The sequence below is a fragment of the Rhipicephalus microplus genome, chromosome 8 (assembly GCF_043290135.1).
Source record: "Rhipicephalus microplus isolate Deutch F79 chromosome 8, USDA_Rmic, whole genome shotgun sequence".
Taxonomy (NCBI): domain Eukaryota; kingdom Metazoa; phylum Arthropoda; class Arachnida; order Ixodida; family Ixodidae; genus Rhipicephalus; species Rhipicephalus microplus.
The window spans coordinates 67,360,135-67,432,158 of record NC_134707.1 but is presented as its reverse complement, the minus strand read 5'-3'; the positions used below and the strand labels follow the sequence as shown (position 1 = coordinate 67,432,158).

The window sequence follows — 72,024 nt, the reverse complement described above, 5'->3', positions numbered from 1 at the left end:
TATAAATAACAGTCTTTTCAGCACAGATTATGTGATGTAATAAATATCAGCGTCCCACCGTAGGTCATGTGACAGAATAACCTCTAGATACTTATGTTTCGTGACTTTAGATAGGGTAGCTGAATCTATGATGTAATTGAAATTGGATGGATGCTTTTTTTCTAGTTATGGATAAGAGCGCACACTTTTTTTCATTGATGTTCATTTGCCAGTCACTTCACCAGGCTGAAACTGTGTCTAGGGCTGTATTTATGGCGATATGATTATCCTGTGAGTAGATGTCTTTGTACAGGAAGCAGTCGTCTGCAAATAATAAGCATCCGACATTAACAGATGAAGCGAGATCATTCACGAAAATTAAGAATAATACCGCTGCCAAAACACTGCTTTGCGGTACGCCAGTGGTCACCGGTACGATTGAAGATTGGACAAGGTTCAATTCCACAAACTGCGACCTGTCTGTTAGGAAGTTAGTAATCCAGTCAAGAATTTGGCCCTTTGCTAGAAAAAGTTGGAGTTTCAAGATAAGTTTGCTTTGCGACACCCGATGAAATGCTTTCGAGAAATCTAGCAGAGTAAGATCAATTTGTTTTTTGTGATCGATGCTTAATGAGGCGTCATGGACCATTTCAATGAGTTGTGTTATAGTAGACATGCCCTGGCGGAAGCCGTGTTGAACAGGGGACAGTATTTTTGTGTTCTTCAAGGTGTTTCGTTATGTGCTTTAAAATTATGTGTTCGAGCAATTTACCAACCGTACATGTTAATGAGATGGGTCGATAATAGGAAGGTTCGTTTTTATTTCCGGACTTATGTATAGGAATCACTTTTGCTACTTTCCAATCTTTTGGTAGGGTACGCAACGACAATGATCGGTTAAATAGCAGGCACAGGTATTTTTTTATCCACTCGGCATATCTTTCTGAAAACGCGTTAGGTATGTTGTCTGGTCCGGAACATTTTTTTTTGCCAGCAACTTCAATACTAAGTTGAAAACTCCCTCATCAGACACGAATACTCACTTAATAGATTTCTCGTCTCCAATTTCTACGTGACGCTGTTTTCCGTCATCAACTGTAAAAATCGGTTGCAAATAGCTATTTAATAGGTTTGCGGAATAGGCATTTTCATCAGGCGTTTCATGGGTCATTTTACAGACCTTAGGATTCATGTATTGCCAAAATTTTTATTGGGGAACTTTTTTATGAACCGAGGTAGAGTTTTTTTTTTCAAAATAAGCAGACTTGGCTGCCTTTATTCTATTTTTCATGTCAGTTATACCTGCGCTCAGATTTTGTCGGCTACAAATATTCGGTTCATTTTGAGATTTTTCCTCAAACCCTTCACTTTTCTTTTAGCATGAATAACGACACGTGTGACCCACAGATTCATCTTTCTGTTTTTCTTTTTCTTCGATGAAGCGTGGTTTTGTAGCAGTAAAGAACAATTTCTCTGAATTTATGCCACAACATTTCCATAGTCGCAGTGGAGTCAGAGGAGAATTCTGAAATGATGAAAAATTGTCGAACAGTAAGCCATGTATCGCTACGTCAATGGCATTACAAAATTCTGGAAATGTTTTCTCTGCGTATGCAGGAATTTTACTGTCCTTGGAGGTATCCTACAATAAGTTATATTATGGTCTGAATTACCGTCTAGTAGTTCTATCTTTGTTTCATCTACCGGAAAGTTATCAGTGAGAAGATTAAGTCCAGCACACTTGAGTTGTGTCCCTGTACACGCGTAGGCTGCGTAAGTATTTGTGAAAGGTTTAAAGAAAAAAAGTAAATTGTAAATTAGTTAATATTTCTGCGCAGGCGCTATGGTACTGCATTGATTCCCAGTTGAAGTCAGGCAAATTAAAGTCCTCCACTGGGATAACTCTGGCATTATATGCGTGACGCCGGATATACGAGCACAAGGCGTCCATACAATCAAGGTTTGATGAAGGGGCGCGGTATGCACACCCGAGAACGATAACATGGGTTGTGAATTTATGTTTGCAAAATACAGCCTCTATGCCTTCTATGTCTGGATGTAAAGTGAAGGGGATTTTTTTTACTTATAGAGACACCCTGCCCCGCCGCGGTGGTCTAGTGGCTAAGGAACTCGGCTGCTGACCCGCAGGGTGCGAGTTCGAATCCCGGCTGTGGCGGCTGCATTTACGATGGAGGCGGAAATGTTGTAGGCCCGTGTGCTCAGATTTGGGTGCACGTTGAAGAACCCCAGGTGGTCTAAATTTCCGGAGCCCGGACTACGGCGTCTCTCATAATCATAGAGTGGTTTTGGGACGTTAAATCCCAAATATCATTACTTATAAAGATAGCTTCGCCGCCGCCTCGTGTTGGTCTATCTTTGCGTATGATTGCGTAGTTTGGGGGTGTTAGCTCAGCATCTTCGATATCACTTGTTAGCCACGTTTCAGTAACGGCCAAGAAGTTGGGTTTGAGGCCGATAGGCAACAATTCCAAAGCATCTAATTTGTTCATGACGCTGCGCACATTCACATTTGTGAAAGTTATTTCGTGTGATGCCTTATTTGTCGACGCCTTAAATAATGAGGTTTGGGATGAACGTTTTTGTTCCGTTTACTGAGGGTACTTCTGGCGTGGTTGTAAGGAAAATGAAATCCGTGTACGTGATCAAGAGAACTAGTTGGTGATTCGTTTGCTTCAGATGGCTGATATAAAGGTACTGGTTGGTGATACGAAAAGACAGGGAGATGAACATTTGAGATGCGTCAAGTGTTTGAATTGACAATTGTTTAGCACTGTTCGATTCTGTGTCCCACATGCAAACGTCATTGTTAACGAACAACTTATTGAAAACAAGATGAATACGGTCACCGTCCTTTTTTAGCTCTTTGAAAACTGCAGTAGTTTGCGTGTGTTGTCGCACATGATCTCAGAATATTCTCGTGCTGCGCTTACTGTTGTGTTTTTCAGTTTTTAGACCTTGCTCTAAATGGATTCAACTTCTTTCTCGTTAAAAAATTTTACAATAATTTAACGCTTTTTTACCGCTGAAAACCAGCCCAGCAGGTGAGCTCTAGAAATATACAAAACAGATATGCCAAAATGGCTTGAACAGAGCTTTTTTAACATTATCTCGGAGGCCTTTCACGACTCGGAACCGTCAGTATCGGCGACTCCGTAAAGAAGTAAGTTAGACCGGCGGGAGTGGTTTTCCAAGTCTTCTATTTTGTCTTGAATTCTCGAAAGCTCTTTCTCATGCGTGGGGCCAAGCCCGGAATTGCTCCCTGTCACCTTTGACTGTGATTCACCATTATTACTTGCATCTTAGAAATGTTTTCCGCATTCGCGGAAGAGGGCTGTGTCGACATTGACTGAATTTCGTTCTCGAGCTCACCTACTCTTTGCGTCAGAGATTCGAAATTCTTGTTTAGGGTGGCGTGTAGGAGCAAAACCTGGTTCACGGATTCGAAAAGGCTCACATCGTTAGCTTCAATACGTTGCACGCTATCAACAACTGAACTAGGCTTCTCTTTCTGAGTTTCAGTCATAGAAGCAGGATTTGTTTCGATGTCACCTCCCAGGAGCAGGAGGCGTCGAAGATGCAATGCACACTCGCGAACTGCCTCAGGGCACAGAAGCACGACAAAGAAAGAATCATCTGACCGAAAGCTGTCAGAGGGTAATTTAGAAAAGCAACCAACCTGCAGAGCAAAAAGACAGATGCGTAAGCCTTTCGTTGTTTCCTTCATCGTGCCTCCGTGCCCACACAAGAGATACTGCTGGATGCTTGGTAATATCGTTTCCAAACTTGATGACGGTGACGTCGCGGCTGCGCATCGGTGATATTCCTGGGGGCATTCCAAATTCTCGGACAGGTTCACTCAAGTTTTTTCAACAGGCGCAGATCCATGGCAGGCGTGGCCTCACAAATTCCTCCCAAGGGCGGAAAGTCGTCCGGAAGGCCAAACACGGATGCACCAGCTGCGACCACGGCGAACTGCAGAGCGAAAAGAGAGATGCGTAAGCCTTTCGTTGTTTCCTCCATCGTGCGTCTGTGCTCGCTATATGAGAAGCTGTCTAAACTTGTAACATTTGGAGAAACCCCGGTTTCTGTGGGCCCACACAGGTCTATGAATACTGTACGCGGCATCATTTCTGATGATGACCTTTTTCAACTCTCAGAAAGTGAACTATTAGAAAGCTGGCAAGACCAGAATGTAGTCAAAGTACAGAGAAATATTATACGTCGAGACAAGAAAGAAACACCCAACAAACAAATTAATGTCCCCTTCAGTACTATTGACTTACCAGAATCAATGGAAACCGGCTACAGTAAGCTCCGTGTAAGACCATATATCCCTATTCCTCGTCGATGTTTCAAGTGTCAACGTTTCGAGCACGAATCGAAGAGTTGCAGAGGGCGAGCCACTTGCGCAAAGTGTGCCTTCACTGAACACAAATCGGACGACTGCACCTCAGAGGCAACTCATTATTCGAACTCACTGCTTCTCGAGCTCTCGCCTTTGGGCTTGTTTGCTCTCAAGGCATACATTGACAGCCCTAAGCCATTCTCTGCCTTCGGAGAACAGGTTTTTGTTTTCGTTACCGCTTCCCCTTACAGAGACGAGAACTCTTTCAAAATCGTTTTCATAATAACAGAAAAGTGTGTGGTCTGTAAAGCACTTATTGGTCATCGTAAACGTCTCGGCCTATAGTGTGCACCTTGTGTGAGCTGTGCTGACTAACGAACAATGCGCAGCGGACCAGCCTAGATACTAAGGAGCTCCAAACCAAAAATAGCGAACGTTAGAAATAAATATAATAAAATGGCCCACACAGAAACCATACTTGTATCTTCGTCATGCTCACCTACCCCCTACGAAGCTCCCCGAAGGTTGTCTGTTGCACCTGGTTTGTGCGTCATGAGCATTATTGAAAGAGGACTTCGTGAAGTCAACTCTACGTGGTGGCTTTTTGTCCTAGCTGTCGCATCAAAGTAGTCACCGCCACTTGTTGCGCGTATTCTGCTTGAAATTCGTTTAACTTAGCATGAAGGTTTACAGCATACGATTTGCACAAAGGCTATTTGGATGAATTCGTCATTCAGTAGAAGCGTGCCGATATTTAACACCTGTATGGAATTTTAAATCACTTGAAAACACAGCCACTGTGTTTCTGTACTTCTTACTTCCCTTCACTTTGGAGTCAATAAAGGTTTATTATTGCGTATAATAAAAATACTGGTAGAAACCTCGGCCAATTAAACATATAATATTCTGTGTTAGAGGTATTGTGCAAAAGTTTTAAATCAGCATATTACATTAAACAAATCTCTAGCAGTATATGCGTGACAAGTACTTGTCCTACGTTGAACTGAATTATAATTGACGGGAGTATTTCAAATGACATTCTTTTTAACCATAATTATCTACTGAAGTAGTACATCTCTTGGTGCATGCCATGCACATGAGCGATGCTTGGGGGCACTTCTAGCAAAATTAATAGACATTGACACATGTCAGTAGAATTGTAATGCGGCTTTGTTTTTGAGTCTATGATTACTTTCAATTCAACTATTCCAGCGAATGGGCTTAGATATTCATATAGTGAGTTTCAGCAATTCATTTTTGTGTCCTGTATTCACTCTAAAGAGAAATACTTCAAGTTGTTTTAGAAGTATTATGCCTCTCTTGTTCTGCGATAGATTTCAGAATGAAATGAGATAGCTCTTGAAGGAGTACGTCATCTGTCACCGCAGAGATGACTACAGATACCACTTTAGCTCTGGGTGATTTATTTTCATTATTTATGGGTTGATTAGTGTGGCACGGGGTGAAGATGAGCAGCAAGCTGCGGCACAGAGTATGGAGATTGATTTTGTTTCATAAGAGCTCAGCTAAAAGCTGAGTCACTCCTAACAAAGAACTCTCACTAGAGCGGTTCTTGAACGGCCGTGTTTTTTGTAAAAAAAGTCGACATACATTTTTTCCATGTATCGCTAGGTTAAGAAACACATGTTAAACGCCGGCCTGCTCAGTGCTCTGAGCCCCAAATTACTTTTAGCTCCCTACTTCTAAGAACAAAGCAATCACGCATATGAGCACATCGGAAAAGAAAATTTAAGTTGATTATTGTTTAAAATCATTACGAAAAACTGCCAATTAAAATATATAATTATGTTAATCAATTGACCAAACATAGGATGTTGGAGGTACAAGTTTTTCTTTCAGCAATCGTAATTGGCTACTCGCGTATACAGTATTGTAAAAAAAGGCATGTATTCTAACATCCCACTAAGATAGGCGCACTGCAGGCCGATATTTTTCAAGTGCCGACATTGTAGAATATCACCTCAATTGATAACTGGTTAGTGACACGGCTAAGTAAAAGGTGCAAGATTAGAATAACAAAAAAATCGCGAACACCAGCCATTCTTCAGCTTACATAATCAAGACCGGCGCCATGTTGAGAAATACGTAGAGCTGACTGCACGCAGCAAAACACGCCCACTGCTTTCTTTTGAATGCACCATCTTGCTTCTTTTCTGAACGTGGTTTAGAACGCACAACCGCAGCGTTTGCGTTCACGATGCTGTGTTTTTTTGCTTGTTTTTTAAAACACTCTTCCTCTCGTGTATAAAAAGAAGTGAAGAGAAAGATGCGTTTTTTAGAAGCAGGGAACAATATCGCTTATGCTGCAACGTTATTGAGAGTGGAAAGTACAAAAGCTAGTTATGGTGAAGCCCCGCCATATGAACGAGACATTCGTGCGTATAGACAGCGCACACACTTTTGTCAGATGAAAAAAGACATATTTCCAAGGTATAAACAAAAGACGTGGTGATTACCACATGCACATGCGCTAGACCTGCTGGTCATAGCTCACTCCCTCTGCTGTCACACCTGTTGTAGGCTGTCTACGAATGCTAGTGGCGACGTACCATCAGTATCAGTATCTTCGTCATCTGATAATCTATTATTATATGGTTCCTTTGTTGCTGATATTGGAGACAAAGCTGCATGTCTAGGCAACATTTTCCCCTCAGTGTTCTTACCTAAACACAGCAGTAACTAGCGTGGAACTGTCAGAAGCATCTCGCCTATGCTTTCTGTCGAGCTTACTGCTAATAAAATATAAAAATTATGGAAGGACGCTGATGAAAGCAAATCTAGTAGTCAAGACAAAATTTTTCCGCGTATACTTAGCCGATGCGCGGGGCACACTTTTGGGAACCTGTATGCAATTTTTTTTTAATTTCTTTAGTCGCAGGTATCTTAACACATAACTGGAGGATTGCGCACGTGGTGCCAAAACATATTATGCGTCAAAAAAGAACATTGGTAGTTATAGACCAATATCGCTTGCGTCTATTGTAAAATACTTGAACGCGGTTTATATGAACAAATAAAAAATCGTTTAAAGATGCACAAGGTACTCTTTGACAAACAGCGTAAATTTCTAAGAGGTCTGTCTTGCACAACACAATTAGTAGAATTTTTTCACGATGGCATATCAGGCGTAGGTAGTGTAGAATAGGTTAACGATGTGTTCTCGAATTCTTATAAAACCTTTGACAAGGTGTCAAGTTCTTTCTTACTGTGTTAAACTTACCACCCTAAATATTGATTAGGCTCTGTTCAATTGGTTCGAATGCTACCTTTCTCAAAGAAGAGAAACAATAGTAATGTAGAGAAAATGCTTCGAATACGCTGATTTTACCTCAGGGTTTTCACAGGGCTCTCTCCTGGGTGTGCTATTGCTTTTATTTTATGGTAATGCTGTCTCAGCAAGAATATCATCTTCAATACGGTTGTTTGCTGATGAAAGTGTCATGTACAAAATACTTCTATTTACAGTGATGCATGAGCACTTCAGCAATATTTATTGCTCATTTATAACATTTGTATGAAATTAAAAAAAAAGGTTTTACCATAACAAAGTGTGTATATATTTTATTTCCAAAAATTATCAGACCATTTCCGTCATGGCACCACCTGAACAACTTACAGATAAAACAAGATGATACGTACAAGTATCTAGGTGGGCTACTATATTCTAAATGTTCATAAAGGCCACGGGTGGACACTCTCATAGTCAAAGCTGGTAAGGTATAAGTCTCTTTCAAAGGAACTTGCGTTGTTGGCATGCCAATATAAAACATGTGGCGTATACACTTGCATCAGACCTATCCTGTAATACTTCTGTGTCATGTGCGACCCCGCCTAGGCAACCTTAATTGCTGCTTTTGAGCAAATACAAAATTGTGTAGCCGGGTTTGTTTTGAGACGGTACGGAAGGGGGGAGAGCTGCACTGCAATGAATACTGAACTAGAACCGCAGCAATAAATGTAAATGAAAATTTCTTTATACAATTTACTATATTAAAGTAGAACTACAAACAGTTTTACCTACACAAACTTCATTCTATTCCAAACGCTTTGGTCATAGTTGTAAAATCCTGGAATACTCAGCTGAAAAGAAAGTGTATGCCAATTCATTATTCCCGACAAAATAAACATTAAAATACGCTAAATGAAAAGCAAGTTCATATTAGAAATGAAGCTGACTAAAATACACCTCCATTCTTGATATGACCTTGCCTTTCTGTTAGCGTATTTCAATGTTTATTTCTTCCGACAAAATAAACATTGCAATAGGCTAACTCAAAAGCAAGTTTGTATTTGGAATGAAGATGTATTTTATTCAGTGCCGTGAAGTTCTGCTGTAACCTGAACGATGGTGTATTTATTTGGAAGAATAATGGTAATGTGTGTGCAAAAAAATGTGTATTCTAGTTATTTTTTTGTGAACAAAGTTGTATTTCTGAGTGCAAAAATATGTTATTAGCTCATTGATGTAAGCTCCCTGCTATAATGCCTTTGGGCGCTGCGGGGTATTCGATGAATAAGGAATAAAAAGTAAATAACCAGAATATTTTATTTGAGGAAGCTTTAGTGGAAGTAGGGGAGAATGGTGAAGGTAGAAGTTTTGCGCTCGCGTGATATTTACTGTTCGCTATTTTTATGTATACAGCACCCTACGCTCTAGACTGTTGCGCTGTTTATTCTCCGTTATCCAGCGAACCTCATGCAAGGTGCCCATACAGGAAACGACGATGACGCTGACTCATAAAACTTTACAGTGCAAGCAGTTTTTTTTTTGTCACGAAGAATGGCGAGCTTAAGAGATCTCACACCTGAAAGGCGAAGCGGCAACGCCAACAACCTGCTACTCAGAAGGCAGAGCGTGGCATACGGTAGTAGGTGTATACGTATACAGCATACAAGCCCTGAGGCAAGAGCTCAGGAAGCAGAAATAAAAGAGCAATGCAGAACAAGCTGCCCTACGCGCGAAACTTCATATCGCGTGAAGCAGCAAGAGAAAATTGTGTATACTATACTGGAGGAATGCTGACAATATACCCCACCACTATACGTATCACTCATAGATTACGAGAGAGCATTTCATAAAGTAGAGATATCAGCTGCTATGCAGGCACTGAGGAATCAGGGTGCCGATGAAACATATAAAAACATCTTTAAAAAAGATCTACACACACTCAGTTGCCATCATAGTGCTCCATATCGAAAGCGACAGACTGCAAGTAAAGAAGGATGTAAGACGAGAAGACACGGCCTCCCCATTGCTATTTACTGCGTAATAAAAGGAATTTCTCAGCGACATTACAAAAGCAAAAGTGAGGGAATCAAGGTATGCGAGAGTATCTTAGTAACCTAGGGTTTGCCGATGACATTGCTTTGCTAAGTAACTCAGGTGACAAATAAGAATTCGTGGTAAATGAATTAAGAAAGAAATGCAGAAACGAAGCTTCCGCTTCTAAGTTCATTTCGAAGAAAACGAAAGTGTTGTATATAATTTTCTGAAGAGAATTGCGCTTTGAGATAGGTAGCAGTGCACTTGGAGTTGTAAATGAGTAGATTTACAAACGACAGGTAGAAACCTTGCAGCCGAACGACAAGATAGCAGTAGCTAGAAGAATAAGACTGCGGTGCAGCACATTCATCAAGCATTATATAAGCATGACTGGTAGATTGCCAGTAATCCTCAAGAAGGAAGTGTATAACAGTGCCATCTTGCCGATACTGGACTACAGAGCAAGAAATTGCAGGTTTACATCGAGGGTTCAGTTGACATATAGGGCGACACAGTGAGCGTCAGACAGGAACCTTAAGAGACAATAAGAAAGTAGAGTGGGTGAGGTAAGCGGGGTTGAGGATATCATAAATGAAATTTAAAAGAAATGTGCATGGCCCAGGAACGTAGCACAAAGGCCGGAATACCACTGGTCTATAATGGACTGGATTCTCAGAGAAGGTGAAGGGCAAACAGAAACTTGCGTGGCCAGAAGATATGGCATGTGCGGGTGTAATGTGTTGCATGCTCAGGACCGAGTTGACTGCAGGGACATGGGAGAGGCACTTGTCCCTCAGAAGGTGTAGTGAGGCTGATGAGTAGACTGATGGTGTATTTCACACTCGTTGCCTCATTGCAGATGTCATGGGTGCTGCCCAGGGGTTCTCCCAATTCTTAAGAATAGTTTCAGAAATTTGCACTATTTTTTCCAGCTGATTATCTTCTCACTGGTGTGTATCTAGAAGGTGTTAATACAGACCATTTGCTTTTTGCCCTATGCAACATTTTTTCTCGAAGCAATGTTGCTCGAGCAAATTGTTAACCTCCTTGCAACAGAATCGAAGGTTGGGCTAGTTGGATATGCATGGTAAACTGCTCGTTCAAGTGCACGAATAAACAGAAGAGAACTGAGGACAAGCGCTTGGCCTCTCTTCCTTTCTGTTTATTCGTGCGCTTGAACGTACAGTTATACCAGTTAAGCTCGTTCATTCGAGAACCCCTTTTTCGCAATGTGTACGTGATGTCTTTTATATATTTGAAAGTACAAAGTATTGAAAATTGAATCCTCTATATTACTTCAGCGGAAAGCTTGCAATATTTCCATCATTATTTTCACTGATTTCAGCCTGCCGCATGACTTTATGCTGCAAAGAATATTTAAAAGTTGTTGAAAATAAAGCACCGCTTGATCAAAATCTAATACACACAGTCTAATTTCTGATGTTTAGTCATATGTCTCCCGCGTAGACACGTATCACATGACGTGTTCTTCAAGAATCATTTTCATAAGGAAGAGCGTGAAAGCCATAAGTTGTCAGGGTGTCAGGTTGTAAAGAAAGAATAATGAATAATGACTGCAGGATGCTTCTCATGCTACATGTACTAATTTACGAAACATTCAACCAGTGAACAAGTCCACAAATAGTCCCTTATCGGTAATCGATGGACGTGATGATGTCCTCATGTTTCCTCATTGTTAATCCCCTATAGCCCTGTGTATAAATCGGAGACTTCTAGTCCCCAAGCACTCCGTCCACCGACTGAACCTCGAAGGAAGTCAACATGAAGCTTCTTGTGCTCTCTCTTGCCTTCGTTTCAGCTCTAAGCCATGTTAAGGGCGATAAGCCCATTTGGGCAGATGAAGCAGCCAATGGAGCACACCAAGATGCATTGAAAGTAAAATGATTCGCTCTGGTTGTGATATTTTTGCATGAAGAAACATAGGACAAGGATATATTTTTTTCAAGTCAGCGTAAAAGGCAGTGAATGTAGTTTTCATTGTAAAGACACATTAAAACTCATCACAGCACCAAAAATCAACACACCGTTTATTATGTGCTCTCAGATAGTTTTCAAACGATCATCAATAGGCTTAGTGCATGAGTTGGTTAAGGGGTAGGCAAGGCCGGTCTATTTCCGACAACTTCGACCTGAAATAAACTTTTTTCGTATGCCCACGCTTGTTCTTTCAGCGACTTGTACGCCACGTTCCATTTCCCAAGTTTTCGTCATCGTCCCAAAACGCCACACGATTCTCAGCGCAAACCGCGCCTGCAGTTTTCCAGAAGGTTCCGGACTGTAGTAGATCATTTCGATAAGATCACGCCCACTGTGCGAACGGTACAGATTGTTCTGGAACCTACTCCACCGCCAGTGATAACGCTAGAACTTTCGATGACAAGAGTATAAATGCCGACGCGCTTCGCCACTTATCAGTAGTTGTTGATCGAAGGCCGACGCTCTGTTCGCCGCTATCAGTCTGAGACTGCTATCTGTGCGAGACTGCTGCTGTAATTGGACTTTCCTTTTACCGGGCACAGGTTCGCCCAAATAAACAGTTAAATCCCAACACGAAGTCTCCTGTCTTCGGCCACGTCACGAACCCGTGACATCTGGTGGAGGTGCTGCTTCGTTCATGTACCGGACGCCCCCGTCAAGCCGTGAACCCAGCCCACGTCGCGGAGAAGATACCGACGCCAACCAGGAGCAGCGAACAAGCCGCCTACAACAAGGGCTACCACCGGAGTGCGGGCTTCTGCAAGACAAGGTGCGGAAGACCAAGGCCATGACCGCGACTGCAGCGACAATGACAACCGCAGCGTCCCAGCCCACGATGGTCATGCATCAACGCAGGGAACCACCAATTTTCCATGGGTCATCGTTTGAAGACCCGGAGTCCTGGCTAGAAACATACGACCGTGTGGCCGCCCTCAACCACTGGGACCATGACGAAAAGCTGCGTCGTGTGTTCTTCTATTTGGAATACACCGCAAGGACCTGGCTCGAAAATCGGGAGTCCACGCTCCGAACGTGGGATGTTTTCTGTGGCGCATTCCTGCAAACGTTCGCGAGCGTCACTCGCAAAGAGAGGGCCGCTGCTCTATTAGAGACCCGGGTTCAGCTACCAAATGAAAATGTCGCCATTTTCACAGAAGAAATGACCTGACTATTCCGTCACGCTGACCCAGACGTGCCTGAGGAGAAAAAAGTTCGTTTCCTCATGCGAGGGGTCAAACAGGAGCTATTTGCGGGACTGATGAGAAACCCACCAAAAACCGTCCAAGAATTTGTAGCCGAAGCGACCACCGTCTAAAAAACCCTGGACATGCACACCAGACAGTATAATAGTCGCCTGACTCCAGAATGCGCTGCTGCTCAAGCCAGTGACTCCGACAACCTGCGTGAAACGATCAGAGCGATCGTGCGGGAAGAGCTGCGCAAACTGTTGCCTTCGGCGCAACCTCAAGTGGATTCGATTGCCGACATTGTGCGAGAAGAAGTTCGGGAATCGCTTCGAATTCTCCAAACACCACTTCCCGAGCCAGAAACTATGAGCTACGCCGCTGCAGTGTGCCACAACGCTCCTCCCCGTCCACGCCGAAACGCTGCCCCGTCACACTTCCGTCGCCAGACACCACCGCCACCACCACCCCCACCGACGACCTACCGTTCGACAGCGGGCCAGCACAGTGCGCCGAAGAAAACCGACGTCTGGCGCACCCCTGACTACCGCCCATTGTGCTACCACTGCGGCGAGGCCGGGCACACTTACCGCCGTTGCCAGTACCGACAGATGGGACTGCGTGGCTTCACCGTCGATGCACCACGTCCGCAGCCAGGGGAACGGCCACGTGACATCGCCGACTACTTGACAGAAATTCAATGGAGACCACGAAGTCCTTCCCGTTCGCCGTCGCCCAGCCGCCGCATGTCACCGCACCCCCGGCAGTACTCCGGCCCAACGCGAGGCCGGTCTCCTAGCCCGTATCCGGGAAACTAAGGGCAGCAACCGGTGGAAGTGCGGTTGCTGTGCGACGAACTACCGAAGATCCTCCGACGACGATGACGCCGCGACGGAGCTTTCCGAACACAACGCCAACCAGGCAAAGCCCTGACGGCGAAAGCTCACTTACCGAAGGTGGCCTGACGACACAACATGGAAGCAGCGGAATAAGCCGACGCCGCCGTGACCCGACGCCACGCCTTAACTGTAATGCGAGACGGTGAACTAGCGACCTCGACGTTCTTATCGACGGCCACAGTGTGACTGCTCTCGTCGATACTGGAGCTGACTATTCTGTCATCAGTGGGTCGTTCGCCGCGAAGTTAAAGAAAGTTAGGACAGCTTGGAAAGGCCCTGAAATCCGCACAGCTGGAGGTCATCTCGTAACGCCTGCAGGAATCTGCACAGCGAGAGTCACCATTAACGGCCGTATTTATCCTAAAGACTTCGTAGTCCTACAGCGTTGCTCGAGAGATGTCATCCTTGGCATGGACTTCTTATGCCTCCATGGTGCTGTCATCAACCTAAAAACAAAGTCGATAACGTTATCCACAGAAGAAGCCCTACCGCCGCGCACGCCGTCAAGACACCATGCCTTGAATGTGCTGGAAGAACAAGTCACCCTTCCGCCTCGCTCAAGCGTCATTATTTCAGTCGGCGCTCCTAAATCACCTGACTTGGAAGGCGTCGTTGAAGGCAGTCAGCATCTGTTGGTCACCCGAAATATTTGCGTCGCAAGAGGAATTGAAGAGCTGCGGGGAGGCAAAGCAACGGTTATGCTCGCGAATTTCAGCAATGAGTACAAACATGTGAACAAAGGAACAACGGTCGCATACATCGAAGAAATTGTCGAAGCCACCAGTGCTTTCGCCCTCGCCGATTCTGCGGAACTTGCTCAGAGGAACCAAGCCCCTCCCATAGCTTTCGACGTCAATCCCAGACTTCCGAATGATAAGCAAGCTCAGCTCAAGGCCCTGCTACTGCAATACGAAGATTACTTTTCGTCGTCATCAAAAATTCGGCAGACCCCAATCACGAAACATCGCATCATAACCGAAGAAAATGCCAGACCACTCCGTCAGAGTCCGTACAGAGTTTCGACGCGAGAACGTGAGGCCATAAAGAGACAAGTTGATGAAATGCTGCGGGATGACATTATCTAGCCATCCAAGAGCCCATGGGCGTCCCCCGTGGTGTTAGTGAAGAAAAAGGATGGGACCCTACGTTTCTGCGTCGATTATCGCCACCTGAACAAAATCACAAGAAAGGACGTGTATCCTCTCCCACGAATAGACGACGCACTTGATCGGCTCCATAACGCCAAGTACTTTTCGTCAATGGACCTCAAGACTGGCTATTGACAAATCGAAGTCGACGAAAGAGACCGAGAGAAGACGGCGTTTATAACACCGGACGGCCTCTTCGAGTTTAAGGTGATGCCCTTCGGCCTTTGCTCAGCGCCTGCAACTTTTCAACGCGTTATGGATACAGTACTGACAGGATTGAAGTGGCAGATTTGCCTTGTGTACTTGGACGACGTCGTCGTGTTTTCCTCGAGTTTCGACGAGCATCTTCGGCGCCTTGAAGCTGTACTTCAAGCCATCAAGACGTCCGGACTGACACTGAAGCCAGAAAAGTGCAGATTTGCGTATGAGGAGCTCTTCTTTCTGGGGCACGTTATCAGCAAGTCTGGAGTTCGTCCCGATCCGCGGAAAACAGCAGCCATCGCCAACTTCCCGTCGCCCACTGACAAGAAGGCCGTGCGCCGATTTCTGGGCCTGTGCGCCTATTATAGGCGGTTCGTGAAAAACTTCGCCCGCATCGCCGATCCTCTCACTATCCTTACCAAGGCCAACGTGGAATTCAAGTGGGAAACGCCACAGGAACACGCTTTCCAGGAGCTTAAACATCGCCTCCAGACGCCTCCGTTACTTGCCCATTTCGACGAATTCGCCGAGACAGAAATACATACTGACGCAAGCAGCGTAGGTCTTGGCGCCGTTCTTGTGCAGAGGGCCGACGGACTTGAAAGGGTTATTGGTTACGCCAGCCGATCGCTATCCAAAGCAGAAGCAAATTATTCTACAACAGAAAAGGAGTGCCTCGCCATCATCTGGGCTACGTCGAAATTTCGCCCCTACCTCTACGGCAGGCCCTTTAAAGTTGTGAGCGACCACCACGCCTTGTGTTGGCTAGCCACCTTGAAGGACCCTTCAGGTCGCCTCGCACGATGGAGCCTGAGACTTCAAGAATATGACATTACTGTCATTTACAACTCCAGCAAAAAACACTCCGACGCCGACTGTCTCTCTCGTGCGCCCGTCGACCAACCGCTACCTGACGACCCGGATGACGACTACTTCTTGGGAACGATAACTACAGACGACTTCGCTGAACGACAGCGGGCCGACCCGGAACTTAAGGCCCTAATAGAATACCTCGAAGGCAGGACCGCCGAAGTCCCGAAGGACTTGCGTCGTTCTTCCTACGAAACGGTCTTCTACAAAAGAAAAACTTTTCACCACTTCGAGCTAAGTACCTCTTTGTGGTGCCTTCAGCTCTGCGACCAGAACTCCTGCAGGCCCTACACGACGATCCCACGGCAGGGCACCTCGGTGTTTCTCGCACCCTCGCGAGGATACAAGAAAGGTACTACTGGCCACGTCTTACCACCGACGTCACCCGTTACGTGAGGACATGCCGGGACTGTCAGCGACACAAGACACCGCCGACAAGGCCAGCGCGACTTCTGCAGCCAATTGATTCACCTTGTCGTCCTTTCCAGCAGATTGGTATGGACCTACCAGGGCCGTTCCCGACGTCGGCTTTCGGAAAGAAGTGGATCGTGGTAGCTACCGACTACCTGACCCGCTACGCCGAAACAAAAGCCCTGCCAAAAGGCAGTGCATCCGAGGTAGCTAAGTTCTTCGTCGAAAATATCGTCCTACGTCACGGCGCTCCGGAGGTCCTTATCACCGACAGAGGAACGGCATTCACTGCCGACTTAACTCAAGCGATCTTGGCATACAGCCAAACAAACCACCGCCGGACGACAGCGTACCACCCAAGACCAACGGCCTCACCGAGCGGCTTAACAAGACGATCACCGACATGCTGTCAATGTACGTCGATGTCGAACACAAGACATGGGACGCCATTCTTCCGTATGTGACCTTCGTATACAACACGGCGGTGCAGGAGACGACGCAGATATCTCCATACAAATTGGTCTACGGAAGAGCCCGGCAACGATGCTCGATGCCATGTTACCCAACGTCACCGACGAAGAAAGCCTCGATGTGAGCGAGTGCCTTCAACGTGCCGAAGAAGCCCGACAACTTGCGCGTCTCCGTATCAAGAATCAACAGATGATAGACAGCCACCGTTACAACCTTCGACGACGCTCCATGGAATACCAGCCCGGTGAACGTGTTTGGGTGTGGACGCCGATACGCCGACGTGGACTAAGTGAAAAGCTTCTGCGACGCTACTTCAGACCGTACAGGGTGGTTCGACGTCTCGGCCCACTTGATTACGAGGTTGTCTCCGACGGCACCACGAACTCTCAACGACGCCGATCGCGACCTGAAGTCGTGCATGTCGCGCGCCTCAAGCGAATTCATGCGCGTTAACAAACTGAAACAGTGTTTTTTGTATTACTGTTTCATCGTAATTTATTCATTGTACTTTCTTGCATTATTATTGTACCTTCAACTTCAGTTGAAGCATCGGGACGATTCCTTTTTTTCAGAGGGGGGCAACGCCACGTTCCATTTCCCAAGTTTTCGTTATCGTCCCAAAACACCACACGTTTCTCAGCGCAAACCGCGCCTGCAGTTTTCCAGAAGGTTCCGGACTGTAGTAGATCATTTCGATAAGATCACGCCCACTGTGCGAACGGTACAGATTGTTCTGGAACCTACGCCACCGCCAGCGATAACGCTAGAACATTCGATGGCAAGAGTATAAATGCCGACGCGCTTCGCCACTTGTCAGTAGTTGTTGATCGAAGGCCGACGCTCTGTTCGCCGCTATCAGTCCGAGACTGCTATCTGTGCGAGACTGCTGCTGTAATTGGACTTTACTTTTACCGGGCACAGGTTCGCCCAAATAAACAGTTAAATCCCGACACGAAGTCTCCTGTCTTCGGCCACGTCACGACCCCGTGACAGTAACGACACATTATAACTCATCACAGCACCAAAAATCAACACACCATTTATTATGTGCTCTCAGATAGTTTTCAAACGATCATCAGTAGGCTTAGTACATGAGTTGGTTAAGGGGTAGGCAAGGCCGGTCTATTTCCGACAACTTCCACCTGAAATAAACTTTTTTCGTATGCCCACGCTTGTTCTTTCAGCGACTTGTACTTTGTGATTTGAGTTTAGTGTAGATTGTTTACATGTGTACTAAATGCAGAGAAATGTAGTTTATGCACTGATAGCGTAATATTATGCTTGTTTTTTTTCTTCTTTTTATTGGCATTACATCCGGTGAAAAGCCATAATAAAGCATCCTGTTATATCTATAACGATCACTTTTTCTATAAGCATACTTTTTATTTTAATTTTTAGGTTTCATATGTAGTATACTAAAACAAAGGTATAATGATGCCTTACGAACACATCTGATTGGCCGCATGGATGTTAAATTGTAATCTGCGCTTCTGTAGAAAAGTACGTGGACCATTAGCGTCAGTCGGCCTTCGCCTGAAGTGTCATCGTTTGGCAAGGCGTCTGCTGCCAAAATTGTTTTTCTGAACAATTGCGCCTGAGTAGCGCTTACTAGTCCATTTCAGGAAATTCATGCTCGAAGCAGCTGACGAATTATGACAGGAGGCGTAAACAGTTACGTCGTGTTGTGCTTCCGGGAGCAGAACTTCTTCACACGAGTGCTGCGGCTTCCTCGCTTTCGTTTGCACCAAATAAAAATTCACTAGGGCAGTCATGGTTTAAAACGTATTAGTGTATATAGATTATGATAGAAGTCATTATGTATATACAGAAAGTGAGCAGCATCACTCAAAACGACAATAAATGCATAAGTGATATATTCGTACGAGGTTTTCTAGATATTCATGCAAAGTACACTTGAAACGTGGTGAGTGGGTTGTTATCAAGTACATCCGTCACAAAACTTGCTTATATATATAATGCAGACCAGATCGCTCAAACGAAACTAACTTATATAAGAAACAAATATTTGCCCACGGTTGACTGAATTTTCTTGAAAATCACGCTTGATTGATTTGTGGGGTTTAACGTCCCAAAACCACCATTTGATTATGAGAGACGCCGTAGTGGAGGGCTCCGGAAATTTTGACCACCTGGGGTTCTTTAACGTGCACCCAAATCTGAACACACGGGCCTACAACATTTCCGCCTCCATCGGAAATGCAGCCGCCGCAGCGGAGATTTGAACCCGCGACTTGCGGGTCAGCAGCCGAGTACCTTAGCCACTAGACCACCGCGGCGGGGCTTGAAAATCACGCTTGACGATGCAATAAGCCCGTCTCTAACGATTTACGTGCCTCTTTTAACTTCTTTTTTAGGATAATTCATACCAGAATATTCATATTTTTTCTATGCTGAATTGATCACTTTTGTGCCATGATGTAGCACTAGCAAGCAGGAGTACTGCAGAATATCGCAAAAATGGGCTGAATCTCCCATAAATAAAAAGTACCTGAAATGGTATACGCTAATGACGTTAGCTCTAGCGTGAAGTTCTGAGGCTGAGATGGTCTAAATGACGTGTTGTGTCTAATGGCTGCATAGAGGTGGCGTCACAGTTTTTTGTCGTCGATGCATGTAAACTCAAAGCAATATTTAAATGATGAGAAATCACTGAAACATGACATACGTAAACAAATGCTTCCGTCTTTCGTTTAAGTATTATACACTCATGATATTCGTAAAACCACGTGCAAGAAAACTTCAAAAAGTTGTTCCCTTGCATTTGTCAAAGGAGCATGTTAAATCATGTCATCTTCTTCTCCGTCTTTTCCATCGTTGCACTAGCTTCAGACGCCCAAAGATACTTTTTACAACTTCCGATAACCTATTCTTTAAAATAGAATATATGCGATCATTTATTCATGTGAAACCACAGCATGTATTAACAAAAGGAAGTCATCTGAGGACCACTGTTTTATGCCAATTTCGCGCTCGACTCTTATCCCGCCACCGTCGAGGCGGTGGCCAACACTCGTACTGAATGAATCATTTACGCATTTGGCCATTTAAATTTTACTGTAAATTCGCAAATCCTTTTTTCATCTTGCGACCCCAATGGAGGGGAGTTAGGCAATCCCTGCAAAACTGAACCTCGTATCTACGCTTCTCGTATCTACGATCACCTTGAATCAAACAACTTCTTCTTCTCGATTCAGCATGGCTTCAGAAAAGGCTACTCATCTGACACCCAGTTATTCGAATTCACGACTGACCTTCACTTTAATATGAGCGCTAACAAACAAACCGAATGCCTCTTTCTTGATTCCGCCAAGGCATTTGATACTGGCCCTCATTTTCGTTTAATATCTAAAATGGCAGCACTATGTGTTTATTCATTAATCCTGTCTTGACTACGAAGCTTCTTCTCTTCGCTTGAGGAACTTACGGTGATCAACGACATTTCATATAACCTTGGCGACGTCACAACCGATGTTCCCCATGGCAGTGTCATAGGTCCGTTACTTTTTGTAATATACATTATTGATTTGCCCGATAACCTTTCATTCACAGTTAGGTTGTTCGCCGATGATTGCGCCATATACCACAACAATAAATGTTTTATTTATTTTATTTATTTATTTTATTTTATTTATACATACTGCAGCCCCTATTAGGGTTATTGCAGGAGTGGACATACAAATGATCAGGTGATAACAAGCAGAAACAAAAACATGAGCATATGGCACAAATTTGTGGTTCATAGTACTACACAAGATACAGAATGAACAGAGCAAGAGCACAGAAAGCAAAAGAACATGGAAATATCTACTTAACACGCATGTGATATTGCACTCAGAAACTGGTCCAAAGGGAGCCCGCGGGTGTCGCCGGGTAGCAAGTTCCAGAGCTCAATAGTGAAGGGAAAAAAACTATACTTAAACAAATCAGTTTTGGGGTGAAGTGGCGTAATATTTAGCGCATGTTGACTCCTGGTGTGAACAGAGGGTGGTGTGGCAAACTGCAGATACCTGTGGAGCGAGGGCAAGCGCGGCGAATTAATCAAGGTGTACAGGAGCTTTAAGCATTCTGAATGGCGCCTGGCAGATAAAGGAGTTAAACCCAAAGGTGCTAAGTTGGACGTAGGCGAAAAATCCCGGTCATATCTTCGGCAGATAAAACGGACGGCTTTTTTTTGTATGGATTCTAGTTTTGCAATGTCGGACGCTTTGTGTGGATTCCACACGACACAACCGTATTCGAGTAATGGCCGTACTAACGTTTTAAATGTTAATAGCTTGGTTTCTTTTGGTGCTACACGGAGATTGCGCTGTAAGTAACCTAATCTCTTTAGGGCTTTATTATACGTAATATCAATGTGTTTGGACCAGGACATGTTGTGAGTGAAATGAAGGCCGAGGTGCTTATATTCCATTTTTCTTGTTAAATGATAACCATCGAATGAGTAGGGAAATAGATGAGCGGATGACCGAGTAGAAAATGTCATGCACACAGTTTTTTGGAAATTTACATTCATTTGCCAGGTTTGGCACCAAGTGCGAAAATTGGAAAATGAGTTGTTCAGTTTCTTGTGATCCTCAGCAGAAGTAATTTTTTGATAAATCACGCAGTCGTCGGCGTATAGCCTAATCTGAGACGTTATGTTACCAGATATGTCATTAATAAATAATAAGAAAAGAAGGGGTCCAAGTACTGAGCCCTGCGGAACACCTGAAGTTACATCAGCGGTACTGGATGCCGTTGAGTTAAAAAATACATACTGCGAGCGGTGCGAGAAAAAACTAGATATCCAACCTACGAGCAGCGGGTTTTTTAATATGAAATTAAGTTTAAGTAAAAGTTCGGAATGGAGAACTGTATCGAAAGCTTTCGATAAGTCAATAAAAATAGCATCTACCTGATAACCCGAGTCAATGGCTTCAATAACATCATGACTAAATTCGGTAAGTTGAGTGATTGTACTGAAACCGCGTATAAAGCCGTGTTGAAACTGGTTTAGAATATTATTAGTTTCCAGGAATTCTACTATGTGTTTGTATTTGACGTGCTCCAATATTTTGCATGAGTGAGATGTCAAGGAAATAGGCCTGTAATTAGCCGGCGAGGATTTGCATCCAGCTTTAAAAAACGGGAGCACTTTAGCAAGCTTCCATGATAATGGAACTGTTGCTGTTGCTAGGGATTTTTTGTATATTATTACAAGGTAGCGGCTTGTACATGAAGCATATCATACTAAAAAGTTGTTGGGAATAATATCTGGACCAGGGCTTTTTTTAGTGTCTAAGTATCAAATTTAGAATGCCTTCTTCAGATAAACATACGTCACCAATTGAGGGTGCAGGGTTGGCCAGTGAAAAGGTAGGTGTTCGAAAATTATCAATGGTGAAAGCAGATTTAAAATAAGAATTAAATGCATTGGCTATTGTGACGGGATCGCTTGTGGAGGCTCCATCAATGTCCATTATGTTTGGTTCCGTTCAACTTGGCAAGATGGAGCTCCAAAATTTTCTTGGATTTGTTACCATCAGGTTTTTCACTGTCACTTGGTAATAGAAATCTTTGGCGGCTTTAGTTTTGACTCTTAATTCCTCCTTAAGTTTATTGAACTCATTTAGTGACGGGGAGGTCTGACGTCTAATCGAACAATGTAACCTTTTTACGCGACGTGTCAGTTGTAACAACTCCCTCGTCATCCAAGACAACCGAACATTTTTTTCTTAGTTTTTATTGGAATAAAGTGGGTGATACAAGAATGCACAAGACTTTCAAAGAAAGAAACCAAATCGTTGACGTCGCTAGATTCACTAAGCCGTTCAAAATTTTCAAATGAATCCTCTAGAACGGTTAGGATACTGACGTAATCTGCACGGTTAAAGTCATGGTGAGTTGAATACACAATATTCGATGTGGGTACACGACATGAGAGTGAGACAAAAACGGCTTTATGATCGGAAATTCCTTCAGTGACAAGGCAGTTAAACGTGCTTTCTAAGAGAGTAGGGCTAACAAAGACTAAATCGAGAACTTATTGATCATTGTGCTCTCTAAATGACCTTGACCTAACCTTCCGGTGGTGCGAAACTTGGCAGGCGTCTCTTAACGCATCTGAATGCAAGGTATTCTCGTTCAACCTAAACATACCAATTCAGTATTTCACTACAAAAATAATAACACCGTTGTTACGGCTACACCATGTGACATATATTTAGGCGTTCACCTTACATAGGATCTATGCTGGACTAAGCATATAGCAGCTGTCTCAACGAAAGCCTCTATATCTCTCAGATATCTCCGCAAAATCTTGCGCAATGCTTCTTCTAACGTACGCGAAATATCATATATTACTTATGTTCACCCACAGCTAGTGTATGCATCATCCACATGGTCACCTTAACAAGATTACCTGGTACATATGTCCGAAGCCGTCCAGAATAGGGCAGCGAGATTCATCTCTGGAAACTACGACTATCATTCAAGCTAATTAAACAATAATAAAACAAGATCTTGCATTTCAGTCACTGGATATACGCCGAAACATTGATCCTTTATGCCTGTTTCATATGTACATTTATAGTAACAAAATTCACTGTATGCCACTTTATGCTCCTGCGTGCATTTCCCGGCGAATTCACAATGCACGCAGTTCCATGCGCGGTCATGGTCACTCGCAGGCATTTAACTTATCATCACTGCCTCGAGCCATTACATATGGGAACGATCTTCCGGATCATGTTGTATCCATTTCTAGCCGTGAAACGTTTCGTCATAACCCGATTTTGTTGCACTCTACTATTGTATACCGCTTTTTCACCTTGATTTTTGTGATCTTTATCCCTAGAGTGATCTTGTAAGGTACTTTGAATAAATAAATAAATTAATTTAAAGGCTGCATAACTAACTATTAAGTAACATACTAGGAATTATAATTGCTTAGTCTGAGCTCCAGAATAATTACTTACATTTGATTACAGCATCTCAAAAAAGGGGTTCGGATGCTTACGACATGGTAAAAGTGACCTATAAGAATGACCCAGTGTGGGGAAATAACTTCAGATGTCTGTATGCTGTATTTCACTTCAATGAGGATAAGAAGAGCGTTTACGCAATGTTTATGGTTAATATTGATGCTGATGAAATTTAGTAAGTACATTTTTCTTTCCTGTTTGTCATGCAAAAAAAGTCAACACAATATTGCCACGTGGTCGTGACGTGGACGAATCTAGCAGCCTCGAAATTCTGACGAAACTGTTTATGCGGCCATATTTGTTGCCAGTAATAGGGGAAGTTAAATGACAGCAGCACACTGGCACTAATAGTGGCTAACAGACCGTTAGCCATCGATAAACTGACAAGGGGCGAAACGCGCTGCTGTTTTTACATGTGCCGTTGAAAATTTCAGCCATATCACTGGCCTTCGCATAAGTGCTAAAATGATCTCGAGTGTTCGGGCTTATGCGGAATCTTGACAGATTAATATACAATGATCGCAAACCTTCTTAGAGATTTGAGCGCAGTATACGCAGAGCATTGGTAAGGCATCGCGGGGGAAAGTCTAAAAAACGAGATTTTTAAAAAGGAATATGCACGGCATTATATAAGTTATGTGGAGATTAAAGACCCAAAACCTTCATATGTATAGAACAGACGTCGTATTGGAGAGCTCCGGAAACTTCGACCGCGTGGGGTTGTTTTTTTACAAGCACCCAAATCTGAGCACGTGCGCCTACAGCATCTTCGCCTTCCTTCAACATGCAGCCGACGCAGCCAGATTTGAACCCGCGACCTGTGGGTCAGCAGACAAGTACTTTGACAACTAGACCACTGTGCTGGGGCTGGCAACACAGCCATTGAAGTCTTCGAAAACTTCAATTTTTTCACCTTACAGGGCCAACGCCTTTGCATCGGAAGACAGTTTTAGGATTCGCAATGATGATACGTTGGCCAGCGTCTATGGTATCATTTTTTGCCACTTAGACAGGAGATCAATACAAACTTTATTTGAAAATTTCACTGAAAATCTTGAAAACACCCTTCGCCTAACGCGAACGTTGTTGGTTCGATCCTTTGCCCACGTAGTCTCGTATACACACATTTTTCCCGACTGCCCTTGAGTGTGGTCGATTGTTGAATTGCAGCACCTAATTTGAATGTGTCCCTGTTTACGTAACAAAAGGAGACACCACGTCCTCTAGGTAATATTTTACAAATTGATCTGCAGCAGTGCATTGATAAATCAAAGAAGGGCCCCTAGGAAGCCTATGATGCTAAAGGACCCACTGGCTCACACTCCTGTCACAGGAAGAAACTCATAGGGCTACTTGGAGCCTCCTCTAGGGTTATATCTTTTTGATTGACTTACATTCTAGTGTGAACAATTAGCCACTCTGAAAAGACAACACTTTCTAATACCCAACCAGCAACATATATTATTACAACCTGCAATGTTCGTTGGTAAGGAGCCACTTTTCATTCATAAATCGTTGTTAGCTTCCCCAACACACGTCCGTTTCTACCATGTAATATGCCCAGGAATTGCGTAGCGGAACCTCTCAAGAGAGGTTGCTGCTGTGGTGTCTACATTCAAAAGCACTTGCCTCGCGGCCCTTGGACACAAAAGTGCTGATGAGGCATTTGTGCTAGTGACAAATACTTTTAAACATGCTTTTATATTCAAAACCTTTTGTCCCCTTTTTGTTCTATATATATATCACGCCACTCTCATAATTTTATTATATGTTTTTGCCCGCTTTAGCAAAAGGAATTTTAAGGCCCCCTACACAGCCACGCAGCATAAGATTGTCAATATTCTGGTCACTGAATTGGCACCCTTTAGCCATCAATCGGCCTCTGTGCCGTCAGGCCCTACACATCATCGATTGACTTTCATAACTGACTCACTAGGAAGAGCGGCATGCTGTGAGCTCTATGAAAGTTCAGTCACATACAGTGTTGTTTCCGTTAGCCAAAAAGTAAATCAATACCTTACTCGGTATACAAACATAAAAGCAACACGTCACCGCCCAACGTTACCAGCAAAAAAAAAACGCGTAACCGTTACAGTTACCAAAAAAAGTAACGAACGTTACCTCTGTTGTTACTCAGCAACAATAAATATCAGTCATTTTCTTTTTTGCTGCAGAAACTTTTAGTAAGTATATTATAAAGCTCATACTTATTTTTCACACAATACATCTGAGCCAAACGACGATTTTACCAAAAATGTTGACTTGACTAAAATTTTCACCCAAGTGCATTGAACCTTATCAATGCGAAGGACATTAAAGTTGGTTGCCTGTAGAGTTACATGCGATGGTTCGGAACCTAGGACATGATAAAACTGTGTGTTTCAACGTCACATAATGCACAATATGACATTCAATCCTCAACACCCTAACATAAATTCTCACAAACTAGCCGAGGTAATAGTTTTCGTAAGGATAAACGCTCTCCGCTAAGGAAGTTTCACTGGAGTTTTACCAAATTTAGGCAATTCTTTCAGCTGCTTCTCCAGTCAAAATAAATGCGCAACATTTGTAGAAGTAAAAAATAGTTTCAACGGCCTATTCACCTTGGGAAATACTTGTGCATGAGTATTTCTCGCTCATTTTAAACTTGTTAGTTACCGCATAATAAGGAAGCGTTTATGCGAAAGCGTTCAAGAGTAGCCTCGCTTGCTCGGGAGCTTTTTAACTAGAAATGTTAACAAGATCACCGTCTGCCATTGCTACACGGGCTAAGTTCAGGACGCCAGCTAATTACATGCTCATTCATGTGGTCCGAAAAAAGGTAGGGCATACCATCGGCAACTTTCGTGTGACGAGACAGATTGGGGCGCAAAAGCGCTTCGTAAGCTCTCTAGGTCTCCGAAGCAGAAATATCTCCATGAGACCTTTTCCCCGGAGAAAAGGATCGCTTGCTTTCTGAATTGTTTGGCGCAGGTACAAAAGCTGGCTTTGAAATCTGTGCTGATACGAAAATGTGGGGCTGTCGAGCACAGGGCGGCAGCCGCCGCTATCAAAATGAACCACCAGAAAGCCGTCAGTCTTGTTCCAAACCTTATTGTCAAGCTCTATGAAACAGTCATTAGGACGCCTGCCTTTCTGGCTAATGTGGCAGGTTTAACAGGACAAAGCGAGTCTGTACACTACCCCTCCCACCCCGCACACATTCCAGAAATCGATTAATGTGATTTACCTGGCATCCAACTTCGCGTCTGGTGACCGGACTGCTCCTCTGTGAGAACGAGGCTCACTTAGGTGAGGCCCAAGAAAAAGATAAAAACCACCAGGACACCAACATGCTGGCCGTACTTTCTCAACATGTGTGCATGAAGAAAGCTGATCCTTGTTAAAATGACCAACACTGTTGCGTGTCTCCCTATGCTTTCCTGTACGCCATAATCTGCAGCCCGTGGTACGTTACCCTGAGCTCTGTAGATGCTTTCAGCCTCAGCAACGTCTCAGGATAGCCAGCCTTTCTAAAACGAGTCGCAATGCGCTATAGCGTCTCATGTTCGCGCAGGGAATCGGTGCTTGCTAAATATTCGTCTTTCCCCCTCCCCCACTCAAAATTCCTGAAACTAAACTCCGTCCACGCTTCATTTGTCAATGCCAGGTAGGCGACAGTGGTCCGACTCTGAAACAAAAGAATTTGTCGGGGCCAATTCTGGGAATGTCGCACCTTCGCAATGAAAAAGTAACGAGTAACGTGGCGCCTAACGTTGCGAAAAAATTCTAACGGCAGTACGTTACCCGTTACAGTTCCGCGATTGTAATGAGTACATTACGAAGTTACCGAAAAAGGTAATGCGTAAGCAGTAACGGCGTACACTTGTAAAGCGTTAACACAAGGACGTATATGGCGGAACAGGTAAGCGTGATGTTCAAGAATAGAGAATGGCAGAGTACTTCGATTGCACAAGTATATACTGACCATAGGTGTATCAGCCGGGGGCACGAAGGAAGTGCGAACCCCTTCCCCTCCAATGTCAAAATCGGGGGGGAGGGGGGGGCTGAGCCTTCTAACATTCGGTAGCGGTCGCTCTCGGGTGCACGCAGGAGAAACCAACAAGTAAGGCGAAGGTTGCCGTCACAGCTGTAATCACTCAGTTATGTTATTACGCTAGAGTGAAAATGTTGCAAGGCAGTGTTACAACACAGTAAAATTTTACCAACCTTTCCGCTCTGAAAAATTTTCTTCTAGGCACTTTGCAGTGGAGGTTGCCTATTCGACGTTTTTTTGTCTTGTGCTTTAGTATTGCAGAGTAGGCCAGCGCTGAACAAGAGCCCAGTAGTATTGCGTCACTTTTCATACCTTCATTCTGCTGTGACTTGTTGGTGAAGTTACCGATGGGAGCAAACAAACTGTTTATGGACCGGTAAAAGTATACAGTATTTGCTGCTACCGTAAAATAATTTTCTTTTAGAATAATTGATCATTACCGCTGCTCTGTCGAAGCTGTTGCGAGCCAATGAGTGAGACAAATCATTTTTGATGTTTGAGTGGTTCGTTGTGTGGGCAAATTCTTATCAAAGTACGAGAGCGTCGATAATGTTCTCTCTTCTGATATATATATATATATATATATATATATATATATATATATATATATATATTGTAATGAATCTGAATAACGGACGTTCTGCTGGTAATGAAGACGACGATGACGATCGGTGGCTGCAGTAGTAGCTCGCGCACGCCGCTCGCCATTAGCCAGACCTGCCTGATAAAGCACATTTTGCCAAGCTACGTCTGAACCTTTCTCGACGTAAAACACTTCTATTTTAAGTGGTGGAGGAGCCGGGGTTCCCATCAACCTGGAACTTCGCAATCGTACGCTACCCTCACCTTTCACCATGACTGCTCCTGGCCCTTCTCAAGCTGCCTTACCAACGACAGTCTACTGTACTGGCACGCCTCGGCAACGCGACCCACCAATTTTTCGCGGCAACGACGAACAAGGCGTCGAGGACTGGCTCGTCAAGTACGAAATTGTAAGCGCTTCCAACAAGTGGATCGCCTGCGACCAGCTCACATTCGTGCGCTTTTATCTCGCTGGAGTGGCCAGCCTCTGGTTCAAGAACCACGAAGGCGAAATTACCAACTGGTCCGCCTTCAAGACCACCATCGCCGCGGTCTTCGGTCGTCCCGCCGTGCGCCGGCTTCGCGCGGAACAGCGTCTCCGTAGTCGATTCCAGCGCAAGGACGAGACCTTTACGAGTTACATTGAAGATGTCTTGTCTCTTTGCAAGCGCGTCGATGAATCTCTAACCGAACGCGACAAAATCAAGAATATCATCAAAGGAGTTGACGACGACACCTTCCAGATGCTCGTCGCTAGAAATCCACAGACCGTCACCGATGTTGTCCAGCTCTGTCAGGAGTACGACGAGTTGCGTAAGCAGCGTGTCTCGACGCGCAGGGCCGCAGAAGATACGGCTGAAGTTTCCGCCCTCGTGCACGACGTCGCTGCTGATCACACCGTCTTACTGCCCCAAATCAAACAATTCATTCGTGAGGAAGTGGCGCGTCAGCTTTCTCTTGTGGCCGAAGCATCCGCGCCAGTGACCTCGTTAGACCCACGTCTACGCCAGGTCATCGGGACACAGGTCACGCAGGCACTGCCTCCATCGCCATCAGTCCCTACGTCGCTGACCTACGCTGCCGTCATTGCTAGACCCCAAGCCCCACCTATGTCTGGCGCTTACCGAGGCACCGGGTCCTCCTACCCTACGACGCTGCCTACAGACACGGCACCCCATCCCGTTTTGCGCCCTGCACCTTCTGTCGTTAACTCATGGCGCACCTTAAATAATCGACCCATCTGTTTCGCATGCGGTTTCGTGGGACATATAGAACGCTACTGTTGCCGTTGCAACTTCCAGACTCCAGACCATAGGAATTCTGCAAATTACCAGGCTGCCCAGAATCCCCAGCGACCATCTTCTTCTATCACCGACTCATTGTCCCCACGACGCCCCGTCGATTCTCGCCGGTCATTACCACCCCGTCGCTGATCTGTCTCCCCGATGCTTCGGCGCACGAGCCCCGCTCGAGAGGAAAACTGACAGCCGCAGTTTCGGAGGCAAGAACTGCGTCGTCGTCGAACTTTCTAAGACCTTTTTCTTCGTTCAGCGAACTGGGAGCGCAGAGAAAACACAAAGGACGAAGCGAGGAACCACACAACACGAGTGCTCAACTATCAACTGATTTATTTTCCACATCGGAAGGACATATATAAACACGAAATGCGCGTGTCAAAAAAGATTATGACGAAATCAAGGGCAGCATGCGAAGCGTGTAATCAAGGCACATGTCTAAGGGTTATCTAGGTAGCTGAATTCACAGTCAAGTAGTGATAAGGAAGGATGACTTATACATTGGTCCGCATTCCTGGAAATGTGATAGGCTTCAGAAATTTCGCGCGTAGTTTGATGAGGATGCCGGAACAGAACAATTGTATTCTCAAACAGAGGATGGCACTTGCACGAAACGCAATGTGACGCTAAATGGGAGTAAGGTGTATTTTTCAACGAGCTTCTGTGTGCGTCTCAGGGAACACAGAAGCTCGTTGAAAAATACACCTTACTCCCATTTAGCGTCACATTGCGTTTCGTGCAAGTGCCAACCTCTGTTTGAGAATACAATTGTTCTGTTCCGGCATCCTCATCAAACTACGCGCGAAATTTCTGAAGCCTATCACATTTCCAGGAATGCGGACCAATGTATAAGTCATCCTTCCTTATCACTACTTGACTGTGAATTCAGCTACCTAGATAACCCTTAGACATGTGCCTTGATTACACGCTTCGCATGCTGCCCTTGATTTCGTCATAATCTTTTTTGACATGCGCATTTTGTGTTTATATATGTCCTTCCGATGTGGAAAATAAATCAGTTGATAGTTGAGCGCTCGTGTTGTGTGCTTCCTCGCTTCGTCCTTTGTGTTTTCTCTGCGCTCCCAGTTCGCTGAACGAAGAAAATGAATTACCAACTGGCCCACATTTTGATCCTTTCTAAGACCTCCTCTTTGTCCGACCAACGAAATTGATGTGCTTATAGAAGGTGTTGCTGTACGTGCACTTGTCGACACAGGCGCCGTCATTTCTGTAATTAGTGAAAAACTGTGTCGCGATTTGACAAAAGTTACAACGCCGCTTACGAATCTTGCTCTGCGTACAGCCACCTCCCATTTCATCGCGCCGACAGCTCACTGCACAGCACGCGTTTTTATTCAAGATGTTTGGTACGCCGTCAACTTTGTTGTTCTCCCACGTTCATCTTGCGACGTCATACTAGGATGGGATTTCCTTTTTACCCATCAGGCTCTCGTCAACTGCGCTCGTGATGAACTCACACTGACGAATTCGTGCTTTGATATTGACCACCACAGTCCCTCGAAAGTGTTTGCCGCAGCTGACGTCCGCATCGCGCCGTTGTCCGCCGTCCTAGTGCCTGTGTTTTCCCCTGCTGCCACTAACTCGACGCTCCTGTTCCAACCAACTATAGCTAGTGTGCAACACCGAACCATCGTCCTCCCGTTTGCCGTCATCAACTTTTCCAATGGTTCGGCGGTACTTTATTCGTGCAACGTTTCTGCTTGTCCGTACATCCTGCTACGCGGTGAGTGTCTGGGAAGCCTCGAGACCCTAAATTGTATTTTCGAAGAGCCGATCTATTCAGACAAGCCATTTTTACCGACTTGTGCCATTACACCCGCAACTGACGCCAACGAACCTATGGATGTATTCCGCAAGTCCATTGATTGTAACCTCACGCCTGGGCAGCAGAAACAGCTTATTAAGCTCCTACAGCGTTTTCGAGCCTCGTTTGACCACAATCAGCCATCCTTAGGTCGAGCGTCATCTGTTGTTCACCGTCGGTCAAGAGACGCCATTACGGGAGCGTCCATATCGTGTGTCAACTACCGAACGCCGTGCCATCAATGAACAGGTTGACGACATGCTGACACGTGGCATAATCGAACCGTCAAGCCGTTCCTGGGCCTCTCCAGTTGTGTTGGTGAAGAAGAAGGAAGGATCCATCAGGTTTTGCGTGGACTACCGGCGTCTCAGCCGAATCACGCGCAAGAATGTCTATCCGCTGCCACGCATTGACGATGCTTTGAACTGCCTACAGGGAGCCGAATTTTTCTCTTCTTTAGATCTGCGCTCTGGATACTGGCAGGTACCCATGGCCGAGGCCGATCGTCAAAAAACTGCTTTCATCACGCCCGACGGGCTTTACGAATTCACAGTCATGCCCTTCGGCCTCTACAACGCGCCAGCTACTTTCGAGCGGATGATGGACTCTATCCTTCGAGGCCTCAAATGGAACGTTTGCCTTTGTTATTTAGATGATATTGTCGTCTTTTCAACGGATTTCGCAACCCATTTAACCCGCCTCGAGAAAGTCCTCGCGTGTATTTCTGCCGCGGGGCTGCAACTGAATCTGAAGAAGTGCAATTTCGCCGCTCGAAAGCTTACTATCCTTGACCACGTGATTTCAAAAGACGGCATTCTTCCTGACCATGCCAAACTTGCAGCCGTTTCAGCGTTTCCCAAACCGACCACCATGAAAAAGCTCCGAAGCTTCATAAGCCTTTGCTCTTACTTCCGGCGCTTCGTCCGCAATTTCGCGACGATCATCGCTCCTTTGACCAAGCTTCTCGCCGACTCTAGAGACCTTTCAGCCTGGTCTGCCACCTGTGACGACTCTTTCAATGAACTGCGCCGCCTCCTCACGTCGCCGCCTATTCTGCGACACTACGACTCATCGGCACCCACAGAGATCTACACCGACGCTAGTGGTGTCGGGCTAGGCGCTATTCTTGCACAGAAGAAAGACGGCTTCCAAGAGTACGTGGTTGCCTACGCAAGCCGAACTCTTAGCAAAGCCGAAACTAACTATTCTGTCACTGAAAAGGAATGCCTCGCCATTATTTGGGCGATAGAGAAATTTCGACCTTACGTGTACGGGCGCCCTTTTGACGTCGTGACTGACCACCACGCCCTCTGCTGGTTGTCGTCACTGAAGGATCCAAGCGATCGCCTCGCCCGATGGGCATTACGCCCTCAAGAATATAATATTCGCGTGGTCTATCGCTCCGGCCGGAAACATTCGGACGCAGATGCCCTATCCTGTTCGCCTCTACCCCTTGAACCGGACTGCTGCGAAAGTCTAACCTGTGATGCCACTGCCGTCACCATCGCCGACATGCCATCTGAGCAACGCAAGGACCCTTGGGTTGCTTCGATTCTAGACATCCTGGCTGGGCGGACGGCTTCCCCCCCTTCTCGCACGTTGCGTCGGCAAGTCGAGCACTTCGCCACTCGCGACGACGTGCTGTACCGGTGCAACTACGCACCCGGTGGACGTCAGTGGCTACTCGTGATTCCACGTCATCTGCGATCCGAAATTTGTGCCACGTTTCATGACGACCCCCAATATGGCTACGCAGGTTTCCTGAAGACTTATTCTCGCATACGTCTCCGATATTACTGGCGTGGCATGTACCGTTTTATACGACAATACGTTCGGGCCTGCTCGACGTGCCAGAGACGAAAAACTCCCCCTTATCACGCTAGCGGTACCTTGCTACCCTTACCATGCCCATCCCAACCGTTCGACCGCGTCGGCATCGATATCTATGGTCCCCTTCCCAACACTGCTGACGGTAACCGCTGGATCATTGTTGCCGTCGACCATCTCACGCAGTATGCCAAAACTTCATCCCTTCCCTCGTCTACAGCAAAAGACGTTGCGACTTTCGCTCTTCACAACATCGTATTACGTCATGGATCACCTCGGGAGTTACTGAGCGATCGTGGTCGCGTATTATTGTCAGACGTCATCACAGCATTGCTGCGTGAGTGCCACGTCGTTCACCGCACTACAAGCGCCTATCATCCCCAGACCAATAGAATGACAGAGCGCTTCAACCGCACCCTTGGTGACATGCTGTCTATGTATATCTCGTCAGACCACTCCAATTGGGACCGAGTGCTCCCGTTTATCACGTTCGCTTATAATACCGCCGTTCAAAGCATTACTGGGTTTTCTCCTTTTTTCCTCCTTTACGGGCGCGAACCTTCTTGCACTATGGACACCATTCTTTCGTACAAACCTGACTCCTCAGAGTCCACGACTTTGTCTCAAGCCGCTACATACGCTGAAGAATGCCGCCAACTGGCAAGATCATTCACAACCCAAGACCAAGGACGCCAAAAGCACCACCATGACGCATCAAATAACATTACTTCCTACGATCCAGGTTCACTCGTCTGGCTGCATGTCCCATCTGCTACACCTGGCCTTTCTACCAATTTGGTCCCCAAGTATCACGGCCCATATCGTGTGCTACAAAAACATCACCGGTGAAATACTTCATCGAGCCACTGAAACCATCTTCTGACCAAAGTCGTCGTGGCCAGGAAATTGTCCACGTCTCGAGACTTACGCCCTGCTACGACCCTCCCGTGTTTACTTGTCCATAGGTCGCAAGGATGGCTCCCTATTTCGCGGGGAGTAATTGTAATGAATCTGAATAACGGACGCTCTGATGGTAATGAAGACGACGATGATGATCCGTGGCTGCAGTAGTAGCTCGCGCACGCCGCTCGCCATTTGCCAGACCTGCCTGATAAAGGACATTTTGCCAAGCTACGTCTGAACCTTTCTCGACGTACAACACCTCTATTTTAATATATATATTGTAATGACCAAGAAAGACGCTGGCACTTCGGCGCGCGGGTAGCTAGAGCAAAGAGGAGAAGGACGAAGCAGAATAAGAACAGCTGGCCCAGTAACAGGTGTTGTCTCTCATTCTCTGTCTGGTACATCACAATGGCGCAGTCGATGAAAAAGAAGTCTTACGTCCCGGCTTCGTCATCAAGCACAGCCGTGATAAGCGCCACTGGAGAACGGCGTCAAAGCCTCCTTGGCAGCTGTTCACCTGCCGCCTCTGCCACCATCGTTCGAGGACGGCGTCAAGGCCTCCTCGGCGGCTGCAGTACAAGTTATCGGTACCATTTCACAAGAGATGCCGTTCACACGTCCTTGGCTATGGATTTTGCCTTCAGCGCAAGCCGACAAGTGAACCCTCTGCAGAAAGCCACCGGTACGTGTCTTCGTGGTTCGTCGGAAATGCGGGCTTCTTTATCAAGGAACGCCGTCCACGCTTCCTTAGCGATGGGGTCCCACCCGGCACTTCGACCACCCTTCAGACCACCTGTGGACGGTGTCCAGGCCTTCCCTGTGGTTTTAGGCCATGATCTGATTGAAACCCTGCCACCGTTTCATGGCAGAGATCCGCACCGGCTCTTGTCCCTTGAGCATGCCGCTCACGTTTCCCATGGCCTACCTTCCCGTTGCGGTACTCTTTCAACAAACGAGCCGCCACGGAACGCCGTCCAGGATTCCCTGCTCGTCGACCTCACCGGGGAGAGTGCCGCTATTGCTACTTACTCAACGAGCACGAGCACTGACTCTTCAGGCTTAACGCCCGACAGCACCGTGCACCTGCGGCGTACCATCGCGCTACTCCCCGTCGAGACTAGCGAACTGGCAGTGTTGATCGCCGAGCGCGCTCGTACAATGTTGCCAGCATTGTGGGACATTAACGCAGTGTTGGATGTAGCTGCCTCATACGACCTTGAGGCAAGCACACCGGAGCAACGCAGGGAGCTTCGGTCTTCTCTGATCGAGCTCTCATACCAGCTCGACTGCTTCGCGCCGGTGATCTCTGCGTTGCCACTTTCTACCTCACAATCACCAGCCGTCTGCGAACTACCGGAATTCCACTGGGTCCGGAACGACACCGACAGCTGGGTGGCTACCGTCAACGCGATAGCAATGCGCGAGGCCTAGACGGAAAATCAAAAATGCACCGTGGCTGTAGACCGTCTTGGGGAAGGTGCAGCGGCGTGGCACCGGTATGAAGGCTTCAAGCAGCAGTCTTGGGTGGAGTGGAGCTCCAAGCTCATAGCTGCCTTCGGCCGGATGCCCTCCGATCCCTTCCACCAATCAGTCCAACCTAACCAGTACCGAGGATGGAGTTCAAGAAGGGTTCCATCTCGAGGCTCCAGCGTAGCACTCCAGTTCTTCACATGAGCTTCCAGACTCGCCGATGGTACCGGACCTAAATTCGTGTCAGGCATCGGCCACCCCGTCCTCTTTCGTGGGGGGAGATACAGAGGGGTACAGGGTAGCTGCACCCTCTGGACCCTCTGTAACAAGAAGAGACAGAGATGGCGGCGCAGAGGCTCCTGCGTCAAATCATGATGCCCGGGCATCGCAGCCTGTCCAGAACGCCGACGTCAATGGAGACCAGTGCCCCAAACTGTACCAATGGAATTGCCTGCTAAGCCTGCTGTGAGCGCCACGAGATAGCCATGGTCACCGAACAGAGTGTTCAACAGCCCCGCAAGGCGAGTCATCGCGTCCACGAGAGGGACCCCACAGACGCAGCCAATATGATTACAGCTTCACAGAATGTCCTGCCGCAGATTGCAAGACCGGCCAAGAATTGTCTTTTCTGCCACACATCACAGAACTTGCGTACCCACTCTCGACACCACTCAAGGCACCTAGCGCGTCTTTTGGGATACGCTTTCGGCAACACTCGTCCGGCATTTTACGTCAGTCCTGATTCGGCGGCCCGTCCAAAGCGCACTGTCAGGTGCATGTTTGGCTGCTTCCCACAGAGAGCCTCTGCATGGCCGAGACCGACCAAAACGATGCAGCCAGTCTCGACCTCCCGATAGACTTGTGGCAGACTCCGGCACCTAGTTCCAGCGTGGCCAAGGCCGACCACTGAGATGCAGTCAGTATCGACCACCAGATCTACTTCTGGCAGATACCCGGACCAAATCGCAGCATGGCGGCCGCAATGCGGCAGCCAGTGCCGACGGCCCGAGTCCACAGCACTTCTTCTAGAGACATCGTGGCGTGCAAAAAAGCGACTGGCTCGAGGCAGCCAGTGCCGTCCACCAGAGACGCTTTCCCCAGACCGTCGCTCCATCTTGCATTGTGGTCCGGGCTGACCACCACAATGCAGCTAAGCCTGCCTACCAGAAACTTTGCCGCCAGCTCCACGCGCGCAGTCATGGCTGAGTGCCATGACCAAGAAAGACGCTGACGCTTCGGCGCACGGGAAGCTAGAGCAAAGAGGAGAAGGACGAATAGCTGGCTCAGGATCGGGTGTTGTCTTTCATTCTCTGTCTGGTACATCACATTATATATATATATATATATATATATATTACGAAAAGAAGTGTATACCAAAGGGCTCGTTTTAGCGTGTTTTGACACAATGAGAATGAGATCTAACAGACAATTTTGCCAAGAAAAATATAGGTAAAGTTATAAGAACCAATGTATTTTAAATAAAAAATAAGAAACGTGGGTCAAAAAGTAACTTGCCATGAGCAGGCAAGTTATTCTTTCACCCATATTTCTTAATTCTTATTTACATTACATTGGTTCTAATAACTTCACCTATACATTCCTTGGCATTTTGGTCTGTTAAATCTCTATATATCCTGGCAGACGATTGTTAAGGTAGGCTTGCCCCCCCCCCCCCACACACACGCCAAGAGAGTTGCTACGCCACTGATACTGACCCTATAAAATAAAATGCGAGGAGAAGCAGGTGTGGCTGTTGATCTGCGTAGCCTCACGACGTTCGATATTGTAGAGGCTGCATGTTGAACAAAAATGTGAAATCGTTTGGCACTTTGCCAATCTTTGTTTGCTTCCGGCATCACTGTAGCGCCAGAATTTTCTTCCATCTGGCTGTGTGACACACCTGGCTACAATAAATCATATTGAACTTCTATGCGCGCAAAATGAGACCATGAACGCAAGAGGCGAGGAACTCGCCCTCATGTCTTTTGTACATTTTCTCACTTTTTCGCTCTGAGAATTTTAATATTAGATTACCAAATAGCCCATCCCCGCACTTCATAATAAATGAAATGCGATCACATACAAAAGTGAGCGTAAGTATTGTTGTTAAGCCCAATGTACTTCGTACAGAAAAAGGTGTGTAAAGCACTGAAAATAACTACCAAAAATGTTTATTTCGGGAACACGAAAGGGCATATATACGCAGCATCGCTTACAACATGCAAGTCATGCCAATAGCCAATCAGACCGAGATTCTAGTTCGATGACGACCAAGAATGAAAGCACAGGTAATCCCATAAAGAAATCAAAGCATAATGAAGTTAGATGTGAGCCTTCAGGCTAGCCAAATGACGCTACAAGGCCCTTACTTTGTGGAACGCCCACCATCCCGGTGTTGAAATTTTCATTCATCAGATACTATACGTGCTATGAGTCTTGCATGCTGTCATTGAGGATATTGTCCTTTTTTTGACAATATTAGCAATACCTCCTAAATTCAAGCAAGAAATGCCACATATTACCTAAGTAGCATTGCTGTAGTACTTACACTCAAGACAATTTGCATGATATGTAGGGTTTAACGTCCCAAAACCACCATATGATATTTAAGGACGCCGTAGTGGAGGGCTCCGGAAATTTCGACCTCCTGGGTTTCTTTAACGTGCGCCCAAATCTGAGCACACGGGTCTACACCATTTCTGCCTTCATCGGAAATGCAGCCGCCGCAGCCGGGATTTGAACCCGCGACCTGTGGGTCAGCAGCCGAGTACCTTAGCCACTAGACCACCGCGGCGGGGATCAATACAATTTGCAGTTAGTATCATTCTCCCGGAACGTTTTGGTAAGACTGAGCTTTAAAATCACTTTGATTGCTCTAAAGTTTAATGTTATAGTCAAAAATAATATATAATGAAAGAAGGTGCTGCCAGTTTGAGAGCGGTTTTATAATAGGTGTGATGATACAAATGCATTTTATGTGGCATTCGGCTTGGTCCGCACGTTCTCAAGCTGTGAAAAGCTTCTTCTCAGAGTAGAGTCGGCTGTCTAGGTAAATGGCAAAATATTGTAACTAGCTTTACTGCCGCCGTAATGACTCAGGGAGAGCACACATACAATGATATGTGTCATATGGACTACTAATAGGGTTTTTTCTTCAACCAGTTTTACCAAATTATCACCGTGTGTTTGCAAGAGCCAGTTTGAATCTGTGCAGCAGCGTTTCCTATTCTCTTCACATAGAGGTTAGCAGGCTAAAATTATAACTTGAGTGAATCATTTAGAGGCGCTGGGTAATGCTTAGCATATAAACGAATACAAGAATTACGCTGCTGTCAAGTATTGTGAATTATAATCAGGCGAAGAAAATCATCACCTTATGATTCAAAATATCAGTGCCGGAGTGTAAGCTTGAACTTTTCTGCATATCTTAAGGTATATATATATATATATATATATATATATATATATATATATATATATATATATATATATATATATATATAAATACGTGAAGGTATGGGATATGGCACAACGGGAGCGTTGTCAACAAGGATAAATATATTTATTTCCCAACAGTTTCGGGAGGGGTCCTCCCTTTATCAGGGGATGAGTTATACCTCATCTTCTGATGAAGGGAGAACCCCTCGCGAAACTGTTGGGAAATAAATATATTAATCCTTGTTGACAACGCTCCCGTTGTGCCATATCCACTACCTATAAATATATATATATATATATATATATATATATATATATATATATATATATATATATATATATATATATATATATATATATATATATATATATATATATATATATATATATATATATATCTTGGTTCTGCTGTGTTTTAATTGGAAATTTTTACGCCGATCGATTCCTGGAAAATGTTATGTACAGAGCGATATAAGATAATACTTCAAGAATTGCGTTCGTTTGTGGAAAGCTACAGCACCAATAACCTCGACGCTTCATCACACCTGATAGATTTTCGCACTTCTACGCTTCACTGAGTGTGCATCACCGAAAACTGTTGGTATTTCTTCTGAGCGTAAACTTCAGGGCCCATGGCAGAAACCTCCAACAAGCCAACCTTGTTTAGAGTCTTGCGTCTCGGGCACTCTCTGTCAAGATGCTAGCACAAGCTGTGATATCGTAATGTAGAGGGCCCAACTGAGTAATGCAAATGATTTTAACGTAAGAAAGACCCTCCCGTCTACATTAAGAGTACCGAATAGATGGATTATCCGGATAAAACATTTAGAATGTCAACATGCTGAGTTGGTGCATTGTTAAACTTTGTCTTAATTTTTAAAATGCATAACTTGTCTCCACAAGAACTTGTCTTGATCTGCTTCCACGTGACAACTATGTGTACTATTCTAGGTTTATGGGGATTGAAGAGCCGCCTTACGTAAAACGGCACCATTATTATATAATGACAGCATTCGGAGGACGGAACACCCCGTTACCGTGATTTTAGAAAGTAAAGGAAACTACTCGGTTAAATATCTCGCAACCCCACTATACTGTTATACGCACAACGCGGTCAACACTATACAAAAGCGGGCCACATTGTCAATCTACGCGTTTCTGTGAATATGCAGAGGTCTTGAGAAAAACTATCCCTTGATAACCTGGTCGGCTTTATTGATGTTATTGAGTCAAATATGTTTGTAAAAAAACCATTTTATGATATTGTGTCTATAAATTATTATTGCATGAAACTGAACTTGTCCACTTTTCTACAAAATTTTCAGCCAAAGTTTTGAAGAAAAGGCAACTGCTCTTAAAATGTACGGCTACACTAAAGAAAACGCCATCACATACGTGACAGAAGGTAAGATTTGCTGTTACTCTTTCTGTACCAGTGCATGTTATTTTTGGATGCGCAAGCGTAAAACCAAAATGTTACACACTTACTGACTATTGACTAGATAAAGCTGGAAGATCTCATGCGTGCGTTTTATGTGGGTGGAAATATTATGCCAGTGCTAGCTGCAAGTATACTGCTGCTTCCTCTGAAATAATGTGTACTTGCTTTTTACTCTTGATATGTGCAGAGAAGGTGACCAGTGAACTATATTCATTGAAAAAAATGATTTACGAATGGCTTGTTAAACTCACTGAGGTGTGTCACTCAAACATAAAATAATATCACAAGCAGCTTAGAATCACTATGGGCCTGAAGGCACTGCTCCTGATATTCACAATACAGGAGCGATAGAATACACTTACGTACAAGTAGTACAAACTTTATTTTTTGGCCAAAATATTTTATTTATGTTCTGTTTTAGCACAGTAGAACAGCACAAATACTTTCTCTTTTATTTGCTGCAACATTATTTCAGATTTTTCAAATTTTCGCCCTCAAAACACCATCAAAGGTAACAGAAATGCTCTGCTAGTGTACTAAGTTAAAAATAAACAGTTGGCTAACAAAGAAACGCTATATAAAATCTGTCTTGTCCACATTCGTAGCAGTCTGTATTTGTTTTCGCCTTGTTGAGTGGACTCTCAATAGCCTAGCGCAATTTTAGGGTAATTCACTTCTTGACGCAACTAGGGTGTGATTTTCTTGTCCATGCGTAATGCAATCAAGAGAATCGTTCGACTTTAATTAAGTTCCCTGGAGTATTCTGAATGGCGGTGTATTTTTTTTTTCAAATTTGCCTTTTGGGGTTGGCAATCACAATGACTACACAAAGTGCCCTGTATTCACCGAGTATATAAAATAACTCTGTATATTTTCAAGCAATGTGACTTTTCACACATGAATAGCGAGGGTCACATTAACAAATTTGATGCTCTAAACCTAAATGTATATATCATTAGTCAGTTTTCCACTCATAATTATATCTCGTGATGCTTAACCGCAACAGCCAACAATAAGAGCGCCGCACACTGGCCGTACTGTTTTTAAGGAACGTTGCTCAGTACTTCAAGGGTTTCTCAAAACATAGACATAGTGAAAAAAGCAGTGATCCCTAACTTCTAAGGCTCAACTGCAAATAAACCAGATGCATTGTCCTAAGGTTGAAGGTTGGAGCCAACAGGTTCCCATAAAATGAGTGAGTGCAATAATAAACTTTCACAATGTTTTAATGTATTTAATTGATTGTATGACATTTGGGGTTGAACTTCCCAAACCAGCATATGTTTATGAAATACGCCGCAGTGGAGGGCTCCAGAAATTTAGACCACCTTGGGTTCTTTAACGCGCACCCAAATCTGAGCACATGGGCCTATAACATTTCCGCCTCCATCGGAAATGCAGCCGCCGCAGCCGGGATTCGATCCCGCGACCTGCGGGTCAGCACCCGAGTAACTTAGCCGCTAGACCACCGTGACGGGGCGTTTTATTGTATCTATTCCTTAACACTTTCACATCCTTATTACAGTTATGCACTGTATATTTTCATGTTGGATTGTAGATGGACAAGTTCTCACAGACGTCCTGGCATTATCTGACGATGATTGCAACGTGCTTGACGCTCTTGGCGCAGACGAAACCGAGACAGGTACGTACCTTTAGTGACTTCAATTTCTTCAAAAAATTGTAACACAGCGCTTTAACGAAGGTATTGCGCATTTTTTGTGAAGAATTCTTTTCAAGTGGTTCAATAACTGAGTTACTTGATAACTTGATGAGCTGCCTCTTATCTGTTTTTCTCTTTGCTTAACATACAGCACTGTTCACGAGTTTTTTATTTGCGACAAATATACATGAAAAATATTCTTATTTATAATTTCGTGCACGTGTTGTGAACGGCATCTAAAAGAAGTGCCCCTGAAAATAGTTCTTGTAAATCTTTTTTTTGTCATGCGAAGCTTTGTCTAACCTTTATTCGTAGACATGTATTAATGACCAAATGACACAAGTGTTTCTATACCTAAAACTGTTAGCATATACGAGATGATGCAAGATAATCTCTGCGAGCAAGTGTGATCTAAATGTTGTTCTTCAGTATTGCTCTTCATTCTCTATTGGGGTGTTATCTCAGACATCACTGTAGAAAACACCAGCCATGTAAATGAAGAAGCTTCGTTGGCTGAATGAAGCTCCTAGCCTAATACAATAAAAATGAAAAGTCTGGAGTACGGTTATCTTCACAGGGGCACCACAATAATAATATTTTTTTTCTGCGAACTGAGAGAAAAACGTATTTAATAGAGAAAAATGAATGTATTCTACCCACTATTGATTCCTAAAATTGGCAAATTTTGTGCGTGCTCATAAAGGTTGTTACTGGCAATTTGTACGCCTAAACACGAACAACGGAATATTCATATAGATAACACGCCTATTGCTATATATTTAATGCAAAACGTTTATCATGCTTATTTCTATAACTGGGCATCTTAAACTCCTCTAAATATGGGTGACGCCAAAGATGATTGATGAACCAAGCTTCAGTATGATTAGAGAGCATCAGCTGGAAACTTAGCATTTGAATATAGTGCTAACAGCCAACGCTACGGACAACAATCGAATCAATTGTAGCATGCAGCGAGAACACATTGGACACATTGCGTCATGTGTGTACATGGGTGTTGTTAAGCGTGTTTTGTAAGATCGGAAGCGTCGTTTAGGTTATCAGGTCTTTGTACACTTTGAATTATTACTTTTTGTGCTTCACAAAAAACAGATAATATTCTAAGATGAATCGCTAACTATGTTTGAGTTTTGATTTCTGTGAATGCTAAAAAAGTTTGAATAGTTAGTATTTTAGAACAACCGCCACCCCAAAGAAATCTTTTTTTAATTGTTTCTTGTCCATGCATCGTTGCACGTTGTCTTGAATACATTAGTTTTGAGCTTATAAATCATGTTCATCGTGTTCCGGGGCACTAATATACACCTTGCATTCTATTCCAGGTTACGAACTATGGGCAAAAGATTCTGACAATGTTCCAACCAGTTGTCTAGAAAAGTTCAATGAGTTCGCTGCCGGTCTACCGGTACGCGACGTATTCACAAATGATTGCCTTCCAGACCTAGAATAATAACTTGGGAGTATCGTGCCTTCAACGTCAAACTGCGGTATTGCCAACTCATGTTTCCATGTTTGACGCAGTGCATTTGACGATATCATTTACCTATGTTTCTTGTGTTTGGTACTTTATAGTCTCTGCCGCCACCTAGCAGTACTCCGAAATAAAATATTTTGTAGGTAAAATACAGCGTCAGATTTTCATTTATGAAATGTTTGTACGTCTTAGCAGCAGGCATACCAACATACATTTCTCGAATACATGCTGTAAATGTGAATCTTGTGTTGAATTTTAAATAACAGGAAAACTTCAACCGCGACATATTTTGCTTGAAGTTAGCCACAACGAAACCACGTGTCGATTCAATACATCGCCGTAATTCGAGAAGTGATAAGCCCTATACCGGGAAACGCAGTGCTCGACTTACCCCACATGCAGTCAGCTCATCATCGGCACCCTCATATGTCGACCCGAAAATCAGGCACCTATGAAAAAACTCTTTTCGTGAATCATATACCGTGCATCGACTGCCCCTCTTCTTACATAAGGGCAACAAAGAGTTTTCGTGAAAGGATATAGCATCACGAGAACAACCTCTGTCAATTGAACAGTGAAGTGAGTCCAGTATCAGCTAATGCTTTTACTGCCATCCCCGACCCCACAACCCATAAATTCAGGTAAATGAAAGGAACCCTCACCTGCGAATCCACGTAGAATCTTGGCGCATTCAGCAGACATCGGGAAACATCAAACTGCTCCACGAAGACAATGCCCTCCTTCTACTGCCAGAGCTTCGACAGGTTACGGCGATCCTCTTATGCACGGCTAAAAAAAACGTATAAGTGCCACATAGTTCTGGCGCTCTAAATCTTGAAAAAGCCGCAGGCCCGGTGTTCAAAATGTTGAGATTTTTTATGAAATACACTTTTCTTGCGGCTTTCTTGCTCCTTCAGTTTGTATTCAAACCGGCCAGACTTGTGGGAATTGTTCAGCTTTTAATTCCTGCATTTGTACCTGCTGTTTGCCTAGTGGTTCATCTGTTTTTTTTAATAACCGTAGTTGAGGCAGTAAAGGTAAACTGTTATTTACTGATTAGAAAGGCGTCAAGTCAATAGCTTCACAACGCTGCCGCACCCAAATCTGGGCCAAATACTACTTCATACATGTAATATGGTGAGCAGTATCGACTAGAACACAGTGCTAGTGTCTATTCACTGAGTATACTTACGAAACTGATACGCTTGATTAACGCTTAAGTTTCAGTCTGTTGAGCACTTTTGCTCTGCTGGCTCAGGGGTGCTAGGAAATATGTTTGTCAGCAACGTAGCTTTCTGGCGAGTTGGTTGATAGAAATAGGAAGAAAAAAGCACTGAAGTTCTAGCCTTATGAAAACTAACCACAGTCTGTTGGTCTGAGGGAATTCATAATACATGCTAGTTTTGTTGTGTTGGTAACGGTGTACTGGTGCCTGCCTGCTGGTGTCCGCATCCTGTTACTGGTCTGCTGGCAGCAGCCCACCGTTGCTGGTCTGCCGGTAGCGGCCTACTCCTGCTGGTCTGTTGGCATTGCATTGGGTGTATTGACCAGTGTATTCCGCCTTCTGGTCAACCATCCCACTCGTGCCGTGAGAAATAAATAAAGCTGCAATGAACCCAACTGTTGCGCTATTGGGCGTGCTGTTATGAGGTGGTTGCTACTGCAACAAATACGCCAAAAATTAGACACGAACACGTTCCCGAAAGCGTAAAAAAACATTACCAGAATATCTTGCGCAACAAAGGCTTATTGATTGATTTGTTTTTCTTTGCATGTATCGAAGATTTTGGCCCTTATGCTTCGTGAAGTGCTAGAATCGGTGGCAGCTTCTTCAGCAACTGTCTCACTTCTTTACGCGTAAAATAACGCTGCGAAAATCATAGCGAATCAATAATGCCTTCAATTTTTTTTCTATCACACTCCTATTTCAAAACCCAGCACCATCAGTTACCAGCATCCAGTGCCATTCCAGATTATGGGCGCAATATCGCGCCGGATACTCGGATGTTGGAGCAGCATATCTCAGGGAGGTGCTGAGTACACAGGGCGAAACACCTTTACAGCGCTAGAAATGGGTGCGTAGTCACCATAAATAATTCATTTTTTGAAGAAGTGGTTTAGGGCGCACTAACGCAATGATTGACCAAGAACATAATTACAACCGCCTAGAAGATCCGAACTCGCTACCTCATTATTCTGAACCTCGCCAACTCCTGATTACTACATCGCACCCAAACCCGTTCAGCTGCTAGTAAAATTATTATTTAACCAAGAGACTTGCTGCTCAACTTCATGTTTACAAATAGAAGTGTTAACAAAGACTAAAAAAAACTGCGTCTTTATTTGAAACTCATGACCACCTGCTCGGCACCGAAAAGCTCATATTCGCTAAAAATGGATAGTTTGTTGAAAAATTCACACCATACCTACAAAAAATATCAAATGGACTGTAGGACTGCAGTCAAATGGACTGCAGCCACATATTGCGGCTGTTAGTGCATACATTTTAGGCCTTTTGTCACTCTTGCAAATTGTCAAAATATACAGCGCTTTCATGATGACTTGTCTGACATATATGCACGAAAACGATTGAGTATTAAGTAGTGTTCTCGCGAAAAGACGATAAGACAGAATACAGCAGGCGTTCCAGTGTACCTCTTTGCAGTTGTATCGACACCTACAACTATCCTGCAGGGACGTCTGTGCAAGCAGGCATTTGATATGTAGCGACACCATTGACGTGAGCTAACGAAAGGTTTCGACATGTCCCACACCTAGCCGTGCGTGGCTTCACCATGTCCGGGGAAAAGGGGATATGGGGGGTTGAGCCGACGCTGGATGATTGAACCTCTAAGGTACCCCGGCAGAGGGAACACACCACTTTGGTCCCGGCTTCACGTAAACGGCACTCTTGGGCTGACCTACCAAAAAAAAAATTCTGCCGTCAACTTTTTCTATCTCTCTCTTCCTACATCTTCGACTGTTCTCTCTTTCAGTCTTTCCTGCCATCTCCCTATTTCTGTTTACTTCATCTTCCAGGCGGCAAGGGTTAACCTTGTGTAAGTGCGCTCTCTTGGTCACATGTTATTGGGATGTCCTATCTTTATACTGCAGGCGCTGGCATGCCTTTTTATAATTGTGGTGCTGCGTCCGCATGCTGGGCTCCGTGCTGAGTGGCTGGCATGGCTGCTGAATTTTTATGTATTTCTGGCCTCTTTTCTTTTCTCCAAACTGTCTAATCGCCCTCACTCTAGGAGGAGCGCACCGAAGGAATGCTGAATGGCTTCCTAAAACCCCAACAATCTTCCCGCACTTACATGTGATTCGCTGTGAAACACAAAAAAAAAACGCGAGCACAATCTCTCTATTTGTCGTATCAAAATGCCTCACCAATACCGTTAATACAGGTTATCAGGCTACACGCATGGCCAGTGGGGACATTCATCTTGAAGTACAAAGCAAGGCCTAGTACGAAAATTTCTCAAAACTCACCTCTTTCGAAACCACACCTGTATCTGTCACACCGCTCCGTTCCCTGAACATTTCCCGAGGCCTAGTGCTTCATCAAGACCTAATCGACCTGAAAGAGAGGGATCTCCGTGAGACTGGACCGAACAGTACTTAACGCATGTTCAGAGAATTAGGATCAGCCGTGAAAACAAAGAAACTCCGACAAAGCGTCTTATTCATACATTCTCCTCAAGCACACTTCCAGAATACATCAAAACAGGCTACTTGAAATAAGGGTCCGACACTACATTGCCAGCACCCGACGCTGTTTTAAGAGCCAGCGTTTCGGCCATGGCTCTCAGAGCTCCCACGGCCATCAAGCCTGTGCAAAGCGTAGTTAGCACGAACAAGCTACAGACAACTGTGAAGAAAAACTCTCGCGGCGCAAACTGCAGTGGTAGACACCCCCTTTCCTCTTGCTCATGCCCTACAAAGTAAATATCGCACATATGCTCAAAGTAAATCAAAACAACTCATTTATTCAGGCACGGAAGTGTCTACTTTGCAAGATTTTTCGTGCACGAAAGGGGACAGTGCCACCGAAATCCGCTGCGCTCGCACGTGCCACACAAAGTGGACGGGAAGCAGTGCCTTTCACCCCCTCAGCAAAAGTAGCACAGGCTCTTCCTGCAACAAAAGGCTTGCAAGCCTCAGGACCTGAAGTCTCAGGGCCTTCTGTCTCGACAGATTTCCCTACAATTTCCGTACCCGCACGCATGAACCGCGAGCGGACATCGAGCACTTCGTCCGAGGTGATGGGCACAAAAGCAAGTCCTATGGGGTCTTCGGTGCCGAAGCAAAGGCGTGGCTCTTTGGAGCGAGCCAAAAAGTGAAAGATCATCATCACGGGGCCTGATATTGACTTCTGACTTAACGCAATCCTTCTTTAGTACAAACAGCACTTATGTACACTCAATTTGAATGCACAAACAATACAATTGAACGTCAGAGGACTGCTTCGAAACCTCGACGATATCTAGAAACTCTTGCACAAACATTACATTCAGAAATCGGTATTCAACTGCACGGCAACGTCTTTCCGATTATACCGAATACAAAGTCTTAGGCCTGATCTTGGACACCAACCTAACCTTCATACCAGACGTCAAGTATCTAAAAAACTAGTGCATAAGAGCCATGAATATTTTAAAGGTGTTGTCAGCCCTACGGGGAAAAGTGACAAAACATGTCCGATCGATTTGTATGCAAGCCTCATACATACTCGTCTAGATTATGGAGCAATTGCATATTAGTCTGTGACACCTACTGTCCTTGAAATGTTTGACCCTGTTCATCATCTAGGCATCCGCCTCTCAACGGGTGCTGTTCGCACTAGCCCCGCAGAGAGCCTGTACGTCGAACTGAACGAACGGTCGCTCCACCTGCAGAGATGTTAGATGTCTTTCAATAAGTATCTTAAAGCGAACGCAAACAAGAAACATCCTTCACATTTTACAATTAATGACATGTGAAGCCTTGCTGTGTTTGAGAAACGACCCTCTATGAGACAGCCGTCCTCACTCCGTGTGAGAACCCCAGCGAAGGAAACTGATGTGCCACTTGAACACCGTGTCATGTCTCCAGCAGTATGCCTGCCACCGGGGTAGTAGCAGGCGATAGATTGCGACGTGTATTTCTTGGAGGTCACGAAGCACGCAACCACTGCACATATTCAGACCTTCTTATAACTACCACAGAAATTGACATGTCCTGAGTTCATCATGGATGCCTCAAAGACCAACATTTCTGTTTTCGCAAGCCGGCGTTCTGCACCCTCATACATGCATTTTCACCGGAGAAGCTTATTTAATACTTGCGGCTGGTAAACACTGCATACAAATAAAACTACAGTAGGCAATATTATAAGGCAAAAAAAGCAATAACAAGGCAATAAGAAAGTCTCCGATTGGGAAGAGGAAAACAGGTGACTACTGGAGGCACAGAAAAGCAAGTATCTTTTGTTCTTCTGGAAGAAAGGCATCTATTTCGAACCCGATATCGAACTGTATGAGCAAATGCATAGGCATTTTCACCGGCAAAGCCTATGCGATACTTGCGGCTGGTAAATACATTAAACAAATAATACTACAGATTGCATTATTCTACACAGATTTTCTAAGCGTAGTAAAAGCTCTGAAAATGTTAAAAGCACAAAAAACACTGTTTTTGCCTAGCTTCATTGGCAATTATCCACAGTTCACTCATCCGAGACATGTTGTAGTCTGCGGGGTGCCAGGACACCGCGAAATACAAGGCAACGTTTTAACTAAATCCGCCCAAAAAACCGCTACCAATTCAACGATACCGATTCCTGCACTCGACTTGAAACCTTCTACAGCTCAGGGGTTATTGGCAGAGCAGATGGGACACACGCCCAGGTAATAAATTGCATTTCATCAAGCCGCGAGTTGGTCTTTGGCCGCCAGATCAAACTCACGCCACACAGAAATAATACCTACAAGGTTAAGAACAGGACATTTATACACTACAGATTCATTTCTTTTGTCAGGGGCCAATCCGCCTTTGTTTGCCGATGTGGAGAAGCACTCATCGTCCCCGCATGGGCATCTGCTTGCGCAGGCATTTGGTGTGTAGCGGCATCATAGACCCGAGCTAACGGGGAGGGGGTTTAGACCCCTTCCCACGCCTAGCTGTGCGTGGCTGAGCCGTGTCCGGGAAAAGGGCATCCTCGGGGTGGAGCCTACGCAGGGTAATTGGACCTTTAAAGCCCCCCCCAACCACCACCCCCCGGTGGTAGCAACACACCTCTTTGGCCCTGGCTTCACGTAAACGGCACCTCTGGCTTGACCCACCCAGGGGAATCGGCAGTCGCTTTTTCCCATTTCTCTCTCTCTCTAAATCTTCGTGTTTATTTTTCACTTTTTATCAGTAATGTCTTCTACTCTCTTCTGTTTACTTGCAAAGTTCTTGGCGGCTAGGGTTAACCCTGTGCAATTAGCCTACCTTGGTCTAGGTGCATTGCGTTATAGTAGCGTTGCAAGGCTGGCGTCTGCAGGTTTTGGCGTCCGCAAGCTTGTAGCGCCTTTTGTTGGGCTGCATGTTGGGTGGATGCCTAAGCTTCCAAAAGAAAATAAACATGCATGGATAGAGCTTTTCCCTTGTTAATTTATCTTACCGCCTGAAAGTGCGTACGGAATGAAGACTGCATTTTTCAACCGATCAAATGAAAACTTCTCCCATTATCATCTTATACATAGTAAGAAAAGTGGCAGGCAAGCCAGAACTGTATCCCTCTTTGACGTATACAGGCGTTTTACCGAAGCTATTTGGGCCGGGTACGAAGTGACCAAAATGGCCAGCGGACACCTCCTTCTTCAAGTTCGAGAAACAGAACAGTTTGCGAAGCTATACAATCTTTCAACATTTGGCGACACTCCGTTCACTGTGACAACACAGATACCAATGAACACAACTCGCAGAGTGGTATCTGACACTGTTTTGCATTTTGGAAACGAAAAAGAGACAATCGCAATGAAGAATCAAGAAAACGTCATCCTCTAAGAACAAAGAATAAGAGTGTCGCCATTGTATGGCCCAACATATGCTGATGCGGCGCGTCAGGGGGCAACGCCACACCAGCCCTCGCCACTGCTTCTGCCAGCGCAGAGCGAGCCGTCGGATGTGGCGCCTACCCCCTAGGAGGCAGTAGTTCAGTCTACTCCTCCTTTTAGCTAATCTAGACCGGAGACTTCAGGGTCCTCTGGTCTCAAGGCTAAAATCAAAACCACCAGCTCACACGTGCGGCCATTCAGTGCCTCCGCAGAGGCAATGGATACAACGGTACCTTCAGTGCAAAAAGAGCGGCATGGACCCTTGGAGCGCGACAAAAAAAAAGCCAATAACGGGGCTGGAATACCGTCTTACCACCTGAATTAACAAGTTCACTTTTGCACAGAATACTCTCTGTACACGCAGAAGCATTTCTTTTTAATATGCAGACAGAATTATTACAGTGAAACATGTGAAGCCTTCTTTGAAACCTTGATGACTTACAAGAACTCCTTCATAAACACAAAGCTATACGCTGTGTGTACAAGAAACGCGCTTAAAATGAAAGCATACAAGTTATTTTACGTAACTACGTAATCTTCTGAAAGGATAGAAATGATGCGCGCGCCGTCATCCGGTGGTGTAGCTGATATAGTTATTCAAGAGATAAGATGTACACTATTACCCCTTCAAACTTCCCTAGAGACGGTGGCTGTCCGAGCAGCTGTTCTAAAGAAACTTGTCTTCGTATGCTCTTTGTGATACCTCAGCATCACCGTCTTAAATAATGTGAATTCCAGTCTATAATAGACGAACTACCTGAACCTTATAACTGGTCCTCGGGGACCTGAGCTCACATAGAGTCCTGTGGGGTGATTCTCGCTGTGATGCACGATGTTGCCTCATTCAACAGTTTCTCTTCTCTTCAGATGCCTGTCAGGTAAATAGGAAGGAACCAACTTACTATAACATGGCCAACAAAACATACTCTTCTAGAGACCTCTGTATTGTATCTCCTTCACTTCTACGTTTACCGAAATAGAAAGTCAACAGTTATTCATATTGTAGTGACCATTAGAGTGCACCAACAATATATGAATGGCTGGTAAACAAAGATGACTGGGAACAATGTCATAACACAACTTACTTATTTGAAGCTGTGCAGTACTTCATGGCTTTTAATACTGACGCAGACACTAAATGCATCCCGCAAACACCTGGATATTCCGGCAAGTAACGCGTGCCATGGAAGAACATTGAATGCAGAATTGCGCGAAAGGAGCAGAACAGGGCATGAAAGTTGCTGCGGAACTCAGCGAAAACAAAAAAACCTTGAAAGCTTTAGGAAAATAAAATCTCAAGGTAAGAGATTGCCTCGGCAGACCAGAAAGAACAGTTTGCACACGTTTGTAACAGTGATCAACTCGCACACACAGGTGGCGAAAGCCTCTATCATGGCTAGTAGGGTAGCATGAAAACAAGTAAACTCACTCCCGCTCTTAAACACACATGGCGACAGCTTGGAAGATCAAGCGAACTTCTTCGGCGCACACTTCGAATGGGGGTTTAGCTTGTCAAACTTTACTGACGCTTTCCCAAAACATAAAACAAAAATTAAAAAGGAGAAACTAGAACACAAATGTACCGAACACGAAGTATACAACCAGGCTTTCGTCTTGGCTTAGGTCCAGACATCACTAAACTCCTGCAGCGTTTGCGCCCCAGGTTCTGATCGAGTGGTGTACAATATGTTGAAAAACCTGCCCATTGAATCGCAAAAAACCCACTTGGTTTTTACAATGCTACCTGGTTTTGTGGCGCTATCCCTATTTCGTTTAAAGTAGCTATAATCATTCCAATTTTAAAATAGAGCCCCCGCAGGGGCGCCTGCGCAAGTAGGCGTTTGGTCTGTAGCGACACCATGGATCCGAGCTAACAGGGGAGTTTCGACTCTCTCCCACGCCAAGCCGTGCGTGGCTTTGCCATGCTCAGATAAAGGGGATCCTGGGGGTTGAGCTAACACTAGTTGATATGACCTTTAAAGCCCCCCGGCAGAGGCAACACACCTCTTAGTCCCCGGCTTCACGTAGACGGCAGCCCTGGGCTGATCCACCCAGGGGAAATCGGCCGTCGCCTTTTCCTATCTCTCTCTATGTACATCTTCGTCTTTATCTATCACTTTTTATCGGTCCTGTCATCTTATCTTTTCCGTTTACTTCCATTTTTTCTGGCGGTGAGGGTTAACCTTGTGTAGTTACCCAACCTTGGGTAGTTATATTTGGTTATAGCGGTGATGCATGGCTGACGTCTCAAAGTGTTCACTATTAAACATTGTAGCGTCCGTTTGTTGGGCTCGGTGGTGGGTGGCCACCATCGCAGCAGAACTGTACACAATCTGTATGGCCTACGTTTTCCCCCTCTCCCTGATCGGCACCCCAAAAGGTGGCGCACCGAAGAATCGTTTCTTTTTTCCAAACCGAAGCAGTCCTTTCCCAAGTTTCATGTCGTCCATAGCCAAAAAGAGAACAAAACAGTTCGAGCAATTTCACTTTTTCTTGTTTTGAAAACACTCACCGAAGCAATCGGCCCAGGATACCGTGTAACAAAGTTGGGAAGCGGCGATCTCCTTTTGGAGGTTCGCGACAAGCTCTAATACGACAACTTACATAAACTGGTAGCGTTTCGGGATGTCTCAGTCTCAGTGGGCCCACACAGGTCAATGAATACAGTGCGCTGCGTAGTCTCTGATGACGACCTGCTTGGACTGTTCAAAAGTGAATCATTAGAAGCTGGCAAGACCAGAATGTAGTCAAAGTCCAAAGAATAATTATACGACCAGACAAAAAGGAAACACCCATGAAAAACATAATCATCACCTTTGGTACCAGTGACTTACCTGATTCAATTGAAACTGGCCACTGCAAGTTCCGTGTCAGGCCCTATGTGCTAAACCCTCACCGATGTTTCAAGTACCAGCGCTTTGGACATGGGTCACAAAGTTGCAGAGGGCGTAATACTTGTGCAAACTACGCATCTAACGAGCACGCATCAGGCATGTGTAATGCAAACACATCATGTTGTGCGAACTGTGAAGGAGACCATGCTGCCTACTCGAGATCGTGCCCAATCTTGAAGAAAGAAAAACAAATAGTTGAGATTAAAGAGAAGTTCAATCTGGCCTTTCAAAATGCACGTATACGGTTCTCCATCCATCAGTCCAGTCCCTCTTTCGCCGATATGACAGGCCTGGGTGCCTCGCCGCATCTTTCCGTGCCCGCAAAAGTCACACGGAGTGAGACTGCGGGCGCGCCACAAGCACCCCCGGCTGGAGCAGCCAGTACTGCTCCGCCAGTTAACAAACAGGGCCAGCAGGCTCCCCAGTCTGCCGGACGTCTGCCCACTGCAAGCGCAGTTAGGTCTGAAAGTTCTGTGAACGTGCCTGCCGAGCAGACACCATCTACCACCTCACAAAAGGCGATGGATACAAGTACGACTCCTCCGGCGCCCGAGACGCCGAAGGAGAAGCGCAGCTCTTTGGAGCGCACTAAAATGCAAGACTACAAATTACCGGGCCTCCTAAGGACCCTGTAACGTAAGGCGACACCTTTGTGCACACAGCTTCACACAGATTATTATGACACAAATACTACAGTGGAACGTCAGAGGTCTGCTGATAAACCTCGACGATATTCAAGAACTTTTACTCAAATATACACCAAATGTGTTGTGTGTACAAGAGACACACTTGAAATTGAAATACACAAACTTTCTACGTGGTTACACTATGTTTAGAAAGGATTGGATTGATGTAGTTGCGTCATCCGGTGGTGTTGCCATTTTGTTGATCTAGGAACTGCCTGTACACATTTACCACTTGAGACGTCTGTTGAGGCAGTAGCCGTACGAGCCATTATCTTGAATAAACTGGTCACAGTTTGCTCTATTTACATACCTCCTGAGCACCAACTTCGTAAACATAAATTCCAGACGTTAATTGATGAAGTTCCAGAACCATACCTTATCCTTGGAGATTTTAACGCACATAGCAATTTGTGGGGTGACTCGCGCTGCGATGTACGAGGTCGTCTGATTGAACAGTTTTTTTCTCCTCTGGTGCTTGTCTTCTCAATAGAAAAGAGGCAACATATTATAGCCTCGCTAACCATACCTACTCGTTCATCGACCTAAGCATTGTATCTCCATCGCTTCTTTCACTACTCCACTGGAAAGTCATTATTATACCTTTTGGAAGTGACCACTATCCTGTAGATCTGAGCTCAGCAATACGAAATAAAACTCCTCCATAGGTTCTCAAATGGATTGTAGAAGCCGACTGAGACCAGTTTTACGAAGCTGCTAGCTTAAGTTGGACTGACATATGCGGTTCTAGCTTAGGTGCAGCTGTGCAATGCTTTACTGCTTTTGTTATTGAAGCTGCACTTAAGTGCATTCCGAAAACATCTAGACTGGGCCGAAAACAACGAGCCCCCTGGTGGAACAGTGAGTGCCAAAATGCTTGCAAACAACAAAACAAAGTATGGAGACTGCTCCGAGACTCACCGACCGCTCAAAATCTTGTCAATTTTAAAAACATTAAGCCCCAAGCCAGGAGAACGCGTCGACAGGCCAGAAGGGAGAGCTGGCAGAGGTTTTTATCAGAAATCGGTACATATACACATGAAGCAAGAGCCTGGAGAATGGTCAGTAGGGTAGTAGGACGAAAACCGCATCCACTTTCTCTAGTAAGCACACAAGGATATTGTTTCAAAGACCAAGCGAAATCTCTCGGTACACACTTTGAACAGGTCTCCCGTTCGTCCCATTACAGTCAAGCAGTCTAGCATTTCAACCTTATAAAGCAAGAATAGAAAAAAAGTAAATAGAACGCAAATCCACAAAAAATGCGGCATACATTGAACCTTTCGTCTTAGCTGAGTTACAAGCATCATTAAACTGCTGTATCCCCAGGCACTGACCGTAAATTGTACGCAATGCTGAAACGTCTGCCTCCTGAAACCCAGAAAACTATCCTTTCTTTGTATAATGCCGCTTGGTTTTTCGGTGAGATCCCTTCCACCTAAAAAGAAGCAATCATTATTCCCATTCTTAAGCAGGGCAAGGACCCATCTTTAGCATCAAGCTACAGGACCATAGCATTGACAAGTTGCCTCTGCAAGGTTTTTGAAAAAAAAATGCTGAACAGACGATTGATGCATTTCCTTGAAACAAATAGCTTGCTTGACCAATACCAGTGCGGGTTTCGGGAGGCTAAGTCCACTACTGACCACCTTGTTCGTATCGAGGCACAAGTTCGTGATACTTTGATTCATAAACACTTCTTTTTGTCAGCGTTTCTCAATATAGAGAAAGCCTATGACACTAGGTTGCACTTTGGCATACTACGAGACCTGTCACACCTAGGTGTGCGGGGCAGAATGTTCAAAATATTCGAAAGCTACCTGTCTAATCGGACATTCCATGTTCGAGTAGGAAGTGTGTTGTCCCATTCATTTGTTCAAGAAACAGGAGTGCCACAAGGAGGGGTATTGAGTTGTACACTTTTAATAGTGAAAATGAACTCTTTGCGCCTCGTAATTCCGGGAAATATGTTTAACTGTACATATGTCGATGACGTGCAGAGCGGCCTTAGGTCCTGTAACCTCTCAGTGTATGAACGTCAGGTTCAACTAGGTTTAAACAAGGTCTCTCAATGGGCCGATGAGAATGGTTTTAAGCTGAACGCGCAAAAGAGTACCTGCTTCTTCTTCTGCCGAAAGAGGGGCGTTCATCCCAATCCCGAGATTGACCTCCATGGTTAGAGTCTGTCTATGAAAGCACAGCGTAACATTCTGGGCCTAATATTAGACACTAAGCTAACATTCATCCCATACATCAAGTATTTAAAAGACAGGTGTTTAAAAACCATGAATATTTTGAAAGTGCTATCACGAGCTACGTGGGGCAGTGAGAGGAAATGTCTGATGAATTTATATAAAAGCCTTGTACGCACACACCTAGATTACGGTGCTATAATCTATCAGTCTGCGACACCATCAGCCTTAAAGATTCTCGACCCTGTCCACCATCTAGGCATACGCCTCTCTACGGGTGCTTTTCGAACTAGCCCCGTAGAGAGTCTGTACGTAGAATCAAATGAATGGTCCCTCCACCTGCAGAGATGTTACCTGTCTTTTTTACAAACTACTTCAAGGTTAACGCTGATGAGGAACATCCCGCTCACTCCATAATTAACGATCTGTGTAACTGTACCTTGTTCAATAACCGTCCTTTGCTGAGACCACCCTACTCACTTCGCGTTAGGAGGGTCGCTGAGGAAATAGCTGTGCCACTTTTAGAACAACGTTTGTTGGCACCAGCAGTATATCTGCCACGGTGGAAGTGGTAAGTCATACACTGCGATCTATCTTTCATGGAAGTCACTAATTGCGCACCATCTGTACATATCTGCATGCACTTCCTCGAACGCTTACACAAGTACGCTTGCCGGGAATTTTTCACAGATGCTTCGAAATCTCACACTGGTGTGTCCTATGCACCTGTTGACCCATCTTTCTCCAACTCCGGTATCTTGCACTCCGAAACAAGCATCTTCACAGCAGCGGCTCATGCGGTATTTGTGGCTGTCAAGCATACTAGGAAACTTGCAACTACAACGCGTGGTAATATACACAAATCGCTGAACATTGTGGTGGCTCTGAAAACTTTGCAAAAACATAAAAGTCTGTTCTTGTGTCCTTGTACTTTCTGTTATGTGCGATATACGCTCCTAAACGGCATGTTGTAGTCTGCTGGGTGCCGGGGCACCGGGAAATCGCTGGAAACGTGTTGGCGGATCAGCTAGCCGCATCTTCTCGAGACAACGCTCGCGCCAATACATTTGTAGCTGTCCCGGCACTTGATATGAAACCATTTTTATGACGGGAGCTCAGGGCGTGCCGGCAGAGCCTATGGGATCGGCAGACAAAAAACGAACTGCATATTTTCAAGCCGAGACTTGAATATTGGCCAACAACATACAGATCACGCTACACACAAGTCACACTTACAAGACTACGGATAGGACACACATACTCGACACATTCATACCTTTTGTCTGGTAGCGATGCACCACGGTTCTCCACATCCTTGTCCAGCGCAGTGATTTAGATTCTCTCAGAAAAAAGCACTATTTACATCCCTAACGACAACAGATACCCTTGCACTCATCAATGCTCATCGGTAGAGAACCTTTTTTTCCTCATAAATCATTGCTGGCATTTTTAACAGATGTACGTACTTTTAATGTCAAATACCTAGGTGCTCCGTAGCACGATGTCTGAAGAGAGGTCGCTGCCGCGGTGGCTACATCTCCGTCACTGTCCTACTATCGCGGCGTCTCGTCATTTAGTATTATTGCACATATTTCACGTCAATGCCATTGTTGTAATGCTTCTATGTTTTTACCCGCGTTAGCAAGAGGAATTTTAAGGCCCTTTTACAGCCACGCCTCATATCATTGTTCATATATCTAGGCTTTTGAAATGGTGCTCTTTGGCCATCAATTGGCCCTTGGGCCATTGAAAACCACTCATCATCATCATAATTTTTTAAATAGGGCAAAGATTCTTCCTCAGTTTCTAGTGAGAGGCATATTGCATTCACAAGCTGCTTGTGAAAACTTCTCTAAAATTGATAAACTGCCGACTCGTAAATTTTCTTGGAACATTTTGCTTGACCCATTTCAGTGCGCATTTAGAGAAGATAGATTCACCACCGTACATCTTGTTCGTATGGAACTAAAGATCAGAGACGCTTTCGTCCACAAAGTATAATTTCTATTTGTGTTCCTCAATATTGAAAAGGCTTATGATACAACTTGGTGCTTTGGATAATTAAGATACCTGTCTGACTTTGGCCTGTGTGCCAGATTGTTTACCATAATCGAAAGTTACCTATCAAGTTGGACATTCCGTGTCTCAGGGAGAAGTGTTTTCTCACAAGCCTTTGCCCAGGAAACACGAGTGCCGCAAGATGGTGTACTTAGCTGCACTCTTTTGAATATCAATATAAATTTTTTGTGCGTGTCCATTCCTCGCAATATGTTTTATGGTACATATGTCGACAACGCCAAGCTTGGTTTCAAATTTTGTAATCTGGTCATGTGTGAGCGGCCGGTTCAGCTTCGTTTGAACAATGTATACAATTGAGCAGATGAAAACAGGTTTCGACTGAATGCACAGAAAAGCAGGTGTGTCTTATTCTCCAGGAAGAGAGGGATTCATTCAGAACCTGAAATTCAACAGCATGGGCATCGTCTTTCTGTTATTACTAAACCCAAATTCTTAGGCCTAATCTTGGATGCCACGCTAATTTTCATACCACACCAAAAGTCTCTAAAAACAAGTGCATAAATAATATGAATGTTTGACAGGTGTCGCAACGCACAAGTGGGGAAATAACAAGAGGTGTCTCATCAATTTGTGTACAAGTATCATAAATACATGCCATAATTACGGTGAGGACGCCAAAACCGAGGTTCATAAAGACGAGATCGGCTTAGGGCTTTGAGCTGTATTGGTCTGAACAAAGGACGAGCAGGAATAGGTCTTCGCGTACGCCAGCAGGTCTCTTTCGAATGCTGAATGGAACTACTCGACAACCGGAAAGGAGTGTCTGGCTCTCATCTGGGCAGTCACAATGTTTCGACCGTACTTGTACGCCAGGCCATTCGAAATAGTCAGTGACCACCATGCCTTGTGCTGGCTCGTTATCTTGAAGGACCCGTCCGGTCGCTCAGCTCGTTGGTGCTTACGGTTTCAGGAGTTTGACGTAACAGTGGTTACAAGTCGGGAAGAAAACATTCAGACGCAGACTGCCTGTCAAGAGCACCCGTTGAACCAGCTCCACCTAATGACGATGACGACGACGGTTTTCTCGGGGTAATTAGTGCTAGTGACTTCGCAGACCAAGGACGCGCAGATCCCGACCTACGCAGCGTCATTATTTTCTTGAATAGCCAGACCGAATCACCCCCCAGGATGTACGGGCTTGTCGTCTCGTCACTGTGCCTCCGCAATGGCGTGCTCTGGAAGAAGAACTTTGCACCAAATAGGTCGACATACCATTTAGTCGTACCATACAGCCTGCGGCAAGAGATTTTGCAGGCGTCTCACGACCAGCCAATCGCCGGACTTTTTGGATTCGCTCGTACTTCATCAAAAATCCAGGACAAATACTACTGGCCAAGTCTCAACGCCGACGTTGCGCACTATGTAGGAACCTGCCGCGGCTGTCAACAGCGCAAGACCCCACCTGTTAGGCCGCCTGGACTCTTGCAGCCAATTGACCCCCCAATGAGGCCCTTTCAGGAAATCGGTATGGACCTGCTTGGTCCGTTTCCGACGACATTCAACGCGAACAAATGGGTAGTGGTGGCTACGGACTACCTGACGCGCTACGTCGAAACGAGAGCGTTGCCGCCAGGGAGTGCACTAGAGGTCGCAAGGTTCTTTGCGAGGAACGTCGTTCTCCGTCATGGCGCACCTGATGTCCTTATTACCGACAGTGGAACGGCGTTCACGGCAGAGCTCACACAACAGATATTGCTTTCAGCCACACCTGTCATCGCCGTACGACCGCCTACCACCCCCACACAAACGGCCTCATCGAACGTTTCAACGAGACACTTGCCGATACGCTCGCTATGTACGTGGACATCAAGCACAAGACGTAGGAAGGAGTTCTACCCTACTTTACGTTCGCGTATAATACGGCGCACCAGGAGACAACCCATGTGACGCTGTTCAAACTTGTTTATGGCCGAGACACTACAACTACGCTGGATGCCATGCTACCACACGTCAATAATGAGAACATCGACGAAGATGTTGCCAGATTTCTACAACGTGCAGAGGAAGCCCGCCGGCCTGCCCGAACACTCATAAAGAAGGAGCAGCTTCGACACTTCAACTTCGACGCCGTGAGCAAGATTTCGCACCTGGTGATTGTGTAATGGTATGGACGCCGATTCGCCGTCGCGGTCTGATAGAGAAGCTCCCCTGTTGCTAGTTTGGACCTTACAAGATCACACGGCGTCTGGGGCCATTCACGTATGAAGTTGTTCCTGATCGGGTAACGCAATCTCAACGACGCCGGGCGCGCCCTGAAGTCGTGCATGTCATGCACATGAAAAAGTTTTTCCAGCGTTAGCGGACTCATGGACAATCTTTTGTGATGTGTATGTTTCTTCCTACAAGAATTGTTAAAAAAGCTCCCAGTTTTATTTGTATTCATTACGTTGTAGCATCGGGACGATGCTCTTTCTTGGAGGAGCACTGCCACGTGCATTTATGCTGGTGCCCGCTTCATCACGCAGCATTGTCTTCAGCTTCTCTGCAGTACGAAGTCGGTAACGCGTCGTTCTGTCGCTTGCGCGCTGGGCATGTCTTTGATAAGCAGTGGGACCACGTGATAATCTGATGCGTACCGGTGGAGAGAGCACGGGTATTCCTTCCATCGACGCTGAACCGGGCAGGCCGTTTTGAGGCCACCGACAGTTTTTTTTCACGAAATTGTTTTATGTGCACAAGTTCGCTCAAACAAAGTTTTTTACTTTTCAAGTCGCCTCGTCTCTGTGCTTACAGGCCGAAACCACCACTTAAGTGTGACATTAGGGGAATAGCATATCAGTCTGAGACAGCTACTGGGCCTAAAATGCTTGACCTTGTACACCATCCTTCTTGCATCCTTCTTTATAAAAGTTTGTCGATTTCGTTAGGGAGCACTATGGTGTTAACAGGATATCTCTATATTTCTTCCACGATGTTTATATATGTTTGATTGACGCCCTGATTCCTCCGTGTTCTCTGACTCCTGATATCTCCAAGAAATACAATGCCTTCTCGTAATCTATGAATGAAGTGTTTAGTGGTTAGCTGTATTTTCAGCATTTCTCCTGTAAAGTATATACAATGTGCTATTGCTGCTTGACGTGACCTGAAGTCTAGGGTGGGGGGCAGTGTATACTACGTTGCTGTTTTACTACTGCTTCTTGAGCTCTCGCCTCCGGGCTTGGTAGCTCTCTAAAGCATACATTTACAGCCCAAAGTCGTGATCTGCTTTCGAGGTAGCAAGTTGTTGCTGGCGTTGCCGCTTCACCTTAGAGAAGTAAAAGCTCTTTCAAGATCGTTTTCATTCATTACAAAAAGAGTGTGCGGTCTGTAGAGCACTTATTGGCAATCGCTATCGCCTTGCTCTGTTGTGGCACCTTGCGTGAGTGGCGTCAGCTATAGAACAATGCACGGCGGATCTGCCTAGACCCTGAGGGGCTCCAAACCAAAATTGGCGAGCGTTAGAAATAAATATATCAAAATGGCAAATGCAGAAAGCATTCTTGTATCTTCGTCATCCTCAACTACCCCCAATGAAGCTCCCCGAAAGGTGATGTGTTGCACCTGCTATTTGCTTCGTGGGCAATATTGGAAGAGGACTTCGTGAAGTCAACTCTACATGGTGGCTCTTTGTTGTCGCTGTCATATTAAGAAAATAAAAATATATTCAAGCCTAACTTGTCACATTCACTCGTTACGCGTATTCTGCTAGATGTGTGTTAAACTTGGTATGAAGCTTTACAGCATGTGATTTGCACAAAGCTGATTGGGTGAATTCGTCATTCAGTAGAAGCGTGCCGATATTTAACATTCGTTTGGCACTTTAAATCACTTGAAAACACAGCCATTGTGTTCCTGTTCGTCTTACTTCCTTCAACTTTGGAGTCAACAAAGGTTTATTATTGCGTATAATAAAAAATACTGGTAGAATCCTCGGCCAATTAAACATACAATACTTATGTTAGAGGTATAGTGCAAATGTTGTAAATCAGAACACCACATTAAACAAATCTCAAGCAGTATATGCGGGACAAGTAATTGTTTTACGTTGGACTGAAATATAATTGACGAGGGTATTTAATATGACGTTCTTTTTAGCCTGAATTATCTACTGAAGTAGTACATCTCTGGGCGCATGCCCTGCACATAAACGATGCATGCGGGCACTTCAAGCATAATTAATAGACAATGACGCATGTCAGTAGAATTGTAATGCGCCTTTATTTTTGGGCCTATCATTACTTTCTATTCAACTATTCCGGCGGATGGGCAGACATATTGAGAGAGTGACTTTCACCGATTCATTTTTGTGTCCTTTATTCACTCCAAGGAGAAATACTTCAAGTGGTTTTAGAAGTATTATGTCTCTTTTGTTCTGCGATAGGTCTCAGAATGAAGTGAGATCACTCTTGAAGAAGTACATAATCTGTCACGGCATAGATGACTAGAGATAACATTTTAGCTAAGTGATTTATTTTCATTATTTAAGGGGGGTATTAGTGCAACAAGAAGGGAAATTGAGCAGCCAGCAGCATTATAGAGTATGGGTAATCATTTCGTTTCATGAACACTCAACTAAAGGTTGAGTCACTTCAAACTAAGAACTCAAACCAGAGCTATTCTTGAACGACCATGTTCTTTATATTAAAAGTCGATATACATTTTTCCCATGCATCGCTAGTTTGAGAAACACATGTTCAACGCCGGCCTGTTCATTGCTCAAAACCCTAAGCTACCTCTAGCTGGCTACTTCCATAAAGAAAGAAACCAAGCATATGAGCACATCAAAAAAGAAAATTTAAGTTCATTATTGCTTAAATTCATTAGGAAAAACTTCCAAATATAATATTTACCTATGTTAATAAATTGACCAAACATAGAAATTCGGAGGTAAATTCATTTGGAAAAACTGCCAAATATAATATGTAACTATGTTAATCAATTGACCAAACGTAGGATGTCGGAGGTTCAAGTTTCTCTTTCAGCAAAACTGACAGGCTACTCGCGTAAACAGTAGTGTAATAAAGCCACGAATTCAAACATCCCAGTGTGATAGGTTCACAGCGGGCCGATATTTTTCCGCCGATGACATTGCAGAATATGACCTCAATTGATAACTGCTTTTTGGCGTGGCTAAGTAAAAGGTGCAGGGTTAAATGAAAAAAATCGCAAACACCAGCCATTCTTCAGCTTAATTAATCAAGACGGGTGCCATGTTAAAAAATACATAGAACTGACTGTACGCAGTTAAACATGCCCACTGCTTTTTTTGAATGCACCATCTTGCTTCCTTTATGAATGTGGTTTAGAACGCACAACGACAGCATTTGCGTTCACGATGCTGTGTTTTTCTTGCTAGCTCTTTAAAACACTCTTCCACTCATGTATAAAAGGAAGCGAAAAAAACATGTGTTTTCAAGAAGCAGGGAACAACAACGCTTATGCTGCATCGTTATTGAGAGTGGAAGGTATGAAATCTAGCTACGGTGAAGACCCGCCGTATGGACGAGACATTCGTGCATATAGAGAGCGCACAACTTCCATCAGATAAACAAAGAGTCATTCCCATGGTATAAACAAAAGACGGAGTGATTACCGCACGCACATCTGCTAGAGCTGCTGGTCATAGCTCAATCACTCTGGCGCCCACACCTGTTGAAGGCTGTGTACAAGTGTTAGTGGCGACGTACCGCGGCTGGCTATTTGCTTGTTGTCAGTATTTTGTCATCTGATAGTCTAATATTATATGGTTGCTTCGTTACTGATGATGCAGAGAAAGCTGCATGCCTAGGCAACTTTTTCCCCTCGGTATTTTCACCTAAACACAGTTGCAACTAGCGTGCAGCTATTAGGAGCGTTTCGCGTATGTTCCATCCGAGCTTAGTGGTAATAGAAGTGAAAAAATTTGAAGGATGTTGAATGAAGCAAATCTAGTGGTCCAGAGGAACTTTTTCTGAGTATACTTAGCCGTTGTGCGGGGCTAATATTTGTGTACCTGTATGCAATTTAGAAGATTTGTAGTGACAGGTATCTTACCATATGACTGGATGATTGCGCACGTGGTGCCAACACATCAATATGGTTCAAAAAAGAACATTGATAGGTATAGACCAATATCGCTTACGTCTATTACTTGTAAATACTTGAGCTCATTTTATATGAAGAAATGATAAATCGTGTAAACATGCACAAGGTACTCATCAAAAAAGAAAGTGAACTTCAAAGAGGACTGTCTTGCACGACACAATTATTAGAATTTTATCACGATGTGATATCGGGCGTGGGTAGTGTAGGATAAGTTAACGGTGTGTTCCTGGATTTTTGTAAAGCCTTTCACATGGTGTCACGTTCACGCTTGCTGTTTAACTTACCACCTTAATTATTATTAATACTGTTTCTTTTTGTGTGGAATTCTACATTTCTCAAAGAAGACAAACCGTAGTAATGGAGAGGAAGTGCTCCGAATACGCAGATTTTACTTCAAGGGTACCACAGGGCACTGTTCTTGGTCTGCTATATGTTTAATTATGTTAATGCTATATCAGCAAAAATTTCATCTTCTATACGGTTGTTTTCTGGATAATTTGTTGTGTACAAAACGGTTCTAATCTCAGTGAAGCATTAGAAGTTCAGCAATAGTTATCACTTATATGTAACTGGTGTGTGGAATGGAAAAGGTTTTGAACATAAGAAAGTGTCTATATATTTCATTTACAAAAAAGGATCAAGCCATTTCCGTCATAGTACCACCTGAAAAATTCACAGACAAAACGAGATAGTACATACAAGTACCTAAGTGTGCTACTATAATCTAGATGTTCATAAAGACCACGAGTGGACCCTCCACACAGCGAAAGCTGGTAGCGTATATATCTCACTCAAAGAAACTTGTGAAATTGGCATGCCAATTCAAAACTTGTGGCGTACACACTTGCATCAGGCCTATCTTGTAATACGGTGTTTGCGTGTGGAGCCCAATTGAGGTAACCTTAGTTGCTTCTCTTGAGCAAGTACAAATAGTGTAGCTGTGTTTTTCTTGCGACTGTACGGAAGGAGGGAGAGCTGCACTGCAATTACAGGTGAGCTAGAATGGAGTGTCTTTCTGACCGCAATAATAAAAAGAGATGAAAATTTATCTATACGATTTACTATATCAGACTAGAAATAACATAAAGATTTATCCACACATAAATCACACTATTTCAAAAAGGTTTGATCATTGTTGTGAACTCCTGGAAAACTCAGCTAAAAGAAACGCGTATGCCAATTCATTTTTACCAAAATGTAAAACTTAAATGCGCTAACTGAAAAAGAAGTTGATATTAGGCGTGAAGATGTCGTTTATTAAATGCTGTAAACATGTACTCAAACCTTAACGATGGTGAACTTGTTTGGGAGCAGAATGGAATTATTTGTGCGAACAAAGGTGTATTTAAGTTATTCATGTATGAATGAAGTTGTATATGTGTGCGCCCAAATATGTAATTCACTTATTAATGTAGAACGCCTGCTATACTGCCTTCGGGCGCTGTGGGGTGTCTGATGAATAAAAAGTAAAAAATAAATAAACAGAAGACACATTTGAGGAAGCTTCAGTGGAAGTAGGTGAGAATGGCGAAGGTACAAGTATGGCGGCCACGTGATATTTAGGGTTCGCTATTTTCATTTACAGAGCACCTTACGATCTAGGCTGCTTCACTGTGTGGTCTTCATTATCCGGCGAAGCTCACGCAAAGAGCCCACTGCAGCAAATGACGATGGCGCTGATGAATAAGAGCTTTACAGACCATGCACTTTTTTGTCAGGAACGAAAGCGATCTTAAAAGAGCTCTCACTCCTGAAAGGTGAAACGGCAACGCCAACAACAACCTGCTACTTCGAAGGCAGAGCGTGGCATACGGTAGTCAATGTACATGTATACAGCAAGCAAGCCCTGAGGCGAGAGCTCAGGAAGCAGAGGTAAAACAGCAACGCGAGACGAGCTGCCCCCCCGCACCAAACTTCAGGTCGCACGAAGCAGCAAGGGCACATTGTGTATACTGTATGGGAGAAATGCTGAGAATACACCCCACCACTGTATGAATCATTCATAAATTATGAGAAAGCTTTTTATTCAGTATAGATATCAGCTGTCATGCAGACACTGAGGCATCGCGGTGTCGAAGAAACATATAAAAACATAAAAAAATCTACTGGCAATCACTTGCCATTATAGCGCTCCGTATTGAAAGCGACACACTAGAAGTAAAGAAGGATGTAAGATTCGAAGACTCGGTCTCCTCAATGCTATTTACCGAGTGTTTAAAGAAGGTTTTTATTGATATTATAAAGACAATGGTTAGGGAATTGAGGTAATGGAGAGTATCCAAGTAACCTGCGCTTCGCCGATGACATTGGATTGCTGAGTAACTCAGAGAACGAATAAAGATTCATGATCACTGAACTAAACAAGGAGAGCATAAAGGCCGGTTCAAAAATTACTTGGAAGAAAGCAAAACTATTATATATAACCATCGAAAGAGAATAGTGCTTTTAGATAGGTAGCAGTGCACTTTAAGCAGTAAAAGAGTACGTCAACAAAGAACAGATAGTGACCTTGCAGCCAAACAGCGAGATAGAAGTCGTTAGAAGAATGAGAATGGGTTGCAGCACATTCGTCAAGCATTCAATAGTCATGACTGGTATATTGCCAGTATTCCTCAAGATGGAAGTGCATAACAGCTGCATCTTGCTGACACTTGACTACAAAGCAAAAACTTGCAGTTGTATAAGCAGGGTTCAGTTCACGTTGAGGGCGACACAGTGGGCGTCGAACAGGAACATATGTGTAACCTTAAGAGACAAGAAAAAAGTAGAGTGGGTGAGGGAACTGGGGTTGAGGATATCGTAGGTGAAATCTAAAAGAAATGTACATGACCCAGGCACGTAGCACATGGGCCAGAAAACCACTGGTCATAATTTGGCTGGATTCTTGGAGAACGTGAAAGGAGACAGAACGTTAGCTGTACAGAAGATACTATGACGTGTGCGGGTATAATGTGTTGCGTGCCCAGGATCGAGTTGACTGGCGGGACCTGGGAGAGACATTTGTCCTGCAATGGGCGTAGTGAGGGTGATGAGTAAGCTGATGTATTGCACACTCGTTGCCACCTTCACACATGTCATGGGTGCTGCTGAGTGGTTCGCTCAATTCTTAAGAATAACTTCATAGATATGCGCAATTTTTTCAGCTGAATAGCTTCTGCATGGCGTGTATCTATATGGCATTATTAGAGACCAATTGCGTTTTGCTCTCCGCAAACTTTTTATTGAAGCAATGATGCTGGAGCAAAATGTTAAGCTCCTTTACTTGAAAACCCCTTTTTTCAATGTGCCCTCGATGTCCCTTATAAGTGTGATACACAAAAATATGAAAATAGGATGCTCTATATTACTTCAGTGTAAAGCTCTCATTATACAACATTAGTTTCACTGAATTTGGCCTTCCGCTTGTGTTTATGCTGCTAATAACATTTAGAACTTGTTGAAAATAAAGAACCGCTTGATCAAAGTCCAATACACACAGGCTCAGTTTTGATGTTTAGTGATATGTCTGCCAAATAGACACGTATCACATGACGTGTCCTTCAAGAAATATTTTCATAAGCAAGAGCATAAAAATCATGACTTGTCAGTGTGGATCTTGCAAAAAAGAATAACAAATAATAACTACAGCATGCTTGTCATGTCCTTTGTAATTATAAACGAAACATTGAACCATCGAACAAGGCTAGGAATAGTGACTTGTCGGTAATCGATTGCCGCGATAATGTCTTCATGTTTTCTCATTGTTATATTCTATGGCGCCGTATATAAATACAGAGGAGTCTAGTGCTCAAGGACTCCATCCACCGACTGAACCTTGAGGAAAGTAAACATGAAGCTTCTTGTACTCTCTCTTGCCTTCGTTTCAGCTCTAAGCCATGTTAAGGGCGATAAGCCAGTTTGGGCGGATGAAGCAGCAAATGGAGCACACCAAGATGCAGTGAAGGTAAAGTGATTTGCTTTGGTTGTGATATTTTTGCATGAAGAAACTTATGACAAGGATATAGTTTTTTCATGTCAGCGTAAAAGGCAGTGATTGGAGTTTTCATTGTAATGACACATAATAACTCATCAAAGCATCAAAAATCAACACACCGTTTATTATGTGCTCTCAAATAGTTTTCAAACGATCTTCAGTAGACTTAGTACTTGAGTTAGTTGAGGGGTAGGCAAGGCTGGTCTATTTCCGACAACTTCCACAATGATTAAACTTTTTTTGTTGGTTATCGCTTGTTTTTTCAGCAACTTCCACATTGTGATTTGAGTTGAATATTTAGTACAAAGTGTTTACATGCGTAATACCTGCACAGAAATGTACTTTATGCCTTGATGGTGTAATAAGACGCTTGTTTTATTGTTTTTATATGCATACCATCGGGTGAAATGCTGGAATGAAGTATCCTGTTATACCCGTAACGATTACTACTTCTACTTGCATACATTTTATTTTTATTTTTAGTTTTTAGGTGTTTTACACTAACACAAAAATATAATCATGCCTTAACAACACATCTGATTGGCCACAAGGATGTTACACTGTAATCTACGCTTCCTTAGATATATACGCGGACCAATAGCATCAGTACGCCTTCGCCTGAAGTGTCGTCTTACGCTAAGGCGTCTGCTTCCAAAGTTGTTTTTCTGAACAATTGCGTCTGAGTAGTGCTTGCAAGGCCATTTCGAGAAATCCTTGCTCTAGACAGCAGATGAATCATGACTGGAGGCGTAGACAATGACGTCGGCCTGTGTATCCGGGAAGACAACAAAACAGAAGTATTTGACACTTATGATATTCGTAACATCGTTGTGCTCGAAAACTTGAAAAAGTCACACTCTTGCATTTGTCTACTAGAACCTTTTCAATTATGTCATCTTCTCTTTTTATTACGTCACTGCACTAGCTTCAAATGCCAAACTATACTTTATACCACGTCCGAGAACTGATTTTTTGAAATAGAATATAATAGATTCTATAGTCATGTGAAGCCACAGCATGTAATAACATAGGGAGGCCATAAGGCATGGGACTATTGCTGTATGCCAATTAGCGCTCGACTGTTTTTCTGCCCCCTTCGAGAGCAGTGGCCACTACACAAATTGTAACAGTCATTTATGCATTTCGCCTGTTGAATTTCAATGTAAATTCACGTCTATTCTCTTATCTTGTGATACCAATCGAGGGAATGTAGGCAGACCCTTCAAAACTAAACGTTGATGCGACAGCATAACTAATTACAAGTAACGTGCTCGACATTAGATTTTCTCAGTCGAAGCTCCAAATTAATTACCTATATTTCCTTTCAGCATCTCAAAAATAGTCTTGACGATGCTTACGACATGGTAAAAGCGACCTATAAGAATGACCCAGTGTGGGGAAATAACTTCAGATGCTTGTATGCTGAATTTGACAGCTTTAATGAGGACGAGAAGAGCGTTGACGCATGGTTTATGTTTATTAATGATGCTGATGCACTTTAGTAAGTAGAACTTTGTTTCTTATTTGATATGCGAAAAAGTCAACACAATGTTGTCATGAGGTTATGACGTGGACAAATCTAGCAGTCTCGATGTTCTGACTAAACTGTTTATTCGGCCATACTTTTGGCCGGTAAATGGGAAGTTAGATGACAGCCACACACCGGCACTAATAGCCGCGAGCAGAGCGTTAGCCGTCGATGAACTGACAAGCAGCTCAGCGGGCTGCTGTTTTTACATTTGCCGGTGAAATCTCCAGCCGTACCACTGGCATTAGCATAAGTGCTAAAATTATCTCGAGTGTTTGTGCACAAACTCAATCTTAACAGATCAATATATACTGACCGCGAAACTTCTTGGAGAATATAGTGCAGTATAGGCTGAGCATTCGTAAGGCTTTGTGGTGGAAAAGCCGAAAAAACGAAAGGTAAAAAAGAAACGTGCGTACCATTATAAAGATTAGTTGGTGATTAAGGTCCCATAACCACCATATTGACGCAAGGTAGGCTGGCAACTATAGTAGAACGCCTCAAGAGGACAACGAAGTAGTTGTGTGGGCGCGTGCTCTGCTTTTCACGCTTTTAGCCTTTGGTTACGAAAGTAAACGCCCTGTTTAGTGCCTGCGTACTTGTGTCTTTGTGGCAATTTCTGGTGGAAATCTGGGGTATGGTAGATGATACGATCCCCTGAGAGAACCCCTGACGCCAGTCCATCGAGTAGCTCAGCCGAGCTTACCCCTCCTTACGTACGTTCTAGCCATCGTCTCAAGGGACTGGAGCCATAGCACGGTTTGCTGCCTGAACGTCAGAGGACTATGAATCAAACACCGCCTAACCACCGCACCAGCACCAGCGCACCTGGTTGTCAACCAGCCCAAGACGCCAAAGACATTTTACGGAGCTGTTTTTGAAGATGCCGACGACTGGCTTGAGCATTTCGACCGGGTCACCATCAACAACGATTGGACTGCAGATCGTAAGCTATGCTATGTGTACTGCCTTCTGGAAGACTTAGCGAAAACGTGGTTTGAGAAGTCTGAAGCAACGCTTCAGTCATGAGATGAGTTTCACCGGCGGTTCCTCAAGGCATTTGCTCGAGAGGACAGGAAAGATATAGCCTAGCACACTATAGAGGCAGGTGTTCAAGGCCCTAACGAAAGGGCAGCGACTTACATAAAGGACATTGATCAGTTTTGTAGGCGTACGGAGACCTCTATGGCCGAATCCAAGAAACTTCGCCACCTAATGCGTCGTGTTTAAGAAGAGATTTCAGTCGGCCTAATTTAAAACCCGCCTGCGACACTTGTGGAGTTCTGTGAGGAAGCCACTGCCATGCAGAGGGCCCTTCAACAGCGTGCCAGGCAGTATAACCAGGGTGTACATCTAAGTGAGGTCACTTGTGTCACTCTCAGCAATGACATCAGCGCGTTGCGAGTGCTCATTAGAGCTCTCATTAAGGAGGAGCTACAAAAGATGCAGGTGACTGCTTCACCTGTAAAGCCACTCTCCGTTGCGGAGATCGTACGCGCCGAGCTACGGCAAGCCGTTCACCCTTCCCACAGTCCGAGGCGCCACAACAGAGGCACTGCATCGAGATGAGCTACGCGGAAGCAGTGCGACGTCCTCCATGGTGCAGTTCATCAGGCGTGTTTTACCCCAATTAGCGACACGCTCAGCAAATAGAGGTAGGCTTCCGTCCTCACAGCCCACCGTTGATCACCGAAGCAAGATCGAGAAAGAGTGACATGTGGGGTACAGCCGACCACAGGCCCTTTTGTTTCCACTACA

General features: G+C 44.6%; 1 protein-coding gene across 1 annotated transcript; it reads left to right on the top strand.

Annotated features, from left to right (window-relative positions):
- The first annotated feature begins 11,411 nt into the window (after positions 1-11,411).
- On the top strand, positions 11,412-43,780 carry LOC119165462 (female-specific histamine-binding protein 1-like). Its single transcript, XM_075872074.1, has 5 exons — positions 11,412-11,525; positions 23,776-23,969; positions 40,499-40,578; positions 42,173-42,259; positions 43,618-43,780. The coding sequence occupies exons 1-5, from the start codon at positions 11,412-11,414 to the stop codon at positions 43,743-43,745; spliced, it is 603 nt and encodes a 200-aa protein (XP_075728189.1). The 3' UTR covers positions 43,746-43,780.
- Positions 43,781-72,024: the final 28,244 nt, after the last annotated feature.

What these genes read in the sequence shown, in the direction of transcription:
- LOC119165462 (XM_075872074.1), top strand. Translation starts at nt 11,412, where the DNA reads ATGAAGCTTCTTGTGCTCTCTCTTGCCTTCGTTTCAGCTCTAAGCCAT. An exon ending in CATCACATACGTGACAGAAG is followed by an intron (nt 40,579 to 42,172) that starts GTAAGATTTGCT and finishes GTTGGATTGTAG; the next exon opens with ATGGACAAGTTCTCACAGAC. An exon ending in CGCAGACGAAACCGAGACAG is followed by an intron (nt 42,260 to 43,617) that starts GTACGTACCTTT and finishes ATTCTATTCCAG; the next exon opens with GTTACGAACTATGGGCAAAA.